Genomic DNA, 51,761 nt, shown 5'->3' on the forward strand with positions numbered 1-51,761 from the left:
CTCCTCCAAAAACTAGGTGCGTCTTGTGGTCTGGTGCGTCTTATAGAGCAAAAAATACGGCATTATTATTCTTGCTGGTGCAGTCACTGACAATTTTACTGGTGCATAAATCTGTCAAATAAACTAGAAGTGGCTCTTGCATTCCTGCACCCCACTTTCAAATGGAAATGCAAGGCAGTGGCGCTTGCTCACAAAATCAAGGGTTAGGAACTGCACTCCGTTTCTCCTGAAAGAGCGAATTGTCTGCCCTCGTCCTCCCCAGGTCTGCAGAATGAATGTCTTCCATCCCTGCAGGGCTAAACCGAGTGGTTCCTTCCTGAAGCCTTCTGCCCTGGAGAGGCATTTCATTCCCCTCAGAAGCAACATCTTTTCATGGTTTAATGATGCCCAGCTGGGCTGCTGGGCTTCACAGCCAGCTGAGGTCATGTTCAAGTTCTCTTTGGCGCATGCATGATCGCCGTGTATAAATGGAAACCTGCACTGCATAGTAACTCTTGCATTAAGCCCCTTTCTCAAGTCTGGCAAACTTCCGTGATCAGAACTGCTGGCATTCCAGCCCTCCATAGTCAAAAATGATATATTTTTTAAATCTCTCTCTCTCTCTCTTTTTAAAAAATCTGTCCCTTGGTTTAAAAATCTTCTCCCCTGGAGAAGCAAAAGAGGAACAGAGAGGCCAATACATTAAAAAGCTCAGGCTGGTGTTGAGTTCAAAGATTAGAACTGCAAGCTATTTGGAGGGTTCGTCTCAGCTGGTGTTCCTCTTTCAATTTCGCTGCCTGGGACATAATTCAGAATTCTCAGGTCAGCTTGAAAATACTCAAAACGGGAGATGCGGTGATTGGAACGGTGGTGATGGGAGAGGCAGGGGAATTAAATTTCTGGCCTTTACGAAGCAAAGCTTGAAGTCACAACGCCCAGTAAAAGAGGAGCGTATGGTGATATGAAGGCTAGAGGAAACTTCAAGAGGAAGGCCGCGCCAGGGCGCCAGGGCTGACTTGAAGTCTTCCCCTTTCACTGACCCCTTTTAAGTGGCAGGGGGGCGAGAGGGTCATTAAATTTGCAGCTTGCAAACATCAGTGCAGCAGGTAAATGATAAAGGTAAAGGGACCCCCGACCATTAGGTCCAGTCGTGGCCGACTCTGGGGTTGCGGCGCTCATCTCGCTTTACTGGCTGAGGGAGCTGGCGTACAGTTTCCGGGTCATGTGGCCAGCAGGACTAAGCCGCTTCTGGCAAACCAGAGCAGCGCACGGAAACGCCGTTTACCTTACCGCCGGAGCAGTACCTATTTATCTACTTGCACTTTGAGGTGCTTTCAAACTGCTAGGTTGGCAGGAGCAGGGACCGAGCAATGGGAGCTCACCCCGTGGCGGGGATTCAAACCGCTGACCTTCTGATTGGCAAGTCCTAGGCCCTGTGGTTTAACCCACAGCGCCACCCGCGTCCCAAACAGCTACAGTTTTGAAGCCTGCACCCCAGACCACTGAGGATCATCCAGGCAGAGACTCCTTACACTGCGTTTAAAACTAAAATCGCATTTGGGTAGAAACTGTTTCTCAGGTGGCTAGTCCTAGTCTTTATAACCCTGTACCTTCTTCCAGAAGGCAGAAGCTGAAAGAGATCATTTCCGGGGTGCGCACTGTCCTGCGCTGTCTCTGCAGCTTTCTTATGGCACCTGGAAGCATAGATTTGATCCAAGGTGGGAAGAGTGCACCCAATTATTCTCTCTGCAGTCTTTACAACTCTCGACAGCATTGTTTTTTCCCTGACCGTGCAGCTCCCAAACCACACACACAGACCCTAAGTTAATGCACTCTCCACAGTACAATGGTAAAATGCCATCAACAGGTCCTTTGAGAGATTGTTTTTTTCCAGAGGATTCTCAGAAAATATAACTGAAGCACCGTCAGCACCAACCACTGACCACAGCAGTAGTGTTGGCATCACCCTCCCCAGCTTTAGGACTGGGTTATCCCCCCCCCCACACAGCCAGTAGGTGGAGATGCCTCCTCATTTCCTCAGGAGGCTGAGCTGGAAACAGCAGCCCAGCCCTGTCAACGTCCTTGGTGGGGCTTGGACCCCTGGTAGCAGTGTCTCCCCCACAACCTGGATAGTGGGAGTCGTCCCCGTCCCCCCGCTGTCCCACGACTCCCAGGACACCTAGCAGGAAAGGGACCAAGGTGCCCACCATTATTCCTGCATTGCAGGAGGTTGGACTAGACGGCCCTATGGTTTCAGCCTGGGAAATAATATAAATTTTCATGTGTTTCTAGGCAAGCAAAGGGTTAACACGCATGGAGTTCCCCCTGTAAATTCCTAGAGAGGACACTCTGTGAGGTCACATCCCCTGTTTGCCCCGGTACAACTTCCTCACTCCCCCACCCTTTGCCATGTAACTAAAGAGACAAGACTGAGCACAGACTCCATTTTTTTTTTATCTCAACCACATGTTTTGTAATATATTCTGCCTGTCTTGTTTTTCACTGCTGCAACAAGTCTTTATGCAGATAAACAATATTTTCATTCCTGCATTGCAGGCTTCTGGGCGATTATTTTGTTTAGAGGGATTTTTTTTTTTAAAAAAGAGGAAGATCCAGCCTGCGAAAGCATCCTGGATAAATATGAATAAGGTTAAGCAATTTGGTCCCAGAGCGTTTCCACATTTTATGCTGCAAAGGGTAATTTTAAACTCTAGCTAGCTAGACGTTAATCTCAAACACAAGTTGGTCAGAGGAAGGACAAGCGATAAATAATACGCTCTCCAGATCCATGCAGCATTCAGGACCCTTGCCCCCAGGGGGAGCCAGAGAGCAGAAAAGAGCAGAAGCAGTTTCAGCACCATGGACAGATCTCGCTGGCTTCTGTGTTGCTCCTTCCATCACTGCAAGAACACCTACTTCTTGGCATTCAAAGAGAGCAGGGTTGTGCCAGAATGGGCACCTTGGCCAACTCTTTCGCTCACCCCACAGTGCCTCTCGCCGTGTCCTTCTCACAGCCTTGAGGAATTTCAGCTGTGGGTAGGTCCTCAGCACCGACTTGCCTCTCTTCCTCCTCCTCCTCCTCCTCCTCCTCCTCAGTAGGGTCTGTGGAGAGAAGGGGAGGGAGTCAGGACACCCAGACTATGCACAAACACTCTCCAGACCTCGCTCACCTGTAATTGCACCTGTTCCAATCCTGTGTACCAACCTCACCAAGGGGCACCGATCTTTCAATCTCGCAGCAACACCTTGTCCAGATTTTTCTTAAAGCACACCTGGTTGCAGGGTGTAGTGTCTAGGTGTTGCACCCCCTGTCCATTTCTACACCATGATTTATTTTACACACACACACGTCTACACACACCCCGGCTAACTTTGCAGTCATACGTAAAAAGGAGAGAAGCTATTAAGTTTACAGACAAAGTAGGCTTTGAATGTTATACACAGAACAAGCACAGTGGCTCTCCGAGGAACTGGAGGGCAATTGCGTACTACATCTGCAAGAACGGGGCCAACCCAAGACGTTTTGCTGACCATGAGACCAATTGCAACCTTGGTTTCTTCCCTCCCATTCCATTTAGAAAAGTCGGCGGGCAATTGGGGCGCAGGTCCATGGAGGCGCGGGTTAATTCCACGCCCAGGGCGGCTGTCTACCAGCTCCATCTGGTACGCTGACTGACAGCCTCCCTGCCTGCTCCCTGTCTCGCCAGAGTGGTACATTTTCTGCTTGGACTACTGCATTGTGCTCTACGTGGGGCTACCTTTGAAGGTGACTCGGAAACTACAACTAATCCAGAATGTGGCAGCTAGACTGGGGACTGGGAGTGGCCGCCAGGACTACATAACACTGGTCTTGAAAGACCTACATTGGCTCCCGGTACTTTTCAGCACAATTCAAAGTGTTGATGCAGACCTTTAAAGCACTAAACGGCCTCAAAGGCCCAGTAGACCTGAAGGAGTGTCTCCACCCCCATCGTTCAGCCTGGACACTGAGGTCCAGCGTCGAGGGCCTTCTGGGAGTTCCCTCCCTGCGAGAAGTGAGGTTACAGGGAACCAGGCAGAGGGCCTTCTCGGTGGTGGCACCCGCCCTGTGGAACGCCCTCCCATCAGGTGTCAACTACACAACATTTAGAAGACATCTTTTTAATGTTTAATGCTTTACTATGTCTTTATAAGGGACGCAGGTGGTGCTGTGGGTTAAACCACAGAGCCTAGGACTTCTGATCGGCATCAGAAGGTCAGCGGTTCGAATCCCCGCAACGGGGTGAGCTCCCGTTGCTCGGTCCCTGCTCCTGCCAACCTAGCAGTTTGAAAGCACGTCAAAGTGCAAGTAGATAAATAGGTACCACTCCAGCGGGAAGGTAAACGGCGTTTCCGTGCGCTGCTCTGGTTGGCCAGAAGCGGCTTAGTCCTGCTGGCCACATGACCCAGAAGCTGTACGCCGGCTCCCTCGGCCAATAAAGCGAGATGAGCACCACAACCCCAGAGTCATCCGCGACTGGACCTAATGGTCAGGGGTCCCTTTACCTTATGTCTTTATATATGCTGGAAGCCGCCCAGAGTAGCAACCCAGTCAGTTGGGCTGGGTACATATAAATTGTTGTTGTTGTTGTTGAATGGCAATGAGGAGAAGAGGAGGTTAAGGGGTGATATGATAGCCATGTTCAAATATATAAAAGGATGTCACATAGAGGAGGGAGAAAGGCTGTTTTCTGCTGCTCCAGAGAAGCGGACACGGAGCAATGGATCCAAACTACAAGAAAGAAGATTCCACCTAAACATTCGGAAGAACTTCCTGACAGTAAGAGCTGTTCGACAGTGGAATTTGCTGCCAAGGAGTGTGGTGGAGTCTCCTTCTTTGGAGGTCTTTAAGCAGAGGCTTGACAACCATATGTCAGGAGTGCTCTGATGGTGTTTCCTGCTTGGCAGGGGGTTGGACTCGATGGCCCTTGTGGTCTCTTCCAACTCTATGATTCTATGATTCTATGATTCCACTGCACCGAGGGCAACAGGTGAGCTTAGCTGTCGCTTGGCAGAAGGGAGCTGCTAGATCAGGAAAAAGTGATCAGGGATGAGAAGGTGCAGACAGCTTCCCCCCCCTGCTCCATCCCTCCTAGTGAGTGGAACGCTCTCTCAAACGCTTCTAGGTGTTAAACGGACTGTTAATTGCTGAGTGTAAATTGTTTCAGCTGTTAGGTAAGCTGTGATTCCTGCATTTATTCGTTTACTTGAAGCTGAGGTTTGCAAAAGGTAAAGCAGTAAAATGAAGGGGAGGGGGAAATCACAACCCTGCTTTAAAGCATACGGAAGTTAAGATACCAAAACAGATAAAAATCACCTTGACGTCCTAAGCATGGGGGGGGGGGGGCTTGGCCAAAGAAGGATGTTTTTAGCAGGTGCTAAAAAGCGTAGGATGGAGGCGTCCGCTTGTTCTCAGTAGGCAGGTGGTTCTAAAGTGAGTTATGCAGAATGACATTTGTAGCAGTGCTAAATGCACTGAAGGGGGCTGGACTAGATGACTCTTGAGGTCCCTTCTGACTGCCATTTCCTGATCTTATGTGCCTTTGTTATATATTGCTGCATTTGGACTCAGATTCCCCCCCCCCAAACCACTTTGAACACAGGCTTGACTCGTGGGGGAATCGCGGCACATAAATTAATCGACAACGGCAGTATATACACACACAAGCCAATGAAATATAGAACAAATCGTGGCACGCTGAACAAACCGAAACAGAGTCTGGCCCACAAACTCTTATTACGATGAAAGCAAGGGAGTCAGAAATCATTTTACGCAATCGCAGTAAAAACTAAGAGCGCACCAGAAAGCGCCAGGTTCCGAGACCAATAATGAAAATTCATCAGCATTTCCGGGAAACTTTGTCCTAATATGGAATTTGCAATTTGGCTGGAGAGCTGCGTTGCGACATTCGTAGAAGCGCAGATTTGAAAGGAACGGCTGTGCTTCGATTCATATTTTCATTTTGGAAAATGCAAAAGCCTTTAAATGCTAAGGGAATCTAATTCCTCTCCCACTTCCAGCGGTTCCCACAATTCTGCCACCCCCCCCTCCAGTTTGCAAAGGTGCCCACCAGGGCCGGAAGGTTGGCAACCAAAATATCACCCCCAGATCTCTAGCAAGAACTGTGCTCCCCCCCAAAAAACCCCTGACAAATAATATCCAAAGCTGCAAAGGTGATGTTAGTTGCATCTAACAAGCTGATCCACCCCTAAGTAGTTTTGCTTTATTAATGCTTTAATCCTAAATAGGCTTACTTTAGATTAAGGCTGAGTTCATTGCAGCTTATGTAGCAGAAGGTGTGTGCGCTTAAGAACGAAATATGAGCTTGCTGGATTAAGCCAATCGCCCATCTACCTATCCTGCCTCTTCTTACTTGCTTTTTCTCTAAACGAAAAAGTCCCAAGCAGGGTGGATTTGATTTAAATCAAATCGATTTAAATCACTAGTCGGTAAGACTTGATTGAAATCATATATTTTTTTTACAGAAAGACTCATTCTGGCTGGTATCATCTTAATATTCACAACCCGAGGAAGGTTTCATTTTTGGAATAATAATTTTTCAGAGCAGTTTTTACAGTTATATCAAAAATTGCTGATTTGGTTATACTATTGGAAATACATAGACAAGTAATTATGAAATTATTGCGAGGTTTAATAAGTTAACTCTTTATATTTGGGCAACTTTTCTGCTGTACTTGATTGGAAGGAGAAAAATAATCATTTCTTTAATAACAATTTAGACAATTTATTTAACTAAAACCATAACATTATAGCATATGTATCCATGTTTGTTAACTGATGTGGTTAAACAATTTAAAAGAAAAGAAAAGAAAGAAAACCAAAAACCTTAGACTGAGTTTTAGCACACATGAAAAACTTAAAAGCAAATCCTTTCCTGATGAATAGTCTTTGGACTATAATGTAACTTGCCGTATTTTTCGTCCCATAGGACGCTCCGTCCCATAGGACGCACATAGTTTTTTTGAGGGGAAATAAAGGAAAAAAATTTCCCCTTTATTTCCCCCCCAAAAGCAGGTCGGGGAAACCGAACCAGGTTGAGGAACAGCGGGATGGCGGCGCTGTGCCTCCCTGCTGTCCCCCGAGCTTGTGGGGCTGGCCGATGTCTGCCCGACGCAAGGGGCGCTCTGCTTCAGGGCGCCCCTCGCGCCGGGCGGCAGGCTGCTATCCACAGCGTGGGGAGCCCTGCGGCGAACTCCCGCAGGGCTCCAACACGCTGTGGATGTCTGCCCGGCGCGAGAGGCGCTCTGCTTCAGGGTGCCCCTCGCACAGCGGCAGGCTGTTATCCGCAGCGTGGGGAGCCCTGCAGGGAACTCCTGCAGGGCTCCAACACGCTGTGGATGTCTGCCCGGCACGAGGGGCACTCTGCTTCAGGGCGCCCCTTGCGCCGGGCGGCAGGCTGCTATCCGCAGCGTAGGTAGCCCTGCGGGAGTTCCCACAGGGCTGCCTAGGCTGCGGATGTGTTCCCGAAGTGCCGGGCGCTCTGCTTTCAGCGCGCCCGGCGCTCCAGGAAGCAGGTTGCTATCCGCAGGCTGCGGATGTCTTCCTGAAGCCTGGAGAGCGAGAGGTGTCAGTGCGCACCGACCCCTCTCGCTCTCCAAGCTTCAGCGAAAGCCTGCATTCGCGCCATTGGACGCACCCAGATTTCCCCTTCATTTTTGGAGGGGAAAAAGTGCGTCCTATAGGGCGAAAAATACGGTAAAAACAAAACAATCTTTGGAAAGATTTTCTTCCAAAAGCACTTTATTTTAAAAATCCAACTGAAATAAAAAAAAAATACACAATTGAAATAAAATAAAAAATCTGATTTTATTTATTTATTTATTTTAAAAAATCATTGATTTTCATCCACCCAGGTCCCAAATTCTGCAACCTTTCCTTGGGGGGGGGGGGGTTTCACTCCACCCCCTTTATAATTTTGCTTGCCCTTTTCTGCAACCTTTTCCAAACTCTACAATATCCTTTTTCAGGTGAGGCGACCAGAACCGGAAGCAATATCCCAAATATGGTCACACCATAGATTTGCATAACGGCATTACGATATCGGCAGTTTCATTTTCAATTGCTTTCCTAATGATATCGCTGGCATGGAACCTGCCGTTCCAGCAGCTGCCACACTCTGAGTCAGACAACGCGCTAGCAAATCCGTGCTTGAGGTTTGTACCAGAGGCAGAATAATAATAATAATAATAATAAAATTGCCGATATTCAGCACTTGGTACACACTTCAGAATTCACTATCGAAGTTTTGGATAGATGCACTCCCTCTAACAGCGAACTCAGCTGCTGAGCACTGACAGAAATGGAGACAAAATGTGGGGAGTGGGAAACAAAAATACAGATGTACACTGGTACCTTGGGTTAAGTACTTAATTCGTTCCGGAGGTCCGTTCTTAACCTGAAACTGTTCTTAACCTGAAGCACCACTTTAGCTAATGGGGCCTCCTGCTGCCACCATGCCGCCACCGTGCAATTTCTGTTCTCATCCTGAAGCAAAGTTCTTAACCTGAAGCACTATTTCTGGGTTAGCAGAGTCTGTAACCTGAAGCGTATGTAACCCAAGGTACCCCTGTATTTACGGTGTGGTAGCCTACACATCACATAGTTCATGAATGCAACATACAGTGGGCGCTCGGGTTGCGCACATGATCCGTGCGGGAAGCACATCCACAACCCGCTCGTCCGCAACCCGCAGCGCCGCGTCTGCGCACATGTGGGTTGCGATTCGGCGCTTCTGTGCATGCGCAAAGTGCGATTTGGTGCTTCTGCACACGTGCAAGCACCAAACCCCGGAAGTGACGCGTTCCGGTACTTCTGGGTTTGGCGCAAGCCAAAATCGCGCAACCCGAAGCGCGGGTAACCCGAGGTATGACTGTACTGTCCCAGGATCCTAGTTATCACAGAATGAACCATGGGAGGAGAAGAAGAGAAGTCATTGATACTTTAAGGATGTAAAATGAGTATTTCAAATTGCAAAAACATTCGTTTTTAACCAGGTCTTTAGATCATTAGATTAAAATTAATAATAATAATTTTTATTATTTATGCCACACCCATCTGGCTGGGTTTCCTCTGCCCTTTTAAAATGTCGGGGTTTTTTTTTGGGGGGGGTCATTGGGTTGTTGATTTTATTCTGATTATTTTGTGTATTTTGTGGTTTTATATTTTGATTTTTTTCTGTGAACCACCCTGAGACCTTTGGGCATAGGGTGGTATATACATTCAATAAATAAATAAATAAGAAGGAATTGGCATGGTTTTACATGGGGTCCTCAAAAAGCCACCATCAAATGTAAGCTTTCATTAGCCTTGTAGTAAAAGCTTGCAAAATAAATAATAATAATAATAATAATAATAATAATAATAATAATAATAATAATAATAATTGTACCCTGCCCATCGGACTGGGCGGCTTCCAACAGATATAAAAACGCAATAGCTTTCTTGCCAGCACAACAGCACAGCACAAATCCACATGGATCTTCCTGGTTTTTACATGGGATGGTCACATCCAAATAATAATAATAATAATAATAATAATAATAATAATAATAATATCCCGCTCTTCCCAGTTCAAAAACCGGGCTCAGGGCGGCTAACAACAAATTTAAACCACTTAATTGATGCCGCAAAAAACAGCATAAAATACAGTATAAAACGTGAATAACAATAAATTCAGAATTCAAAAATCAATTTAGGGAGGAAATCCATCCAATAAACATTAGATGATCACCAGGGCTAGCTGGCTAAATTTGGCCCAGCGTGGAGACCAGGGGAGAATTAGCTGTGGGATCCCAGAGTGGGTTATACATATATACAGTTTATACATACAAACTGCATTTAAAGCACCTCACCAAAAGAGCCCCGGGAACTGCAGTTTCTTCTCGCAGAGTGACACCCCCTCAACAGCACCCTCAGCAAACTACAGTTCCCAGGAGGGATGTATGGTGTGTGTGTGTGGGGGGGGGGGGCTGATGGCACAGATCACAGGACATGTTGCGGAGCCCGAAAGGGTGGCAACCCCAGTTCAGCTGCTCAGGTGCCAGTCTGGCATTTGAGAAGCCCACAGAGCTGAAAGAGGAAGTGCGCCACTCTTCCCATCTTCCTCTGTCAACTCTAGACTCAGCCACACAGCTGCAAATAAAACGTTTTAAATGTGCAATATTCGAAGGTGACACTAGATGGCGGCAGTGAGCTATGCAAAAGTCAATGTAATTTTCAAAACTTTTCTTTAAAAAAATTTTCCCCCACAGCTATATGTGTGTAGAGTCTACCTCTATGTACTTTTCTAACCTGTGGTGGGGAGAGAAATGTAGCCACGCTCACCTTCTCATGGCAAAAGGGGGCAGCGGGGAGGGGAGGGGCTCAGTGGCTTTTTGGGCAGTGAGGGAAAGCCCCAAGGGCATAATTGCACCCACAGGGGAGCCATGGGGTCAGTCTAGGGTTTACAGTATACTGCAAGTTGGGATGGTTGGCTTGCTAGAACTCTGAACTGGCTAGTAGGCAGTTCAAGGTGTTAAAAGGTAAAGGGACCCCTGACCGTTAGGTCCAGTCGTGGCTGACTCTGGGGTTGCGGCGCTCATCTCGCTTTATTGGCTGAGGGAGCCAGCATAAAGCTTCTGGGTCATGTGGCCAGCATGATGAAGCCGCTTCTGGCGAACCAGAGCAGCGCACGGAAACGCCGTTTACCTTCCTGCTGGAGTGGTACCTATTTATCTACTTGCGCTGGTGTGCTTTCAAACTGCTAGGTTGGCAGGAGCAGGGACCGAGCAACGGGAGCTCACCCCGTGGCGGGGATTCGAACCGCCGACCTTCTGATTGGCAAGACCTAGGCTCTGTGGTTTAACCCACAGCGCCACCCGTGTCATACTATTAATATATAAAGCCCTTAACAACATGCAACCAATTTACCTGCAAGGGCACCTTACCTCATATTCACAGCGTTACAATTTCCCCAAGCACCAGGTGTGTTTTGCAACTCCAGGTCCGACTGCAACCATGCGTAGATTCCTGGATACCAGGCTGGCGACTGACATCTCCATTTGGCCGGCCCCTCCAGCTTTCTTAAGCAGATAAGGAGAAGAGCTTATTTATTGCATTTATCTCCTATATTTTCCCCCAAGGAGTCCATGGTTCACCCCCCTCCTCAGTTAATCCGTACAACAACTCTCAGGTAGGTTGAGAGACTGTGACTGGCTCCAGGGTCAACCCAGTAAACTTCATGAGAGAAGGGGGATTTGAACCCTCATCTTCCAGGTCCTACTCTGACACTCTAACCCAGGCATAGGCAAACTTGGCCCTTCAGATGTTTTGGGACTACAGTTCCCATCATCCCTGACCACTGGTCCTGTTAGCTTGGGATGATGGGAGTTGTAGTCCCAAAAACATCTGGAGGGCCGAGTTTGCCTATGCCTGCTCTAACCACTACACCACACTGCCCTCCTAGAGTGCTTCTGCTATGGGGCAGCTCTATAAATTAAGTAGGGAAATAAATAGGGGAGGGGGGAGCCAAAGGACCCAAATTTTTTTCCTTGGACCTTGAATTTGTTTTATTCTGGATCGGATGTTTCTTTTTTCTTTTTTTGCCATTGTATCTTTTATTAATGAAATCATTAATGTCATTATAGATTTAACTTCACATACACACACATACAATATTACACACACACACACACACACACACACACAAATTAGTTTAATTTAGAATGTAAATTTCACCTTCTAATTCCACTTACATCTAAGTGGATTGTATGATTGGATGTTTCAATGTGTTGTAAACTGCTTTGAGACTTTTTTCTTTAAAATGCACAGTGGTATAGAAATGAGATTAATAATAATAATATTAATAATAATAATAATAATTGCCATTGGGGGAAGAGGTGCCTACACATTCCATTATCGCAACTGCAACCCAGGTTTAAGGTGCCATTTGGTGATTAGCTAGATCAGAGCTTTCCGAACTGTCGCGACACGTTCGTGTGCCGGCTGCAGCGTGCAGGCGTGTCGTGCAAACACTCCCCGCGCTCCTCAGGGGCCTGGGAAAAGGTTAGTTTAACCTCTGGTTTGCTAGTAAAACTGAATTACTGTGTCGCGAAATGATGCATGCCTCAAAAGCGTGTTACCAACATGAAAAATTTGGAAATGACCCCTCGACTGAGAAAAGCAGTTAGAAGAGTTCATGCCATTAAATAATAGTATCACCAGTATCCAGAGCAGAGCTTCTATAGAATCGTGGAATTGCAGGTGTTGTGAGGGACCCCAAAGGTCAACTAGCCCAACCCCCGATGCAGGAATCACAGCTCAATCATCCCTGATCGCCGCAGGCGAGTGGGTTGCAATTACTCGGAGGAAGAGAGGGTTTCCTTGGGGGCTGGGATGGGAAACATCTGTGGGCCTCCAGATGTCGTTGGACTACAACTCCCATCATGCCTCAAGCTGGCTACTAGGAGTAGCAGTCCAGTCACATCGGGAGCAGACGATTACTGGGCTGTGTGGTCAAAGACCCTGATCGCTCCCTCCGTTAGTATTCATGTATGAAAAAGGGCGGAATTAAAGAACCTTTTATTGAGGGTGAAAGAGGAGAGCGCAAAATATGGTCTGAAGCTCAACATCAAAAAAACGAAGATCATGGCCACTGGTCCCATCACCTCCTGGCAAATAGAAGGGGGAGAAATGGAGGCAGTGAGAGATTTTACTTTCTTGGGCTCCATGATCACTGCAGATGGTGACAGCAGCCACGAAATTAAAAGACGCCTGCTTCTTGGGAGAAGGGCAATGACAGGCCTAGACAGCATCTTAAAAAGCAGAGACATCACCTTGCCAACAAAGGTCCATATAGTTAAAGCTATGGTTTCCCCAGTAGTGATGTATGGAAGTGAGAGCTGGACCATAAAGAAGGCTGATCGCCGAAGAATGGATGCTTTTGAATTCTGGTGCTGGAGGAGACTCTTGAGAGTCCCATGGACTGCAAGAAGATCAAACCTCTCCATTCTTCAGGAAATCAGCCCTGAGTGCTCACTGGAAGGACAGATCCTGAAGCTGAGGCTCCAAGACTTTGGCCACCTCATGAGAAGAGAAGACTCCCTGGAAAAGACCCTGATGCTGGGAAAGATGGAGGGCCCAAGGAGAAGGGGACGACAGAGGACGAGATGGTGGGACAGTGTTCTCGAAGCTACAAACATGAGTCTGACCCAACTGCGGGAGGCAGTGGAGGACAGAAGTGCCTGGCATGCTCTGGTCCAGGGGGTCACGAAGAGTTGGACACGACTAAACGACTAAAGAACAAAATGAAAAAGGGCACAAGAGGGAGACTGCAAATTTTAGCAGGCTTTCCAACAGATATAATTGTAGAGCTGATAAATATTACAAAGGGTGGGATAGGAAATGGGGTGCTGCCGAGTCAGACTGTGGGTCCCCGTAGTTCATTGTTGTCTGCACTGACTGGAAGCTGCTCTCTAGGGCTTCAGGAAGGAGGGTCTCTCTCTCCTCCAGTGCTACCTGGAGGTGTCAGCAAGGGTCGAACCTTGGGTCATTCTGCATTCAAAGCAGGGGCGTTGCACCGAAAGACGACCCTTCCACAAGGACAGTGTGGTCTACCAGTTTTACCTGGATAAAATGAAAATTAATGCACGTAGACAGCTTTTCTCTATCCTGTCTACCTGACACTTCTTTGCAGTCTTAATCTGGCCTCATTTTTCCCAGATCTAGCCCTCTGCCAAACTGCCTTTGGGGTCAGTGCTGAACTAGGTCCCTGAGAGGGGACCATAATAATAATAATAATAATAATAATAATAATAATAATAATAATAATAATACAGTGGTACCTTGGTTTTTGAACTTAATCTGTTCCAGGAGTCCGTTCAACTCCCGAAACCGTTCAGAAACCAAGGCGTGGCTTCCGATTGGCTGCAGGAGCTTCCTGCCACGTCAGACGTTCAGATTCCGAAAAACGTTCGCAAACCGGAACACTTACTTCTAGGTCTGCGGCATTCAGGAGCCAATTTGTTCGGGAGCCAAGCCGTTTGAGAACCAAGGTACCACTGTAATGTAATACGAGGCCATAATTTGTTTGGGGACAACTCCTGTTGGGTGTGGTGGCAGCTTTCCACAGAACTCTTTGCCAGCCTCGCTGGCTGAAGGCAGAGCTCTGTGCAATCACAAAGTCTCCCATCGTCAATAAAAAGTCTCCTAAGCTTGTCTCTATGTAGCATTGCATCATCAATATTATTTCGGAGATGGACACACACAATTTCGGCCTCGTTTTCTCCCGAAGAGCAGAGTGAAACCTGGAACTTTATTCATCATCTTCACTTTGGGGAGCAAACCCAGTTGACCTGTCGCACAACAGCAAGTCAGGCTGCCGTAAGCTCACGTACCTCCTGTCTGAGATACAACGATTTACCTCTGAGTAAACAGACGAGCTGTTCTTAAGCTCTTTTGGAAAAAAAAGATGCATTTTGAAACATGCTATTAATTTATCATTGGGATTATAATTCTAACCAGCACAGTTCATGCCCGTATATGATGGCAGACATTTTCGCAGACTAGATCCCACTTGATTAAGAGGAGCATTTCAGGGGCTGTATAGGTCAGTGAGAGAGCCTTACATGCAGAAGGTTGCAGGTTCAATCCCTGGCAACTCCTGGTAGCGCAGCGGGTTAGTGTGCTTGTCTTTAACCAGAAGATTGGTGGTTCGAGCCAATCAGCTGTGGACAGGATTCCTGCATTGCAGGGAGCTGGACTCGATCCTTGGGATCCCTTCCAACTCGACAATTCTATGACTACCTGCCTGAAACTGTTGCCAGTCTGTGTAGACACAACTGGGTTAAATGGTCTGACCTGGCAGAAGGCAGTTTACGATACAGTGGTACCTTGGTTTTCAAATGCCTTGCTACTCAAACGCATTGGTTCCCAAATGCCGAAAACCCGGAAATGAGCGTTCCGGTTTTCAAACATTTTTCGGAAGCCGAACGTCCAATGCGGCGGTCAGCTATTGTTTCCGGGGCGCCTGCACCAATCAGAAGCTGCGGCTTGGTTTTCAAACATTTTGGAAACCGACTTCTGGAATGGATTAAGTTTGGCGCTTTTGTTTTTGCTATTTACTTTGCGTTTCTGTTTTTGAGGCATTCTCGGTTCATTTGTTTTTGTGATTGTGTGGAACCCAGTTCAGCTACTGATTGATTGCTTGATTGTGTGACTGCAGAAATGGATAAAAGCCCCCCCATCCAAACAATGACTATCATCAGTGCAGGTAAGATTTTTTTTTTAAAATAACTTTTTACCATCTACAATATTGTCTTATTTATTTTATAGTACAGTACATTTGATTATTGCTTTCATTTTTATGGATCTATGGTCCATTGTAGTACAGTACATTTGATTATTGCTTTCATTTTTATGGATCTATGGTCTCGTTAGATAGCAGAATTCCTGTTAAAATACTGTTTTAGGGCTTGTTTTTAAAAGTCTGGATTAATCTGTTTTGCATTACTTTCTATGGGAAAGCGCGCCTTGGTTTTGGAACACTTTGGTTTTGGAACGGATTAAGTTTTAGAACCAAGTACTACAATATATCCCAAACAATGGGAGAAATTGGAAGGATCTCAAAAGCGAAGATAGACAGGGACTGGAAGGTGTTTAAAGGATACTTGCAAAACCATATCGAAAAATCAGTACTCCTATTAGAATAAACAAGTTCCGTTTTAAATACTGAAATACTAAATAAGATGCATAACAATGTGTAATAGAAAAAGAAGCGTGAAATTAGGTTAAAGGTGTGTGAAAGAAAGTAATAGAAGTGGAAAGAAATGGCAATTGAGTAGATTGGAAGTCTAACACCAAGGTGGGGTGAGGGGTGGTGGATGGTGATGGGGAAAGGAATTATTTGTGGGATTGAGTGTAGGTATGTTTGAACATTTTTCAGGATTGTATGAAATGTATGTTTGTATGCGTGTATATTTGCAATATGTGTGTATTAATGCTGAATTATTTTAACAATAAAAAACAATAATAATAAAAGTTTTAGAACCAAGGTGCCACTGTATTCCTATCTAAACCAGCCCTTTCTTTCAAAGTCATGTGGACTGAAATCTTGCTTTAGTTTATTGTTTTTTCAAGGAAATGAGCGTAACTCAGGGGCAGAGCTCTGGCTTTGCACCCAGAAAGCACTGAGTTCGATTCTCGGCGTCTCCAGGAAGAGCTAGGAGCATAGCTGCGCGGATGTTATTTTCCCAGAGATGGAAAGAAGATAAAGTCACGACCAGAGAAGAATGGCAGATTAATGGATTATGCCAAAATGGCTAAAATGACGGGAAGAAATTAGAAATCAGGAAGACCAAAATTTTAATAAAGAATGGGGGGAAATTATAATTTATCTTAAGAAACCATTGTGAGCAGTTAAAATGGTTTACTAGGATTGGAATAACACTTGTAGTTTAAAGGTGAATTTTGGATATACAGTAGTACCTCGGGTTACAGACGCTTCAGGTTACAGACGCTTCAGGTTACAGACTCCGCTAACCCAGAAATACCACCTTGGGTTAAGAACTTTGTCTCAGGATGAGAACAGAAATCGCGTGGTGGCGGCAGCGGGAGGCCCCATTAGCTAAAGTGGTGCCTCAGGTTAAGAATAGTTTCAGGTTAAGAATGGACCTCCGGAACGAATTAAGTTCTTAGCCCGAGGTACCACTGTAATGGAGAAGTAAAAGATTTGGATGATCATAAAAGATGCAAGAGGAAATGATGAATAACAGAATCCTCCACAAAGAGAAGGAGGGAAGACCAGGAGATTCTTGGAATCTTGTTTTTATGATCTATGTTCAATATACGACTGCAAAATTTTAATCTGAAAACCAAATAAATAAAAGATACAAATATATATTCTAGATGAAACAAAGAATGGAGGTCCACACATTGTCAGGCTTCATTACAGTAGAAGATGGGGCCGGTTTTGAGGTGTGCATGGTTGGTATTTGTTAAAACTGGGGCAACTCTTCCACCTTTCCTTTCTAAGGAAATCAAAGCCGAGTACAGTGGGACCTCGGGTTAAGAACTTAATTCGTTCTGGAGGCCCGTTCTTAACCTGAAACTGTTCTGAACCTGAGGTACCCCTTTAGCTAATGGGGCCTCCTGCTGCTGCTGCTGCCGCCGCGTGATTTCTGTTCTCATCCTGAAGCAAAGTTCTTAACCTGGGGTACTATTTCTGGGTTAGCGGAGTCTGTAACCTGAAGCGTCTGTAACCCGAGGTACCACTGTACGTGGTTCTCCCCCTCCCTCCTCATTTGATCCCTACAACAACCTTATGAGGTAGGTTAGGCTGAGAGGAAGAAATGGGACCTCAACATCCACCCCCCATGGCCAAGTGGGGGATTCAAACCCTAGTCCCGACCCTCTAACCACTGCACCGCCCAGTCTCTCTTCCTACACCCCCAGGGAACCGAACAGAGGAGAAGCACATCATTTTGAACCCTCTCCTCCAATTCATGCGGGTATTAAGAGACAAAACAGACAAGCCCCAGAATACAAGGACTTTCCTTCTTGCACCCCCAACAACTGCTGCAAATTGCGCCCCACACAAGAGGACACCCAACCCCAGAGGCTAACCCGCCCCCCCCCCCAAAATGCCCAGACTGGAGGAGGGATTTTGCAGCCTTAAAGGACAGGACAAAGGTGGAGACCGCGGGAAGGGATGCGAAGGAGCGATGGAGAGGGATCTTTTGCAAGAGGAGGCGCTTGCAACTTTTCGCCTGGCAAGTCCACAGGTGGCTGCTCCATCCTGAGTTTCTCCACTTGCCTGGGAGATCAGAAACAGCTGCGGTGGGGCAGATGCATCCCCCCCCTTCCCCTCTCCCCTCCCTCCCCGTCTGATTCCCTTTCTTCCCAGTCCCCAAAGAAAGAAAAGGCACAGAATCCAGACCTCACCTGCGTCTCTCTCTCTCTCTCTCAAGGCATCTTTTGCAGTTCAGAGCTCTTGAAACGCAGCCGGAGAACCCCCGCTTTTTATAGAGGGGCACATGGGAGGGGCTGCCATGCTGATGAGCCCATTCTCTGCCCCCCCTTCCCCTCTTTTAATGCAACCAGTAAGTTTTCATCTACCCACCCTCTCCTCTCTCATCTGTGCAAAGGCGCAGATTACATCATAGATATAGTAGCCTCTCTTTCAGAATAAGAGTCTCCACCCACCCTGGGTAGGAGGGGAGGGAAAGGGGGGGGCAAGGGAGGAAAAAAGCAGGCTAGCAACAGGTTTGATGAAGCTGGAATCACTGGAAGTTTGGAGGGAGGGAGGGAGGGAGGGAGGGAATTGAGGCGAGCTGGCAGTGGCAGTGACATGGCATCATTAGGGAAGCAAATCTCGCCACCAAACACCTGCACCATTTCCCTGAACTTTAAGCGCCCGGCTATTTCTCTGCTTCTAACTTTCCTTGCAGGCTCCATCACATGGAGGGGAAGAGGTCAAGCTGCCAAGAAGACGGTTCTCTGCAGACCTCCAAGTGTCCCCGTTTTTCAGTGACACTCTGGGCCGGGTTTGCAGAAGCCGTCCCAAGTTTGCGATTTGATTTTCCTTAAGGTAGGGACACAGGTGGCGCTGTGGTCTAAACCACAGAGCCTAGGGCTTGCTGATCAGAAGGTTGGCAGTTTGAATCCCTGTGATGAGGTGAGCTGCTGTTGCTCGGTCCCTGCTCCTGCCAACCTAGCAGTTCGAAAGCACGTCACAAATGCAAGTAGATAAATAGGTACCACTCCAGTGGGAAGGTAAACGGCGTTTCCGTGCACTGCTCTGGTTCGCCAGAAGCGGCTTAGTCCTGCTGGCCACATGACCTGGAAGCTGTACGCCGGCTCCCTCGGCCAATAAAGCGAGATGAGCGCCGCAACCCCAGAGTCAGCCACGACTGGACCTAATGGTCAGGGGTCTCTTTACCTTTACCTTCAGTAGGGACGTGGGTGGTGCTGTGGGTTAAACCACAGAGCCTAGAACTTGCCAATCAGAAGGTTGGCGGTTTGAATCCCCGCGACGGGGTGAGCTCCCGCTGCTCGGTCCCTGCTCCTGCCAACCTAGCAGTTCGAAAGCACGTCAAAGTGCAAGTAGATAAATAGGTACCACTCTGGCAGGAAGGTAAACAGCGTTCCCGTGCGCTGCTCTGGTTCTCCAGAAGCGGCTTAGTCCTGCTGGCCACATGACCCGGAAGCTGTACGCCGGCTCCCTCGGCCAATAAAGCAAGATGAGCGCCGCAACCCCAGAGCCGTTCACAACTGGTCAGGGGTCTCTTACCTCTACCTTCCTTAAGGTAAAGGTAAAGGGACCCCTGACAGTTAAGTCCAGTTGTGAACGGCTCTGGGGTTGCAGCGCTCATCTCGCTTTACTGGCCAAGGGAGCCGGCGTTTGTCTGCAGACAGTTTTTCTGGGTCATGTGGCCAGCAGGACTAAATCACTTCTGGTGAACCAGAGCAGCACACGGAAACGCCGTTTACCTTCCCGCTGGAGTGGTACCTATTTATCTACTTGCACTTTGACGTGCTTTTGAACTGCTAGGTTGGCAGGAGCAGGGACAGAGCAACGGGAGCTCACCCCGGTGCAGGGATTCGAACCGCCAACCTTCCGATCCTTGGCTCAGTGGTATCCCTATTGCTACTGTGCCCATTCTTCTTCCAGGCACGTCCGGCAGGTAGATTGTGATCTACCAGTAGATCACTGGACGTCTGTGGTAGATCGCTGATAGATCACTGGCTCCCCTCAAAGAAGCTCAGCCACTTTGACCTGAACCCCCCAAAAGAGGGTAGATTACGGCCAGTTTTTAACTCCATGAGTAGATCGCAGTCTCTCGGGAGTTTGCCACCCCTGTGACAGATGACAGCAAAAACTGCAAGTTTTTTTAGCAGGGGGCAATTAGAACTATTATTTAATTATTGAAGTAAACCTCCAAAATGCATTTTGTATGGTTAAGTTATTACCTCTATCTTCAGTATATTTAATTTAATTGTTATGACTAGTGGCTGGTGCAAATAAAGATTTTCCTGATCTGATCTGTTTTTGTTTGCTCTTTCTACAGATATTTTATTTCACTTCAAAGGGACAGAGATATATAATGTGCATTCATTGGAGAAAGGGTATGGAGTTCAGCGACCCCCAAGTCAAGGAGATAAGTAACTTTAAAACCTTTAGAGGACATCTGAAGGCAGCCCTGTATAGGGAAGTTTAAAAAAAAGTTTTATATTTTATTATGTTTTTATATATATTTTGGAAGCTGCCCAGAGTGGCTGGAACAACCCAGTCAGATGGGCAGGGTAAAAATAATAATAAGATGATGATTATGATGATGATGATGATTGAAAAGGACATCCCTATTTTCATTGGAAAAAATGTTGGGGGGGGGGTTGTTTCTGTAGAGGGAAGTGAGGCGCAGGTGGGGCTCGCCCACCTGGGAAGGGAGCCCATGCAGGAGAAGGAAAACACTGGTCCTAAATCTCCGCTGCCTTGCAGGATATCTTCGAGAGAAGAAAAGGCTCAGATGTAGACTCTCTGCAAAAATGAAGCAGAATCCCTGAGGCGGTTGGATAGTGCCTTGTACACTTCCTTTCGGCAACTTCTGCAGCCAAGCTGGTGCCAAACATCTTGTTCTGCTTTCCTTCGGACCACATCATCAAGGCTGAGAGCGGGGGTCTTGTCTAAGGTTACCAGACATCCCCGTTTCCCGGGGACAATCCCCGGATTTACAAATCAGTCCCCTGACAAAATCCATCTACAATTAGTTCCTCAGGTTAAGAACTTACAGTGGTACCTCGGGTTACATACGCTTCAGGTTACATACGCTTCAGGTTACAGACTCCGCTAACCCAGAAATAGTACCTCAGGTTAAGAACTTTGCTTCACGATGAGAACAGAAATCGCGTGGTGGCAGCAGGAGGCCCCATTAGCTAAAGTGGTGCTTCAGGTTAAGAACAGTTTCAGGTTAAGAACCGACCTCCGGAACGAATTAAGTACTTAACCCGAGGTACCACTGTAATTTGTTCACTGGTAGCCTTCCCTTTTGCTGAATTAGCCCAACCCTCCCCTTTAATGTCATCAGGTGGCGCTGTGGGTTAAACCACAGAGCCTAGGGCTTGCCGATCGGAAGGTCGGCGGCTCGAATCCCAGCTATGGGGTGAGCTCCCATTGCTTGGTCCCTGCTCCTGCCAACCTAGCAGTTCGAAAGCACGTCAAAGTGCAAGTAGATAAATAGGTACCGCTCTGGCGGGAAGGTAAACGGCGTTTTCGTGCGCTGCTCTGGTTTGCCAGAAGCGGCTTAGCCATGCTGGCCACATGATCCGGAAGCTGTACGCCGGCTCCCTCGGCCAATAAAGCGAGATGAGCACCGCAACCCCGGAGTTGGACACGACTGGACCTAATGGTCAGGGGTCCCTTTACCTTTTAACACCTTGAACTGCCTACTAGCCAGCTACTAACTTCCTTCTGCAGGGCCTGTAAGACAGAGCTATCCCTCCTGGCTTTCAACTTGAACTTAGCTGATCTTTTATTCCCCTTCCTTCCCTCCCCTCCCCTTTTTATGAAGATTACCCGCTCTGGGATCCCACAGCTAATTCTCCCCTGGTCTCCTCGCTGGCCCATATAGGACTAATTTAGCCAGCTAGCCCTGGGGATCATCTAATGCTTATTGGATGGATTTCCCCCCTAAATTGATTTTTGAATTCTGAATTTATTGTTATTCACGTTTTATACTGTATTTTATGCTGTTTTTTTGTTGCATCAATTAATTGTTTTAAATTTGTTGTTAGCCGCCCTGAGCCCGGTTTTCTGAACTGCAAAGGGCGGGGCATAAATAAAAAAATATTTATTTATTATTTATTATTTATTAAATCCTGCGGTGGTGATTCCCATTGATCAGGGGTCAGCAAACATTTTCAGCAGGGGGCCGGTCCACTGTCCCTCAGACCTTGTGGGGGGCCGGACTATATTTTGAAGGAGAGGGGAATGAACAAATTTCTATGCCCCACAAATAACCCAGAGATAAAAGCACACATTCTACTCGTGTAAAAACATGCTGATTCCCAGACCGTCTGCAGGCCAGATTTAGAAGGTGATTGGGCCGGATTTGGCCCCCAGGCCTTAGTTTGCCTACCCATGCCATAGGTTAACATGTGTGGTGCATGACAAGGCTCTTTTTTTTGTCTGTCCCAAATTTCCTGACATTCCTCTTCACTGGATGACCCAGGTTCTGATGTCCTGGGGAGTTTTCCCACCTGTGTGTCCATTTGTCTCACCTGATGCTATTAATTCTAGGCATATCCTCTCTCTCTCTCTCTCTCTCTCTCTCTCTCTCTCTCTCTCTCTCACACACACACACACACACACACACACACACATCACCAATTCTCTAAGCTAAATCATAGAACTGTGGAGTTGAAAGGGCCCCCAAGGCCATATTGTATGGGTGAATCTTAATTTTTGCAAATTTCTTCTGCAAGGGGTGTTAAAAAGATGTGAGGAATTCAAATCTGCTATTATTTTTGTGACCGGGCAACATTTTGCTTCGTAAGTTTACAGCTGAACGAGAAGCATGTCAAACTGCTTTCGGCAAACCAAAGAAGTTTATTTTTACCTTCCGAAAATGTCCAGTAATACTAAATTTGCTATACCGTATTGGCCTGAATATAAGCCTCACTCCCCCCCCCCCCAAATTCTGACTGTGAAAAGTTAAAGTGCGGCTTAAATTTGCAAGCTTACAAAAAATGGCTTTTACGATATCGCTGCTGAAACAGACATATGGTAAAATGGAACAGGTGCGAGTGCCTGCAGAATTTTAAGAGAGAGGATTATATTCGGGTACAGTGATACCTTGGTTCTCAAATGCCTTGATTCTCAAACGCCTTGGTCCCCCGATGCCGAAAACCCGGAAGTAAGTGTTCCGGTTTTCAAACGTTTTCCGGAAGCCGAACGTTTGATGTGGCTGTTGGTTATTGTTTCCGGGGCACCTGCACCAATCAGAAGCTGTGCCTTGGTTTTCGAACATTTCGGAAGTCAAATGGACTTCTGGAACTGATTAAGTTTTTGCTATTTACTTTGCGTTTTAGTTTTTGAGGCTTTTTCGGTTCATTTGTTTTTGTGACTGTGTGGAACCCAGTTCAGCTACTGATTGATTGATTGATTGATTGACTGATTGTGTGACTGCGGAAATGGATAAAAGCCCCCCAATCCAAACATCAGTGCAGGCAAGGGGGAATTTTTTTTTTAAATTTTTTATCATCTACAATACTGTCTTATTTATTTTATAGCACAGCACATTGATTATTGCTTTCATTTTTATGGATCAATGGTCTCGTTAGATAGTAAAATTCATGTTAAATTGCTGTTTTAGGGGTCATTCTTAAAAGTCAGGGAACGGATTAATCTTTTTTGCATTACTTTCTATGGGAAAGTGCGCCTTGGTTTTGGAACACTTTGGTTTTGGAACAGACTTCTGGAACGGATTAAGTTTGAGAACCAAGGTACCACTGTATTGTCTTTTTTCTCTCCCCCCCCCCCGAATTTTAAAGGTGTGGCTTATATTCGGGCCAATATAGTATTTTAAATCCTTTTAAAGCACCATCTTTTATATGTTGTTAGCTTTCTGTGTTTTATTCATGTTTGTTTTAATTTTTGTGAGTCACCTTGAGTCCTGGTATTGGGAGAAAGGTGGGATATAAATAAAATTAACAACAACAACAACAACTGCAAATACTTGGCAGTCGTTTTTTTAACAAGTTCTATGCAATTTTACAAACATTTTACTTACCAAGCAAAACTAAACCATATTAATTTAACCAAAACATCTTTCAAATTCCCAGTTCAAGTTACAACTTTTTAGCACCCTTATTTGAAAGCTGAAAAATTCAGCACACCTTAGCAGGAATCTCAACACTCAGGGACTGCATAAATATTGGGGGGGGGGGTGGATATTGTTTTTGTTTGCTAATATGGTATGTATTCTTGTGTTTTATATTGTAAACCACCCTGGGATACTTGGATGAAGTGCGGTATAGAAAGGACTTTGGTGGAGAGGGAGAGACCAGGGGCCTGGAGCACGAAGCCGGGATGAAAATGAAAACGCTCCCCTCTCCTCTGTGCGCTTGTGCTCCCTTTCCCTTTCTTTGTTTTGTTAAAATAAAGTTTCTTTAGTTACATGCAGAGACTTGTTATCAAGATTCAGTCATCATAGTTCAAGCGTCAGACAATGAAACAAATCACTTCTTCCAAACATGGCACAAGAAGTTGACTCCGTCAAAGGTAAAGGTAAAGGGACCCCTGACCATTAGGTCCAGTCGTGGCCGACTCTGGGGTTGCGGCGCTCATCTCGCTTTATTGGCCGAGGCAGCCAGCGTACAGCTTCCGGGTCATGTGGCCAGCAGGACTAAGCCGCTTCTGGCGAACCATGGCAGCGCACGGAAACGCCGTTTACCTTCCCGCCGGAGCGGTACCTATTTATCTACTTGCACTTTGACGTGCTTTGGAACTGCTAGGTTGGCAGGAGCAGCGACTGAGCAACGGGAGCTCACCCCGCCATGGGGATTCGAACCGCCGACCTTCTGATCAGCAAGTCCTAGGCTCTATGGTTTAACCCACAGCGCCACCTGCGTCCCCTTTTCTGAACATAGTTTGGTGGGGAAATGGGATACAAATTTAACATCAAGACAGAAAAATTGGTCCAGCACCTAATGGTAAACAAGCCGAGATCTGAACCCAGGTCTCCCCAGCCTTAGTCCAACACTCTAACCATCACAGGACACTAGCAGGGGCCAAGCCAATGTGAAACTAATGAAATATAATCTTCAGGGCCTAATCCCAGCAGGGCTCCAGAAGCGGTTTTAGCCCACATTGCTTAAAAAAATTGGGTCTAGTAGACCCAGTCTGAGTCTCATTGATTTGAGTCAATTTGATTAACTTTTTGGTGTGTGTGTGTGTATACACACACACACACACAAAATCCCAAAGCCTGAAAGTCAGTAGCACAGAAGTTGTACCGTATTTTTCGCTCTATAAGATGCACCAGACCACAAGACACACCTGGTTTTTGGAGGAAGAAAACAAGAAAAAAATATTCTGAATCTCAGAAGCCAGAACAGCAAGAGGGATCGCTGCGCAGCGAAAGCAGCAATCCCTCTTGCTGTTCTGGCTTCTGGGATAGCTGCGCAGCCTGCATTCGCTCCATAAGACGCACACACATTTCCCCCTTACTTTTTAGGATGGAAAAAGTGAGTCTTATAAAGCAAAAAATGTGGTAAATGTTTGGTGATCTGCCGTGGAAGAATCTCACTGAAGATGATGTCAGTGGGTCCCCCAGACCTTGTCGCTGATTGCGAAGAGCTCCCCATGACTGTTCAAGCTTCAAATAATTAAGATGGAAAGCTATCAGAGATGCTGAAGGAAGTCCAAATAAGGATATATGTATAATAATTTGTGTGGTATGTCTTAAAATTGTTGTATGCTAAAATTAATAAAAAATATTACAAAAAAAATGACAGTTCAAGCTTCAGGGCCCCCGAAAAGGTGTGCCACCCCACACTAGTCCTTGTGGTGCAAACGAAAACTTTGTGCCCCTTTTGCCTCCCAGACACTTTTTAAACTAAGATACAGTCATACCTCGGGTTACAGACACTTCAGGTTGCATTTTTTGGGGTTACGGACCTGCTGAAACCCGGAAGTACCGGAATGGGTTACTTCTGGGTTTCGGCGGTCGCACATGCACAGAAGTGCTAAATTGCGTTTTGCTCATGCGCAGAAGTGCCAGATCGCTACCCGCATGTGCGCAGACGCCGCGCTGTGGGTTGCGAACGTGCCTCCCGCACGGATCACGTTCGCAACCCGAGTGTCCACTGTATCTTGAATCACTGGACAGACTTTTTTTTTTTAAAAAAAAATGAGGCCTCTGTGATGGTTTCTGCCCTCTCCTCTTCCGCCACCAGGTTTCAACAGCATAACACAAACCTCCAGCGTTTACCCTCTGGGGAAAGACAAAAAGTCTCGTTTCGCAACGCTTTTTGCAAAGTTGCAATCCCTGTGGCTGGAGGGAAGCCTTCCCAGTTTTTAAAAAACGGACGTCCCCTTGAGAGGAGGAAGATGCTCACAGCACATCCGTTTGCAAGATTTTGGCCCCTGTCTCTTTATCCTCCCTCGACAAGCAACACTGCAGGAGGACCCTGTCCACCTCCATGGTGGATCCAGCCAAGGCTCTCCCCTCGCTCTCCCTCTCGCGTTCTCCACTGTTACTATAGAGACGCTAATGTCGCTCTTAGAAAGTGTTTACAAGGCCGCTGGCAGACAGATGGTGGCCTCCAGCCCACCTCAACCTGCCTCCCGTGTTTTTCCATCCAGGCTGGGATCTGGAGCTTGCTGAGGATTAGAAAGGAGGGTTAAATTTTACACATCTGTTGTGGCTCCGAAACCTGAGCTTTTCCTCCAGGTTTGGGGGGATTAGCTGGCATGGCAAAGGCAAGGTCTCACATGGAAACAGCTGGTCTGGCAGTAGGCGCCTGCAGCAGGCAGCTCACCTGGTTGGGAGTGTATTACTGGTTTTGGAGAGAGTGTGATTTTTTTTTTGCTTCTACTGGAGATGTGTATGTAGGGTCTAGGGACTGGGGCAGCGGGGATAAGTTCCGTTCCGTTCACATTTAAAGGCAGTTCGGCATGATTTGTGCTGTCTGAAACAACGCAACCCCCCCCCCCCCCGCTCCTTTAAAAATTGTGCTTCCCCAAATTTTGCAACCCAGTTCTCCAGCCAAGTAAGATGCATTTATTAGGGGAAACTGTGGCTATGATGCATACCGTATTTTTCGCTCTATAAGACGCACCAGACCACAAGGCGCACCTAGTTTTTGGAGGAGGAAAACAAGAAAAAAAAAATTCTGAATCTCAGAAGCCAGAACAGCAAGAGGGATCTTTGCGCAGTGAAAGCAGCAATCCCTCTTGCTGTTCTGGCTTCTGGGATAGCTGCGCAGCCTGCATTCGCTCCATAAGATGCACACCCATTTCCCCTTACTTTTTAGGAGGGAAAGAGCAAAAAATACGGTATCTTAGCAGAACCAACCTACAAGAATTGGTAGCTTGAAGCGACTGGGTGCATAAAAACTGACTCCTGTTAGAAATCAAACATTGTCAAGGCCCAATAAGTTTAATTAAAGCTTTTCTTGCATAACTTTCTTCAAAAACAAACATACAAAAACCCCCCATCAAATTATACAACCAAATAAATCCATACAATATCTTGTGCTGTCCAGCATCAGGCTTAGCGTCTTGGAACTAAAAGAAAATCCCAAACAGACGTAAAAGCAAAGGTCTCTCCCATTACAGCCTGCAGTTGTTTACCTGGACATTTGCATCCTCACTCTCACAGAACCTGGGAACAAAGACCAAAGGCAACTCCTTTTCAAAATGGAGATTTGCAACCCAATACCTTTGTCACCTGATCTCAGTAGAGGACAGCAACAATTAATTATCATCCCATCAAGGAGTTCAGAGACCACTTAGTATACCTTAGTGGAATTGTTGTTGTTTAGTCGGGTCCGACTCCTGGTGGCCCCATGGACCAGAGTACCCCAATGCCGGTACTACAGCAGCCCCTTGGCCAATAGGAGGCGCTGATGGTCTCCTCCCACCCTTGTTCCCAGATGTAGAGCCTCCTTCCCTGGTGGTGGGACGCCATTTTGTGGTTAGCCTCGGGTGCCAAAATATCTTGGGCAGGCCCTGCCCCCGATGACAGCTTTTGCAATTCACTTGTTGGTTTAAACAACAACCTTGAATCAAACTGAAGATGAACCCGATTCTGTTTCTTTATTTTTTAAAAAAGAAGGGCTATTCATGGCAAGTAAAAGGGCTGGGAGTGCTGAGCGAGGACTCTCAAAGAGATTATATGCATTGATTTTGACCGAATCCATAAGCTGTCCCATCTGCTGTTGAGTAGGTATGTTGCAAGCAGGGAGAGCCTTCGTTTTTTAAATCTACTTTCAAGTCTGTTGTTTGCTGTTCGTCTCCACCAACGATAATGTTGGTCTTATGTGAAAACCTCTTATAATTTATCTGCTTATTGCCGCTTGACTAACCATCGCCCAGAGATGAAGGATGAACTCATCCTTGATACCTGGTTTAAAGTAAAGGTAAAGGGACCCCTGACCATTAGGTCCAGTTGTGACCGACTCTGGGGTTGCGGCACTCATCTCGCTTTACTGGCCGAGGGAGCCGGCGTACAGTGTGGCCAGTATGACTAAGCCGCTTCTGGCGAAACCAGAGCAGCGCACGTCCCGCCGGAATGGTACCTATTTATCTACTTGCACTTTGATGTGCTTTCGAACTGCTAGGTGGGCAGGAGCAGGGACTGAGCAACGGGAGCTCACCCCACCGTCATTCAAACACTTACCCGTCGTCATTCGAATTCGAACCGCCGACCTTCTGATCGGCAAGTGCTAGGCTCTGTGGTTTAACCCACAGGGCCACCCACGTCCCTTGATACAGTGGTACCTCGGGTTAAGTACTTAATTTGTTCCGGAGGTCCGTTCTTAACCTGAAACTGTTCTTAACCTGAAGCACCACTTTAGCTAATGGGGCCTCCTGCTGCCGCTGCATCGCCTCTGAACGATTTCTGTTCTCATCCTGAAGCAAAGCTCTTAACCTGAGGTACTATTTCTGGGTTAGCGGAGTCTGTAACTGAAGCGTATGTAACCTGAAGCGTATGTAACCTGAGGTACCACTGTACCTGGTTTAAGAAGGTCTTATTGCAATATCTATTTATAAAAATATTACTGTTAATTACTCTGTATGGTTTTATCAGTGATTTGTTAATTATTTTATGTGACTTATGTCGCATTTGCCATGTTCCATTTTGTTTATTGTTCGTAAGCCGCTTCATTATTAAATTATTAAATTTTAGTTCTACCCCGCCCTCCCCAGCCAAGACCGTGCTCAGGGCGGCTAACACCAGCATAAAACAATTGATTGTAATGCAACTTAAAGATTTGAGATTCATTTGAATGAAAAGCAGACTAGGAATGCGATAAATAGCTCAGCTGGTTAGAGAGTGGTGCTGATAACGCCAAGGTTGCGGGTTCGAATCCCTGTATGGGGACAGTGGGGGTTGGGCTGGATGACCCTCAGGGTCCCTTCCAACTACAATTCTATGAAACCAAATCAAATAAAGGGGATGTTTCCAGAAGACTGAGAAAGAAATGGAAGAAAGGTAAGAAGAACATACAAAGAAGGCTGCTGGGTCAGGCCAGAGACATAGCTAGTTTAGCTTCATTTCCCCCAAAGGGAACAATCAGTTGCCTTTTCCAGGAAGCCAGGAGCAAGCTGAGAGAACTTGTCCCTGGGACTTAATTCTGTGTAGGAGGATATAGGATTACAGCCTTAAGCTCTAGTGGGCGGTGCAGAGAATACGTTCCTTTCATGCTGTTTCCGTTCCTCATTCCCCCCAGCCTCAAATTCGGTTCTCCCCATTTCCACACCTGCCTGCTGCCGGCACGTTTTTTCAAAAGTCCTTCTGGAAATGTACCAGCGTTTTAGTGAAAAATTTCCCTCGTGTTTGCATGCAGGTCTGTCTAAATAGGCACGTTTCTGCAAAGCGATTCTGCAGAACGTAATGCTTTATTGCATGTTATTTTCACGAATATGTGCATTTATTTATTTATTTATTTATTTATTTATTAAATGACACGTTGATATGTGGCACACGTTTGCAGTGGTACCTCGGGTTACATACGCTTCAAGTTACATACGCTTCAGGTTACAGACTCTGCTAACCCAGAAATATTACCTCGGGTTAAGAACTTTGCTTCAGGATGAGAACAGAAGTCGTGCTCTGGCGGCGCAGTGGCAGCAGCAGGAGGCCCCATTAGCTAAAGTGGTGCTTCAGGTTAAGAACAGTTTCAGGTTAAGTACGGACCTCCGGAACGAATTAAGTACTTAACCCGAGGTACCACTGTATTGGGCAGAGAACTGCATTGTGAAATTCTGAGAAGCGCCTGTTTTGAAGGACAGCTATTTGTCAGTTTGCATACTGTTTCTGAAAGTGAGAATTCGGATATTTTCCATGAAACGCACCAACCGAATTAAATTTATTATCTCTGCCCGGGAGGGACCAGATATTTCCTGACTATATTTCCCAGATATTATCTCTGTTTACAGCCAGGTAAACAGAGGAGCACGAAAACAACTGCCAAGACCCAGCCTAACATTTCACACACGGTGTCTAATGCAGTCTGTGCCTGCCTTACGGTAAGATAAGTATGATTTTCAAGTATATCCCTGCTCCCAGACACCAAGTACCCTCTCTCGGCTTTTAAATCAATGGAAGCTGCAGTCAATAAATAGCTGAAATTAAGTGGGACTTGGACAATGGCCCTTGACAAGAACATAAGAACTGAAAAGAGCCGGCTGGATCGAGCAGGGGGGTGGCAGGGGCGTCTAGCCCCGCATCCTGTTGTCACAGCGGCTTTTGGGAAACCCTCAAATAAGATCCGAGCACAAAAATAACCCTCCTTCCCTCAGAAGCATTGCTGCCTCCACGACTGTGGAAGTCGAGCGCAGCCATCATAGCTAGTAGCCATTGATGGCTCCAAGAATTACCCTGATCCTCTTTTAAAGCCACCCAACTCGGTGGCCATGGCTGTCTCCTGTGGGAGGGAGTTCCACAGGTTAACGAGGTGCCGAGTGAAGGAGGGCTTTTGTTAATCAGTCCTGAATCTTTCAACCTCCGGCTTTATTGGCCGTCTTGCGAGTCACGGTGTTCTGGGGAAGGGTGAAAAACTTCTCTCTCTCCACTCTTTCCACACCATGCGCAATTTCTTAGACTTCTTTTTACACACATATATACCGTATTTTTCGCTCTATAAGACGCACTTCCCCCCTCCTAAAAAGTAAGGGGAAATGTGTGTGTGTCTTATGGAGCGAATGCAGGCGGGAGGCTCTGCTCAGCGCACCCTTTAAAGAGCCGCGAGGACTTATTACGATATGACCTAACAACACCCCCCCCCCCGAAGAACCGTCAATACGACCTATAGCAAGTGAGACTGGAAAATAAACTGTGTGGAAATAAAAAGATCAACTAAAGCCTTTGCTTTTCGAAATATCGGGGGGGGGGGGAATAAAAGGCTCTCTTGTGACACAGTTTTTAATCGGGGTCCGCCATTATGAGATAGACTATGTTGCGAGATTAATAGTCACAGGGGGAGGTGAGCCATTACTCTGTTATCATGTTTGTATTCTAAGTTCGACTTGGCAAATCATCCCTGGAAGGCTAATTTATGGTGCAACTTGTCTGGGAAAATTAATGAACAAACGCCTAGATCAGGGGTCTGCAACCCGCGGCTCCGGAGCCGCATGTGGCTCTTTTACACCTTTGCCGCGGCTCCGGGGCGGATACTAGCGAGGGGAGGAGGCGCATTGTGCGCCCCGACACTCCCCACTGTGACGGGTGCTGTACTGACTGTGACGTCGCATGGGGGTGGTGAGTGCGTTAGTCACGCACCATCCCGACGTCACCTTCCCGCTGTCAGATCGCGGCTCCGGAGATATATTTGTTTTAAATGTCACAATGGTTTTGCGGCTCCCAGTTGTTTTTTTCTTCGGAAACGGGTCCAAGTGGCTCTTTTTGTCTTAAAGGTTGCAGACCCCTGGCCTAGATTGTATTTCATCGGAACTGAGAAAGATGGCGTCTGCCACCCGAGGAGGACTTTTGGATCAGCGTGTGAAGATTTATTGCAAACAAAAGACTTACCAGCTTTAAATAAAAGGGAGAGCCTTACAAAGTTCACACAGAAGCATAATATTGCTTACTTTAACTTGCCTGTGGAAACAACTCAGGGGCAATTAAGAAGAAAAAGGATAACAACAAGAAGATTGAAAGATGGGACTGGTGAACACTAAAAGCAGCAGAAATATGAGATGATTGGACCCTTACTGAACTCGAAGCATGGGAAGCCCCAACAAAAATTTATAATTTGGCAAAATATTTGGACTTTATGATATGTATTGGCATAATTTGGAAAAATTAATGTGATATGATTGGATTGTTAAATGGAAAACTTAATAAAAAATATTTTAAATAAATAAATAAAGAGCCGCGAGGAGCATGTGTGCGGCTCTTGGGGGCTTTTCCCCAAGGAGGGAGAAGGGCTGCCCTTTTTGTCGAGAGGCCCGCCCAGCGCACACACGCTGCTCACACGAGTTGCGCAGCTCCCCTCCCAAGCCTCTGTGGGGATTGCTCTCCTCCTCCACCCGCATGAGAGAGAGTTGGGCGCTGGGCAGTTTTTTGCACCCCAGCGCCGCATATGCTAAAGACGGCCCTGTTCTCCTCCCAGGTCTTGCCTGATCCCAAATTTAAGGGGTGTTCTCAGAACCGTGTCCTTACGCATGTGGAGTCCTTCACTCCTGAGTTGCAAAAGGGCTTTGATTACTCCGGCACAAACTTCATTGGGCTCCCGCAGCCTGGGGTCAAATTGTGAAGTGCCTTTTGCTCTTAAGTAGGAATGGAAAATTTGACCATTTCAGTTTCTCTCTGCTTCTCAGTGCTTTCCTGATCTTAAGTTCAGGCCTCTTATGTTTCTGCATCACTTTGCAAATTCCTTTTAAAAGAGAGCAAGAGAGAGTCCTGTTGAAGACTTGTTGTGCCATGTTCACCTAACAGACACATTTTTTATTGCCTGCTGCACACGTTTTTACAAAGCAATTCTTCTCAATATTATACACGTTTTGTATGTTGCGATCATGAATATATGCTCCTTTGTGCACACTTTCCCCTGGAATATGCCTTTTGGGATACACTACATGGCCGGAGTGAAAGCTGGACCATAAAGAAGGCTGATGGCCGAAGAATTGATGCTTTTTGAATTCTGGTGCTGGAGGAGACTCTTGAGAGTCCCACGGACTGCAAGAAGATCACACCTCTCCATTCTTAAGGAAATCAGCCCTGAGTGCTCACTGGAAGGACAGATCCTGAAGCTGAGGCTCCAAGACTTTGGCCACCTCATGAGAAGAGAAGACTCCCTGGAAAAGACCCTGATGTTGGGAAAGATGGAGGGCACAAGGAGAAGGGGACGACAGAGGATGAGATGGTTAGACAGTGTTCTCGAAGTGACTAACATGAGTTTGACCAAACTGCGGGAGGCAGTGGAAGACAGGAGGGCCTGGCGTGCTCTGGTTCAGGGGGTCACGAAGAGGCGGACATGACTAAACAACAACACATGGCCGGAGAACCCCACCGCAAAATTCAGAGAAGTGAGGCTCTCAGACGTCTGTGCTTTTGGTTTGCCTATTGTTTCTGGAAGTGCGAGTCGAGTAAGTTAAGACTTCAAAGGTGAGCTGCGTCGAATTTTCTCCCCATCCCTTCTTTCAGACCTTTGAAGAGGACCCTCTGGAGGTGGCCCTGAACAGGCTCCCCTAGACTCTCCATCTCTCCAGGGTTGGCGATAGAGGACCCCGTCTGCTTCCCCCAATCTTCAATTGGCGGGAGGTTTGGTTTGTCCTCTGAGGAGCCCATGTAGCAGGAGGACTGTAGAGCTGGAAGGGACCGTGAGGGTCATCTAGTCCAACCCCCTGCAATGCAGGAATCTCGTTTGAACCCAGGACCCTAAGATTAAGAGTCTCACTGGCAATAACTTGCTAAACAGGCCAGGTATTCTTCAGATTCCACATCAATCTTATTTCTTTCATTTAAATCCCACCCTTTTCTGCATGGAGCTGAAAATAATAATAATAATAATAATAATAATAATAATAATAATAATATATTATTTGTACCCCGCCCATCTGGCTGGGTTTCCCCAGCCACTCTGGGCGGCTTCCACAGAGACCAAAAATACACTAAAATGTCACACATTAAAACCTTCCCTGAACAGGGCTGCCTTAAGATGTCTTCTGAATGTCAGGTAGTTGTTTATCTCTTTGACATCTGCTGGGAGGGCGTTCCACAGGGAGGGCGCCACCACCAAGAAGGCCCTCTGCCTGGTTCCCTGTAGCTTTGCTTCTCTCAGTGAGGGAACCACCAAAAGGCCCTCGGAGCTGGACCTCAGAGTCCGGGTAAAACGATGGGGGTGGAGACGCTCCTTCAGGTCTACTGGGCCGAGGCCGTTTAGGGCTTTAAAGGTGAACACCAACACTTTGAATTGTGCTCAGAAATGTACTGGGAGCCAATGAATGTGGAGATCATGATGTGTGTGTGTGTGTGTGTGTGTGTGTGTTTCCCCCCGGCTCATTTAACCCCTACAACAACCATGTGAGGTGGGTTAGGGGCTGAGAGGCAGCGACTGGCCCCACGTCACACACCCTTTGAGCTCCATGACTTGAGTGTGCGGATTCGAATCTCTCTCTCCCAGGCCCCAGTCCGGTGCTCTAACCACTGCGCCACACTTGAAATGCCTTTATGGATTCCCACCCCCCTCCAAAAAATATTGTTTTTAACGTCTTGGAGAAATGTTAATGTGGCAACTCTTTGTATGTTTTTGTATACTTTATTCCCTCAAAAAACAAAAAACAACAGCAGACCTTTATTTGAAGATTTGTTGTGCGTACCAATTTTACTTCTAAATTTTTGGTGTTTGCAGCAAAGTTCTCTGGAGGTTCATTTCTGTTTATCAAGTCGGCGAAGCTCAGGGCAGGTGGGGGGGGGGTGTCTGTCACCGGAAAGCGTGGGCGAGGGCAGAGGGGAGACCTTCACGAAGGAACAGGTGAGCCAGGCAGATGCAACTGCAAAAGGTCAGGGTTGAAAATGCGTCGTTTCCGAGTTGTTTTCTACCCAGGTGTCAGCTTCCTCCATCCTAATCGTTCTTTGGGGTAATTAGTCGTCCAATCTGATCTTGGCAAGGACGGAGGCGGCGTTTTCATCAGTCAGGGGATTAGTTGGACTTTGGCCTTTGCCAACCCAATTTTTGCAGCTTGCCTGGTTAACCCCCACCCCGTGCTAACCACACGGCAGGTGTTGGCAACCTTGATTCCGACGTTTCCAGGGGAAACGCTTCACCTCCCAGGTGAGAAAGTGCAGCTTTCCCTCTTCCAACGGCCAGCAACTGGAAAACACACAAGGCCCTCCTTTCCGCAGGATAGAAAAACCACACAATGCAATAAATATCGAGGTTTATACCAGTGCCAGTTGCTGGCGTAGGAGCAGTTGGGCCATGGGTACAAGCCAGCTTGCTACGTTCTGAACGTTTGCTCAGGGAGACGGGTTTCCCTTTCTGAACCAGAAGTAGGACCCAGGAGGGTCTGGGTTCAAATCCTCGCTTGGCCATGATGCTCACTTCGTGGTCTTGGCATTGAGGAAGTGTGTCATGGATGGGTTTGACACGGAGGAATGGTGGGAAGAACAGATGAGGAACCCCCAAGGGTTGTTGGCTCAGAGCCTGTGGAGTGTTTGTGAGACGACGACGAGAGGTTGAAGGAAGACGAGGGAGGCTACTGGGAGGTGGAAATGTTGGAAGCTGGAGGGGTTACAAGGCGTAGTGAGAAGGGAGAGTCCAGAACCAGAACCAGAAGCAGGATAGTGGGATGAGGGAGAACAATAGGCAGAGAGGAGTCCAGCTAGTGAAGAACCACAGCTGTCTCCCTCTCCTGCTGCTGTGACAAGCTCTCCCAGAACCAGAAGAGGAGGCATGAAAAGGGCGGAGCAGTGGTAGGCCACGCTCAGGCACAGTCTCCGATTGCTTGGGAAAAGCCCTGGAGAGAACTTAAGAGAGCTCTGAGAAGACGAGGACCAGCAATCTCAGCAACTGATTTTCATGGAGTAAGAGCACCATGAATGAGCAGCTTTGTTTGTTAGGCCTAAAACAGGTCTGTGGAGATCATGTTTTTGCTAAAAAAAGAGAGAGAGCGTTAACTTCAACTTTGAACTGTGTGTTCAAAGGCGCACTCCTGTGACACAACTGCTTCTATGGGCAAAAGTGTTACTACCCAGAAAATGCTTGTACATTGGGGTCAGTTGCTGGAGTCAGATCTTTGGTTCATAGAGCTCAGTATTGTCTACACTGACTGGCAGCAGCTCTCCCGACACTTTCTTAGAGGCGCCAAGAATTGGACCAGGGGTGCACACAGAGCATCTTCTCTAGCACTCAGCCAGGGTCCTTCCTCCTAACAATCATGGGAACATTGCCAGCCCTATCTGGAGATGTCAGTGACTGAACTGGGGATGGATCCTTCCCCTTAAGCTAAAGCAAGGTTCTAGTCCTCATACTTCTGAATACATGGCTGAACAAAACAGGAATACAGGAAGCATAGCTGTCAACTTACAGATTTGAAAATAAGGGACCAGCAGCCTCAAAAATAAGGAATCAGCAGCCAAAATAAGGGATTTTCCGGGCACAGGTATGTTCAACTTCTGAGCCCCTCTGAGCCAAAGGCAGAAAGCCCAGCCAGCAGCCAAACGAAGCCTCAAGCGGTGGTTCCCACAGCGCAGCAACCCGGCAACGGGGATGCAGCAAGGAAAACCACCGTCACCTCTCCGCTGGGAAGCGCTGAGCAAAGGCGAGTCCCCAGGCAACGGGGCCGATTTGATGGGCACAAGGCATGCAAGCTCCACCCCCCAGTCGTCCTTGGACTCCTTATTGGGTGAGCAACGCAGCCAAGCAACACAGCTGGAGCCTCCCTCCTCCCTGGCCGGCAGGGAGGGAGGGAGAGGAGCTGCGTCCTTTGAAACCCGGGAAATTTAAGGGACATCATCAATAAGGGACAGCAGCGGGACACAGGGCTGGGATAAGGGACTTTCCCGCCAAATAAGGGACGGTTGACAGCTATGACAGGAAGCTGCTGAAGGGTACATGGGTTCCCACGAAGCGAGACACAGTGATAAAAGCAATAACCCAGGCTTCCTCAAACTTGGCCCTCCAGATGCTTTTGGCCTACAACTCCCATGCTCCCTAGCTAGCAGGACCAGTGGTCAGGGATGATGGGAATTGCAGTCTCAAAACATCTGGAGGGCTGAGTTTGAGGAAGCCTGCAATAACCTTTATTGAGCCAACAGAAGTGAACGACAGGGGCAAAGCAACTGCTTATATGCATTTCTGAAGGCCTGGGCCACTCCCGCTCCCAACGTGATTGGCTGTCTAAACTCCCAAGCTGTGCGTCATAACTTTAAGAGCCAATGGGCAGTAGCCCAGATCCTGAAATGTTCTGTGACTGGACAGAATGCATTAAATCAGAATACAGGGCTCAGAATCCTTAGCCCAGACTCCAGCTCAGGCAAACACAGGCCACTGAATACATAACAGCGGCCTAGGTTCTGAGTTAGACCAATGGGCCTTTCAGTTCAATATTGCCAACTCTGGGAGGTAGCCATTGTCCAGGGTTCCAGATGGTGACATTCCAAGTCCTACCTAGGGACGGCGGGGATTTGAACCAGGGACCTCCTGGGCTCTACCACCCAGCTACATTTTGTTGTTGTTGTTGTTTAGTCGTTTAGTCGTTTAGTCGTGTCCGCCTCTTCGTGACCCCCTGGACCAGAGCACGCCAGGCCCTCCTGTCTTCCACTGCCTCCCGCAGTTTGGTCAGACTCATGCTGGTAGCTTCGAGAACACTGTCCCACCATCTCGTCCTCTGTTGTCCCCTTCTCCTTGCGCCCTCCATCTTTCCCAACATCAGGGTCTTTTCCAGGGAGTCTTCTCTTCTCATGAGGTGGCCAATGTGCTGGAGCCTCAGCTTCAGGATCTGTCCTTCCAGTGAGCACTCAGGGCTGATTTCCTTCAGAATGGATAGGTTGGATCTTCTTGCAGTCCATGGGACTCTCAAGAGTCTCCTCCAGCACCATAATTCAAAAGCATCCATTCTTCGGCGATCAGCCTTCTTTATGGTCCAGCTCTCACTTCCATACATCACAACTGGGAAAACCATAGCTTTTACTATACGGACCTTTGTTGGCAAGGTGATGTCTCTACTTTTTAAGATGCTGTCTAGGTTTGTCATTGCTTTTCTCCCAAGAAGCAGGCGTCTTTTAATTTCGTGACTGCTGTCACCATCTGCAGTGATCATGGAGCCCAAGAAAGTAAAATCTCTCACTGCCTCCATTTCTTCCCCTTCTATTTGCCAGGAGGTGATGGGACCAGTGGCCATGATCTTCGTTTCTTTGATGTTGAGCTTCAGACCATATTTTGCGCTCTCCTCTTTCACCCTCAATAAAAGGTTCTTCAATTCCTCCTCACTTTCTGCCATCAAGGTTGTGTCATCTGCATATCTGAGGTTGTTAATATTTCTTCCGGCAACACCCCTCCCCCTAAAAAACAAAGCAAGATTATAGCCCTCATTGTTCTGAATAGAAGGCTGGCTTAAATAGAGACTTAGGAAGCTCAGGGTTCCAGGAAGGGAAAACACCACCATGCGCTCATTGGATAAAAAGTTAAGGTATAAATGCAACAAATACACAGTGCTTTGCCCCCCCCAGGGGGTACACAGGGGTATGCATACCTCTAAACATTTTGTGAATCTTTGTACTTTTGTCCATTTACTGTATTTATTTCCCCTGATTTAAACTATAAAATGATGATTGTCTTGTGTCAAAATGAGAGTAGCCCTGAACATTTTTGTTTTTTAGAACAAAAGCACTGCAAATACATAATAGCAGTGCTTTTTTGCCTAAAAAAAATTGTTTAGGGGGACTCTCATTTTCCTATTCATATTGAAATACTGCCCCTCGATGAGGCCAAACTTAAATTCACAAAATGTTTATGGGCATGCGTACCCCTGCGTCCGTCCCCCCCAGAAAAAAGCACTGCGTAATAGTAATCGCTTTTAGATATCTTATTCCCCAAAAGAAATATTTCTTAGAGGGCTTCGCAACCTGTCCCCAGCCCTAAAGAAGCCCCTTCACACGGCCTGAGCTCGTTTCTTTTGCACATGGAAAGGGACGCCACTAATGTGCCTCTCCAGCAGTCAGGAAAATGTGCTGCCTTCGTCCACCTTCTATTTTCAAACCTCTGCTGCCCCACCATACTCTCCCCTCTCTGATCCCGAGTTCCACTTCTGCATCTGTAGCGGGAGCAGAAAACTGGTCATTTTGCGGTTGGTGGGGAATCGTGCAGAATAAAGGGGCTGCGGGGATGAGAGGGGGCTGTTTCCCCCCCAGAGCAGAGATTGCTCTGTGCTCCGAAGGCAATCAAAGCCATCTGCTCCCCTGCACGTCCAGAGTTCACCGTGCGCTTTGCTAAATCGTGGCCAGAGTGGTGCCTTGCCCTTGCCGCTGATTGACTGACATCCCTCTCAAACATCCACAACACGCTCAGGCTGTCATGGATCTCGCAGGTTTGCAGGTGCGAATCCAACAGGTGACTTTTCTTTCTTTGGAAGAGAAAAAAAGTGTGGCGGTCAAGAGCTTAATCTGATGGGGATGAAGTGTCTCCCTCTTGATTGACAGGCCTTGCAGAACGGCAACCTGTCCTGGCCAGCGGTTTACAGCAGGCATGGCCAAACTGGGCCCTCCAGATGTTTTGGGACGACAGTTCCCATCATCCCTGACCACTGGTCCTGTTAGCTAGGGTTGATGGGAGTTGTAGTCCCAAAACATCTGCAGGGCCAAGTTTGGCCATGCCTGCTATAAGGGAAAAGGAACTGTTTTTTTCTTCTAACACCTGGCACCTTAGGGTGTGTTGTTGTTTAGTCGTTTGGTCGTGTCCGACTCTTCATGACCCCCTGGACCAGAGCACGCCAGGCACTCCTGTCTTCCACTGCCTCCCACAGTTTGGTCAGACTCATGCTGGTAGCTTTGAGAACACTGTCCCACCATCTCGTCCTCTGTCGTCCCCTTCTCCTTGTGCCCTCCATCTTTCCCAACATCAGGGTCTTTTCCAGGGAGTCTTCTCTTCTCATGAGGTGGCCAAAGTCTTGGAGCCTCGGCTTCAGGATCTGTCCTTCCAGTGACCACTCAGGGCTGATTTCCTTCAGAATGGAGATGTTGGATCTTCTTGCAGTCCATGGGACTCTCAAGAGTCTCCTCCAGGACCAGAATTCAAAAAGCATCCATTCTTCGGCGATCAGCCTTCTTTATGGTCCAGCTCTCACTTCCATACATCACTACTGGGAAAACCATAGCTTTTACTATACGGATCTTTGTTGGCAATGTGATGTCTCTACTTTTTTTCCCCCTCCACCTTAGGGTGAGGGAAGGTTAATAAATCACAATGGCTTGAGCTGGCCTAGAAGCCTTCATTCAAAATCAGCCAGTCTCTCTCTCTCTCTCTCTCTCTCTCTCTCTCTCTCTCTCTCTCTCTCTCTCCAACATTTTTTCCCTTACAGAGATGGATCCCCTCTTTTCATTATGGTAATGGACGCCTGCCTCTCCTCACATCCATTTGATTCTGCTATCTCTAACACTCCAAATGGGAAATGTCATCTGCTTTAAACTATTATCTCTCTTCTTCATTTGCCTGGCATCCTGGGTTATTTTATCCCCCACCCAAGGCAGGTGCTAATAACAGGAGCCTCGAAGGACCCTCGTGCATTAGCAGCAAGCGTCTCATTAACGCTCCACCGGTCCTATTCTTGGCAGAGACAAAAAGGGCTTTGGTGGAGAGGGAGAGACCAGGGGCCTGGAGCACGAAGCCGGGATGAAAATGAAAACGCTCCCCTCTCCTCTGTGCGCTTGTGCCCCCTTTCCCTTTTTTTGTTTTGTTAAAATAAAGTTTCTTTAGTTACATGCAGAGACTTGTTATCAAGATTCAGTCATCATAGTTCAAGCGTCAGACAATGAAACAAATCACTTCTTCCAAACATGGCACAAGAAGTTGACCCCGTAAAGGTAAAGGGACCCCTGACCATTAGGTCCAGTCGTGGCCGACTCTGGGGTTGCGGCGCTCATCTCGCTTTACTGGCCGAGGCAGCCAGCGTACAGCTTCCGGGTCATGTGACCAGCAGGACTAAGCCGCTTCTGGCGAACCAGAGCAGCGCACGGAAACGCTGTTTACCTTCCCGCCAGAGCGGTACCTATTTATCTACTTGCACTTTGACGTGCTTTGAACTGCTAGGTTGGCAGGAGCAGGGACCGAGCAACGGGAGCTCACCCCGTCACAGGGATTCAAATCGCGACCTTCCGATCGGCAAGCCCAAAGATCACAGCGCCACCCTCCTCGTCTCACCCAGGTTGGCAGACAGCAAGTCATAAAACAACAGACATTTATTTAAAACAGAATCCCAGGAATAATAAAAGAGACCATTCTAATACAGTCTGGGAAAGATCTCAGCTTGAAAGTCTTTTTGAACATGGAAGGTGCTCAGTAGCCCATGAAAAAAGACACCAGAGATGGCACCTAATATTTAAGATAATAATATTTGATGCAGATCGTTACAATATAACGAATTAAGGAAACGTGGTTCCTTCTGGGCGTTGCTGGACTACTTTTAACATCCTTCACCACTGGCCATTTGGGCTGAGGCTCCTGGGAGTTGAACTACATGCCCAGACAGTACCCAGAGAGAGCCACTTTGTGCATCCCTTCTCGCCAGAGTGGTCCATGCTCTGGTTATCTCCCGCTTGGACTACTGCAATGGGCTCTACGTGGGGCTACCTTTGAAGGTGACCCAGAAACTACAACTAATCCAGAATGCGGCAGCCAGACTGGTGACTGGGAGCGGCCGCCGGGACCACATAACACCGGTCCTGAAAGACCTACATCAGCTCCCAGTACATTTCTGAGCACAATTCAAAGTGTTGGTCCTGACCTTGAAAGCCCTAAACGACCTCGGTCCAGAATACCTGAAGGAGCGTCTCCACCCCCATCATTCTGCCCGGACACTGAGGTCCAGCTCTGAGGGCCTTCTGGCGGTTCCCTCACTGCGAGAAGCCAAGTTACAGGGAACCAGGCAGAGGGCCTTCTCGGCGGTGGCACCCACCCTGTGGAACGCCCTCCCACCAGATGTCAAAGAGAACAACTACCAGACTTTTAGAAGACATCTGAAGGCAGCCCTGTTTAGGGAAGCTTTTAATGTTTGATGCATTACTGTATTTTAATATTGTGTTTGAAGCTGCCCAGAGCGGCTGGGGAAACCCAGCCAGATGGGCGGCGTATAAATAAAAAAATATTATTATTATTATTATTATTATTATTATTATTATTATTATTATTCTCTCGGGAGCAGAGAGCACTTCTGCCTATGGGAAGACTGGCACTTGCAGCCTGAATGTTGAAGGAAGCAGGGATGGAGGCGGCAGCCAGTTGCAACTCACCCAGGACCATGTCTCCTAACCCTGGAGTAGAGGATGCAGGAAGCGGGGGAAGCCAATTAAAAAGTTTAGATGTTGGTCAAATTAATTCCTGACAAGTACAAAGAGACCCTCCTTGAGAGAGCTCTTGAAGAAAATGGAAAAACCGGCTCCCCTTTCTTCCCCACCCCCAGTCTCCCCACAGATTGCAGCTCCTGTACTACAAATCCATTATCGCTGAGCATCTTGCCTGCAAAAATAAGGGGGGGCGCAGGTGTGCTTTGTCTAAAATGAAGAGCTCTACTAAAAAATATAAAATAGAAAGAAGAGGCGAGGAGGGGGGACATTGGCTTCTCCCTCCCCCAGCGCTCCCCCCCCCCAGCTGGTCCCAGCCCTCCCTTCCCCAGGGCTGCAAAAGTCACCGAGAGCAACTCTCCCTGGAGGCAGCGACGCTTCTGGATCGCAGTTGCAGGAGGGGAGAGTTGCTCTTGTGCTCGAATCCTGTTTGTGCGTTTCTCAGATGTGGCGTCTGGTTGGCCACTGTGAGAACAGGATGTTGGCATAGATCTTCAGGCCAGAGGGTTTGAACCTGTGAACCGCCATGAGACCTGTGGGTGTAGGGCGGTATATAAATTCAATGAATAGATAAAATCTAGTCCAGATTCCTGTTCTCACAGCGGCTGGCCGGATGCTGCCTAAGGATAGGGCTGGCCCTGGTTGTGAGGATGGAGCAGGGGGAATCATCAGTAAGCTGATACGTAAGAAAGATGTAAGAAGAGCTTGGTTGCTGGATCAAGCCAATGGCCCACCTCCCAGTCTGTTTCCCCAGTGGCCAACAAGATTCCTGCAGGAAACCTGCAAGCTCTCCCTTCCCGTGGTTTCCAGCAATTGTTACTCAGAAGCGTGATAGCCCCCAACCATGGAGGCTGAACATTGCCATCTTGGCCTTTGCAGGATTAGGCCATCAGTGACCAATGGCCCATCTAGTCTAGCAGCCTCTTCTTGCAGTGGCTAGCCAGATACCCGTGGGAAACCTGTGACCAGCAGCAAACCAGCAATAAATTACACAGAGTAAGTGAAGTTAAAGGGACGCAGGTGGTGCTGTGGGTTAAACCATAGAGCGTAGGGCTTTGCCGATCAGAAGGTCGGCGGTTCGAATCCCCGCGACAGGGTGAGTTCCCGTTGCTCGGTCCCTGCTCCTGCCAACCTAGCAGTTTGAAAGCACGTCAAAGTGCAAGTAGATAAATAGGTACCGCTCCGGCGGGAAGGTAAACGGTGTTTCCGTGCGCTGTTCTGGTTCGCCAGAATAACCCGGAAGCTGTACGCCGGCTCCTTCGGCTAATAAAGCAAGATGAGTGCCACAACCCCAGAGTCTGCCACAACTGGACCTAATGGTCAGGGGTCCCTTTACCTTTACCTTTACCTTTAAGTGAAGTTAACTCTTTATTAGGAAAACAAACAAACCAGGAGCTGCTCAGGAATGCCAGGCCTAATGAGCACAGCGACTCTTCCTGGTAGGTCTTGCCCCTATGAGGCAGTTGTGGAGACTGAAGGTCCCTGCCTTACGACAGCTGCCTAAGTCTCCTCCTCTCCCTAGGTCTTTCCCAAGCAATCTGAGACTACACCAGTGTGCCTGCCTTTGATCCTCCCACTTCATGACTCTCCTGGCTCTGGGAGACAGAGGGGAAGGGAATTTGTCACAGCAGGAGAGGAGGACATCTTGACCTCTTCACCAGCCGGACCCACCTCTGCCTCTTGGCCTCCCTCCTCTCCTGCTTCTGCACTTTCTTCTGCCACAGAGTCTCCCTGCTCACTAAACCCTGTTGCCTCTTCAACTTCCGATACCTTTTCCTCTGAGTCTTCTCCCTCTTCTCGGTGTTATCTAACCACCAATCCCCAGGCTCTGAGTCTCCTTCCCTTTGGGGTTCACTGGCTGGTGCCCCCCCCCATTCCAAGACACCTGTGTTTCAGGACCCGCGCACAAGAGCCCTCTCCCCTTCTGTGGTTTCCAGCCACTGGTATTCAGAAGCATTGCTGCCTCTGACCTGTTGCACAGCCATCATGGCTAGAAGTCATTGATTGTGTCCCTCAGGATCAGAGCCCTGCACCCGGTCTGGCTCCTGAGCCTCTGGTTCTGAGTCTTGCCTGCTGCTTGGCTCTGGGGGTCACAACATGGGGAAAGGTGGTTTCTCAGGAAATGTAAGTTTAGACACAATCCAATTACCGGTGGACAACACTTCCTGGAGAAAAGCCCTCAGATTGCCTCAGACACTGAAGTTTTCGGATGCTAATTAGGCTTCCTCTTATTGTGTCTATGAAGGGACGTGGGTGGTGCTGTGGGTTAAACCACAGAGCCTAGGGCTTGCTGATCAGAAGGTCGGCGGTTCGAATCCCCGTGACGGGGTGAGCTCCCGTTGCTCGGTCCCTGCTCCTGCCCACCTAGCAGTTCGAAAGCACGTCAAAGTGCAAGTAGATAAATAGGTACCACTCCGGCGGGAAGGTAAACGGCATTTCCGTGCGCTGCTCTGGTTCGCCAGAAGCGGCTTAGTCCTGCTGGCCACATGACCCGGAAGCTGTACGCCGGCTCCCTCGGCTAATAAAGCGAGATGAGCGCCGCAACCCCAGAGTCGGTCACGACTGGACCTAGTGGTCAGGGTTCCCCTTTACCCTTTCCCTATTGTGTCTATACCAGGGGTCAGCAAGGTTTACCTCGCCTGGGCTGGTTCACTCCAGCGGAGATCCCTCCGTGGGCCGGATCGCACCTGCATCAATGCGATTTCTGGGATCTGCATCAATGCGATTTCCGGTGCTGCAAAAGCAAGTCTTTGTGCCGTGATGGTTTAGCACAGCGTGTGGGGACTCACCAAGCGGGCGGCTCAGTTTGGGGGCAGCTCATGGGCTGGTTAAACGACCCCCGTGGGCCGCTTGTGGCCCACGGGCCTTAGGTTGCCGACCCCTGGTCTATACTGTCAAAGTCAGGGGTCAGCAACCTTTTTCAGCCGTGGGCCGGTCCACCGTCCCTCAGATCGTATGGGGGGCCGGACTATATTTTGAAAAAAAGAAAAGAATAAATTCCTATGCCCCACAAATAGCCCAGAGATGCATTTTTAATAAAAGGACACATTCTACTCACGCTGATTCCCAGACCATCCATGGGCTGGATTTAGAAGGCGATTGGGCCACATCTGGCTCCTGGGCCTTAGGTTGCCTCCCCTTGGTCAAAGTAAATATCTCATGCAGCAGCTACTGAGGGAGGGAATCTGCCCCAAACCATTCTAGGCTTTCTCCAATGCCTTTGCAGTACAATGGTACCTTGGTTCTCAAACTTAATCCGTACCGAAGTCCGTTCCAAAACCAAAGCGTTCCAAAACCAAGGCGCGCTTTCCCATAGAAAGTAATGCAAAACGGATTAACCCCTTCCAGACTTTTAAAAACAACCCCCAAAACAGCAATTTAACATGAATTTTACTATCTAACGAGACCTTTGATCCATAAAAATGAAAGCAATCATCAATGTACTATACTATAAAATAAATGACAGTATTGTAGATGATAAAAGTTAAAAAAAAATTTTTTTCTTACCTGCACTGATGATAGTAACTGTTTGGATGGGGGGGGGGGATTTTATCCATTTCTGCAGTCACACAATCAATCAATCAATCAATCAATCAATCAGTAACTGAACTGGGTTCCGGACAGTCACAAAAACAAATTAACCGAAAAAGCCTCAAAAATGAAACGCAAAATTAATAGCAAAAACAAAAGCGCCAAACTTAATCTGTTCCGGAAGTCCGTTTGACTTCCGAAATGTTTGAAAACCAAGGCACAGCTTCTGATTGGTGCAGCTGCCCTGGAAACCATAGCCGACAGCTGCCTCGGACGTTCGGCTTCCAAAAAATGTTTGAAAACCGGAACACTCACTTCCGGGTTTTCAGCGTTTGGGAACCAAGGCGTTTGAAGTACCAAGGCGTTTGAGAACCAAGGTACCACCGTATGGCCAAATTAGGCACCTAATTCAAATGGCCTCAGTTTCTCAAACCTTGGGGTTGTATCCAGCTAAATTCTGCACAGGCTAGACCCAATGGAAGTAACAGAACTTGGGCTGTTGCTCTTTTTATTTTAATTTATGTACTTTGTTGTTTTATGTTCCGATTATTTCCTGTGAACTGCCCTGAGACCTGAGGTATGGAGGGCGGTATATAACGTCAATAAATAATGATAACAGTTTCAATGGTTCTCCTCTCAGTAGGGCTTACATTGGCTACATCCCTAAGCTTCACTTCTCCACATTTCTACATCATGGAGCTGTAGGGTTGGAAGGGATACCAGGGGTCATCTAGACCAACCCCCTGCAATCCAGGAATTAATGATTAAAAAAGGAAAAGAAAGTCCTCATGAATATTCACCAGCCTTCAATTGCAAATTTCTCCTAATATACACCTTATCGTATGCAATTCCCCCAATATACACATTTTTATTTTATTTTTTGCAAATCACTTCCCTATAATATAGCACATTCTTTAATGCTCCTGTTCACTAACAGATTCATTTTTATACGCATTCTACCCGCGTACAGGGGTATTATCTGGAAAGCTGCATTGCAAAATTCGGAGAAGTGTGAATATTAAACAGTGGCTTGGTTCATGTATTGTTTTGGAAAGCACGTTTTGCCTTTAAATGTGCACTGACCCTATCCATGCCATAATAATAATAATAATAATAATAATAATAATAATAATAATAATAATAATATCTTTATTGTCATTGCCCCCTCTCGGGGACAACGAAATTACTTGACTGCTCCATAAAAACCCTAATTAAAACAATACAGTATAGTACAGCAAGGAAGATTAGATGACTTTCAAAGTCCAGGCTTCCCATTCAGGGCCGAGATCGCTCTGGAGAAGAAGCTCTTCTTAAGACGGTTCGTTCTTGTCTTCATCGTCCTGTATCTCCGTCCCGACGGCAGGAGCTCGAAGAGACAGTGACCAGGATGCGATGGATCTTTTACTATGTCCAGTGCCTTCCTATGGCACCTTGTGGCATAAATCTGCTCTAAGGTGGAGAGTGGGCAGCCAACAATGCTCTCTGCTGCCTTAACAACTCTGCACAACCCCATCCTGTCCTGGGTAGTACAGCTTCCGTACCACACACATAAGCCATAAGTGAGCACGCTCTCAATGGCACAGTGATAGAAGGCAAGCAGCAGTTTCTGCGGAAGATGGTTTTTCCTTAGAATTCTCAAAAAGTACAGTCTCTGCTGCGCCTTCTTCACAAGCCCCCTTGTGTTGACACTCCAGGACAGATCCTCTTGTAATTCAATGCCCAAAAATCTGAACGTTGTTACCCTCTCCACACAGACCCCATCAATCAAAAGTGGCTGGACATTGCTCTTCTGTCTCCTGAAGTCCACCACAAGCTCTTTTGTCTTCCTTGTATTTATGAGCAAGTTGTTAGCTCTGCACCACTCTGTCAGCCGCTCCATTTAACACACCACTTTGAAACATAATGGCTTCCTCCAAATATTTATGGGAGCTATAGTTTGCTAAGGACGCTGAGAGTTGTTCCCTTTCACAGAACTACGATTTTTCCAGAGCACCCTGGGAAGAAGGATTGATTGTTCAACCACCCTGGGAATTGTATTTTATTGCCTCTCTGCACCCTGAACAAACTACAGTTCCCAATATTCTTTGGTGGAAGCCACGAGTGTTTAAAGAGTATCCTAGTGCTTAGATTGCACTGGGAAACAATTTTTTTGTTGCATTGACACCTGCAGTTGTTCTAACCTAATTTCGGCGTGCTGATTTCATATCTGACGTTGGTTTTGTTCTGTAAGCTCTAGTTTTTTTGCAATTCATGTTTTTCACTTTTCACCATAATCTTTGTTTTTCACAACGCAAGAATTCAATATTTTATTAAAGACATAGCCAAAGTAGTACAACGTGAGTATAAATGTAAGTGACATATAGCATTGAACATGACATGTATGGGATGGCGCTGTGGGTTTAACCACAGAGCCTAGGACTTGCCAATCAGAAGGTGAGCGGTTCAAATCCCCGTGACAGGGTGAGCTCCCGTTGCTCGGTCCCTGCTCCTGCCAACCTAGCAGTTCGAAAGCACGTCAAAGTGCAAGTAGATAAATAGGTACCACTCTGGTGGGAAGGTAAATGGCGTTTCCATGCGCTGCTCTGGTTCGCCAGAAGTGGCTTAGTCCTGCTGGCCACATGACCCGGAAGCTGTACGCCGGCTCCCTCAGCCAATAAAGCGAGATGAGCGCTGCAACCCCAGAGTCGGCCACGATTGGACCTAATGGTCAGGGGTCCCCTTTACCCTTTCCCTATGACATGTATAGCATTGAAAATGAGATGTATATCTATGTACAGTTGGAGGTATGCAAAAAAATGTATTCCCTTGGGATACAAAGTATACTGGGGGACAAAACTATAAAAATAAGGAAAAATTAAGTTTGCAAAACAATAATTACCATGTGGTTAGGGTAGATCAACGTGTCAGTGTCCTCCTATCCCCAGTGTGAATATGACATATCGCCAAAAGCTGGAAATTGAAAGATAACTATAGCACGTACACGAAAATCGATTTCACATTTGAAATCAGCATTGAAAGAACATATAAGAACAGTTGAAAAATCTCATGCAACAGAAAATGAAAAAAAAGAAGTTCCCCAGAGTCCCTTATCTGTATCTCTTATCAACAAGCTGCCCACTACAGCAAGCAAGAATACTAATGGCCCAAAAATGGAAGCAAGAAGAATTACCAACGATGGAAGAATGGAGGATGAAATTAATGGACTATGCGGAACTTGACTAACGGGAAGGATCCGAAACCGGCGGGACCAGAAATTTACCAAAGACTGGAGTAAATTTACGGATTATTTGAAAAGTATTTGTGATGACCAGATGACGTTTGTAGGTTTGCGAGAAGCTCTGTGAGGAATAATATTAGAAATATTGTAAAGATGGAGAAGGAGACGATATGTTAAGAGATGTAAAGGCAATACTAAGTTAGGGAATGCATAAGAAGTGATTAAGACGGAGGATTATCAGAGGTGCTGATGGAAGTCCAATAAGAATGTGTATGTGTGATAAATTGTGTGGTATGTTTTATACTTTTGTATATTAAAAACCAATAAAATATTTATAAAGGGGGAAAAAACAAGCTGCCCACTGCCGCCTTTCGCACCCAGGTCTCAAGCATTTGTGGTCTTGCCTTGCTTGTGCCAATGTTGCAAAACCTCTCCCGGCGCCCTCTCCCCCCCAAAAGCAAGTCGTCACTGATGAAGGATTGATCAGGGGCTGGAGGGGGGGTTGTCAATGCTTGACGATGAGGCTCTGAGCCCTGCCAGACAAAAAGCTCTTTCCTAATAACCCTCAATTAGACATTCATTTGATCTGGCGGTGCTGCAGAAATGCAGAGAGATGGGGGGCGGAGGAAGGAATAAAGTGAAACAAATGGATTCTAACAGGAGAGAAGGCCAGCCAGTTAGCTTTCGTTCTCCGGAACGGACGTGGGGTCTGCACAATGCAAAAGCCAGGGTTCTGATGTAGTCCCGATGTTGTGAGGGGAGCAGAGGGGGAAATGAAGTTTTCCCTGGGATTTGGGGGCATCGCTTGTGCCCCCTAACCAACAGCTGACTAGGACTTATATGCAACGGCCGCAGCTCGGACTTTGGGGGCCAAGGGGTGGAAGGAACAATAAGCCCCGACAATAACGGGCTGGCATTACAAGCGACAAGAATTTGCTGAAATGGCGCAGTTCACAAATACCCTGAGAAGCAATTCAAAACAAAAATTTATGGGAAAGTGGGACAGACATAAAACGTATGTTCAAAAATACAGTAAAGGTTCTCTATCTATGCTAGCATTTCATTGAAGTCGGAGCGAGACTGAGTTGAGAAATAAGACTCAGAGCACATATTGGTATAGGAATGTATTAGATAATATGTAAAGAAATATACAATAATAAGAGTACATTCATTTGTAAAAAAGGAATATACAACGGGAAAGACAGGAAGTCTAGTGTATTGGTATGTATATGATTTTTGGAAAAAAATGATTTTCTTTTTTCTTTTTGTTTTTGTTTCATTTTCTTTCTAGGTATATAAAGTTTGTATATAATTTGTGTAGACATGTTGGAAATTATATTATAGTAAGTCCTGTAATGTAATATGATAATGTTTACTGATGAAATACAGTGGTGCCTCGCAAGACGAAATTAATCTGTTCCGCGAGTCTCTTCGTCTTGCGGTTTTTTCGTCTTGCGAAGCACGGCTATTAGCGGCTTAGCGGCTTAGCAGCTATTAACGGCTTAGCGGCTTTAAGAAAAAGGAAACAAACTCGCAAGAACTCGCAAGACGTTTCGTCTTGCGAAGCAAGCCCATAGGGAAATTCGTCTTGCGGAACGACTCAAAAAACGGAAAACCCTTTCGTCTAGCGAGTTTTTCGTCTTGCGAGGCATTCGTCTTGCGGGGCACCACTGTATAAGAATGTTAACAAATTAAAAAAATGCACATTTTTTTAAAAAAAGAGCTGCCAGGTCTTTCAGGGCGCGAAGCTGAGATTTAGGGGGGACCCCAGTGGTGTCACATAGGGCAGCCCCTGCTGCTGGCACCCATAACCCTGTCTTCCTCTTGAGCCCAGCTCACAAAGCTCTGGAGATGGAGAAAGGAGGCAGAGAGATGTGAGTTTAGCTGTAACTCCCCCCCCCCCATTTATTTATTTATTTCAAAGTAATAATCACAAATGAATAAAAATAAAAAATGCGCACCCCACCGCCGAGACCATTCCATTGTAACTATCCAGCCTCCCAAAATTTCAACGCCTCTTGCGATGCTTTGACCCCTTTCTGTTTTAACAGTACAAATTCTGCAAGCACCTTCCATATCTCCTCCAAATCGTTTCTCTTGCATATTCCCTGTTCTTAACTTTAACGGCACATGTTAATTCATCATTAATAGCTATATCCCACACACCTTTATGCCATTCTTCCGTTTTATATTCACCTTGACCCTTCCCCTTCCTAGCTATCATAATTCGTGCAACTGTGAATAAATTTGTGAGCGACTCCTTCGTAGCCTGCGGACCTTCCACCCCATTGTAAATTGATAACAACTGGAATTTTGGTCAGCTTTAACCCAATGATTTCTGTTATCTCCTTAAACACCCGTCCTCAGCCTCAAGAGCTGATGATTGTGTGCCTCCTGTTATGTATTGAAGTTCTCACCCTGGGCCAACAGGGGGATACTGTAGATAGTTATGCAAATGAAAGATCAGAAGTGACGTTCAGTGATTGGATAGTTTTAGAAAGTTGCTACAGTTACGTTGTTCTGGAGCTCTATATAAGCAGGCTGACTGAGCTCCTCAGTTCAGTTCTGTTCTGGCCTCTGAATAAACAAGAGCTGTTTGAAGAATCGCTGTGTTGTCTGATATGTTCGCCCACAACTTAACACCTCCCATTATCCCTAGGTAGCAAGACTGGTGGTCAGGGACGATGGGAGTTGTAGTCCAACAACACCTGTGGACCCAAGGTTTGAGAAACACTGTGCTTGGCTGAAGATCACAAGCTGCACACACCAGCTTTCTAATTTTTTAAAAAATTAA

General features: G+C 47.0%; 1 long non-coding RNA gene across 1 annotated transcript; it reads right to left on the reverse strand.

The window, feature by feature from the left end:
* Positions 1 to 2,409: 2,409 nt before the first annotated feature.
* On the reverse strand, positions 2,410 to 18,121 carry LOC114588567 (uncharacterized). The gene is made up of 3 exons (XR_003704478.2): positions 17,936 to 18,121; positions 10,945 to 11,079; positions 2,410 to 3,081 (listed from the first exon to the last, which is right to left on the reverse strand). It is a non-coding gene; the product is annotated as an uncharacterized LOC114588567 (long non-coding RNA).
* Between the last annotated feature and the right edge of the window lie 33,640 nt (positions 18,122 to 51,761).

Source organism: Podarcis muralis, chromosome 18, assembly GCF_964188315.1.
Source record: "Podarcis muralis chromosome 18, rPodMur119.hap1.1, whole genome shotgun sequence".
In the NCBI taxonomy this organism is placed as follows: Eukaryota; Metazoa; Chordata; class Lepidosauria; order Squamata; family Lacertidae; genus Podarcis; species Podarcis muralis.